Genomic DNA, 70,562 nt, shown 5'->3' with positions numbered 1-70,562 from the left:
ATATATTGGATTATTATGTTATACACCTGAAACTAATATAATGTTGTATGCCAATTACATCTCAATAAAGAATTTTTAAAAAGAAGACAGATTATAACAAGTGTTGGTGAAGTGGCAAAGAAATTGGAATCCTCATATATTGATTCTGAGGATGTAAAATGGAGTAGCCACTCTGGAAAAAAGAGGTCTGCATTTTCATTTTGCACTGAGCTTCACAAATTACATTGCTGGTCCTGAATGCAGGAGAAAGGAAAAGTCAGGTGGGAAAAAATTGGGTACTGGAGGGGCTTCCTGACTGCCACAGAAGGGAAATTTTTGAAATGCAAATAATCAGTCCTAATCCTCTGTACTATAAATCTTGACTGTTACAGAGCACAAACCTAACTATCCCTGTAATGGACATCAAAACCAGAAATGTACTCCTTAAAAAGACAAAGGAAGGAAGAAGAATCTCTGGAGTCATCCACTAATATTGTTCATATTCAGCCAAAAGAAATAAAACCAAGAGTGAAACCCCACTGCAGAGTGCTTGGAGATGAGCCCATGAATGCAGCCGGAGATCTCCCAGCTGCTAAAAAGGAGGGAGACAAAGAACCAGGTCAGGAAATTCTCACAAAGTCAAAGTAAAAGGTGATTGTGACATCATGTCATGGCTTCATGTCAGAGGTCACAGGACAGAGGGAATAGAAGAATTTCAAAGCAGTGTTAAAAGTTTGGATGAAAGTTTAAAGTGAACTAAGCAGAGTCCACTTTGGAGGTCAGGTTTGGATAAAGAAGAGTTTTTTACTTAATTTTCTTTCTAGACTCTGTAAGATTTTTGTAGCTTTGGTTTTAATGTGCCTGGTTTTGCATCATTTAGTTTAAATTGAGCTTTCCCTACATGCCTAATCCTCTGCTGTGCTAAGCATTTTACATGCATTGTTTCATTTTAACACCCAGGACCCCATGACCAAAGTAATTGTATCTCCCCATTTTACAAATGAGGAAATTGAAGTGCTAAGGGGTGAAATGATTTTACCAGTGTTATTCAGTGGTGACCTATAGTATTAGGACCAGTTCCTCATCAGTCTGACCCTCTCATATAGCTTGTAAAAGAATTAGGGTTTGTTGAAACAGAAATACAGACAGAATAAAGCCGTTCTGGCTTTAAGAATTAAAAGAGAAGGCCCCAGGGAAGTCAGGATTACAGTTTATGATGTCATGATAGGTAGAATGAAAACACAAAGAGAGAGAAAGAGATTTAACTCCATACCCTGTCCTCATGAACACTAGATGATGATGGAGTCCAGGGCTAGGAGAGAATGGGTTGTGTGACCTAGACCAGAGGTCAACAACCTGCCATTGGGTAGAGAAGCAAAAGTGAGTCACAAAATATGTCTGGTCTTGCAGGGACCTGCAGGCCTTCCATCAGGACCTGCACTGGTTCATCCATCACTGGCATCCAATGGTGTCCACAACCTTTGCTGAGCTCACCCCACCTGCCCGGGGGGGCCAGACTCCTTTTCAACGGCCATCCCTCTCAAGCATTCCTGAAACAAGCCTTGACATATAGAGGGGCAGTGGTGTGGAAGGGAAAGTCTTGCCCCAACTCTGGGACAGGACTGGATAGTGGCAGGCCTCATCCCAGTACAGAAGTTTCACAGCTGATCTCCTGTCATTATATACTTCCTCACTCTGTGGATCTCAAAAAATTTACTACTATCACCTGGAAATCTGAAAAATTGGTGTTTCTTTAAAACAGGGGCTTCATACTCAAAAATAAAAATTGAGAGCTAAAAGCATAATTATAAATAATTAACAAGTAGAGCGCTATTCATGTCCCATGCGCTATTCTAAATGTTCTGCATGGAGTAAGCTAAACATGACAGTAACCCTATAACATATTACCATCATCATCCCTGTTTTAAAGCCAGGGAGACTGATCACAGACAAGTTAAGTGGCTTGCCATGGTCACACAGATAGGAAATTACAAAGCCAGGCTTTGAACCCAGGCAATTGGAGTCCTGAGCCATGTTATTAACCCTAATGCTATGCTTAAATCAGGTTAACACTTTGCCCAAGGAAAGTGCTCAGATCTGTAAGGAAAAATAGCCAGACTAACCAATGTGGCCAGCTTCCCTGGTCAGTACAGCTCAAACAATACCTCAGGTCATCCCAGGGTTATATAAAAACAGACTCCTAAAAAGGCTTGCGGTGGCTGACAGTATAAAAATGTTTTCTGTGCTTCTGATCCAAGGCAAAATTTGATTTACAATAATAGGCACAGAATGATCATGTTTATACTTGCAACCTGGCACTTTATTATTATTCCCCTGAATAACAGTGAAAAGAGTTTTGTAACCCCAAGGTAACATGGCACTGTAAGAAGGAAAGAGGGGTGAGATTTAGCAGCAGCTGCCATCATAAATCAGCATATGGCTGTTTCTCTCGGAGCTCCAGGCTCAACTCTTGGCTGTCACAAACTTATAAAGGGGAGCCCCATGAGAATTTATGTAACGATGGGAAGACTCATTTTCCTTCCTGCAAGAATCTTTCTGAAGCAAGGTGAGAATTAAGCTGATTGGATTCTATGTGAAGAAAGAAAACCAAACCAGTGGTTTAGAGGAAAGGAAAATATGGGTCAACTTTAGCTATTTAGCTACTTCCCTTGCCAAAAAAGCCTGACCTTGTAAATGGAGAAGAACATGCTGAATTCCACCCAATAAATGAGTGACCAGATGACCAAATTAATTAATGAATGTGATCCAGGCCTCCAAAGGGGTGGTTCTTTTAGTGTGAGAACAGTTACATCCTACAATCACCCAGAAATGCTGAATACATAACAAGGCCAATCAACAGAGTCAGCCGCTGAATATTCATGCACAGATGATGCTCCCAGTCAGTATGTTTGATTTTTGTGTTTACTGATAGATTTTCAAATTCATTGTGTAAACCAAAATTCTAAAAATAAAAAGAAGAGGAAAAAGGAAAACAGAGAAGAACTTGTGGTGAGGTCATACTTAACGTCTGGATAGGATTGCCAGATAAAAATACTTAAAGTTTTTTCACTATCTGAAATTCAAATTTAACAGTCACTCTATATTTTTTTTTAATTTATTTATTGGTTGTTCTGGGTCCACGTTGCTGCACGGGCTTTTCTCCAGTTGCGTCAAGTGGGGGCTACTCTCTCGTTGCGATGCTTGGGATTCTCATTGCGGTGGCCACCTTGTTGCTGAGCACGGCCTCTAGGGTGCTCGGGCTTCAGTAGCTGTGGCTCCCAGGCTCTAAAGCACAGGCTCAGTAGTTGTGGCACAGGGACTTAGTTGCTCCACGGCATGTGGAATCGTCCCAGATCAGGGATCGAACCCATGTCTCCTGCATTGGCAGGCAGATTCTTTACCACTGAGCCCCCAGGGACGCCCCCACCCTATACTTTTATTTGTTAAACCTGGCAACCTACTTCTGGGCTAAGAACCCTAATTAGAAGAGAGGGCTGAAGAGAATATTTGGTGGACATGCCCACACCTGGGAGTCAGAAGGAAGGCAAACCAAAGGGAGAATCTAAGAAGCAGGCAGAAGAGCCTGCAGAAATATGGAAGAACCAGTGTGCACAGAGCTTCTGCTGAGCACTGATACAGACATAGGAGAGAGGTGGGGACCAGGAGGATGCTTGGTGAGAAAGGCCTGATGGCTATAGAGTTCGCCCTTACTAGGCTGTTAGTGCTTCTAAGAAGCTCTGTGAGCCCGTGAGCTACAACTACTGAAGTTGTAGTTGCACATCTGAGAGCCTGTGCTCCGCAGCAAGAGAAGCCACCATTATGAGTAGCCTGCACATAGCAACAGAGACCCAACACAGCCAAAAATTTAAAAAAATAAATAAAAAGTTTAAGACGCTCTATGTCAGTGGTTCTCAATGAGGTTGGGCTGGAGAAGGGGTGTGTGGTAGAATGACCTATCAGTTCAGTTCAGTCGCTCAGTCATGTCCGACTCTTTGCGACCCCATGAATCGCAGCACACCAGGCCTCCCTGTCCATCACCAACTCCCAGAGTTCACTCAGATTCACATCCATCGAGTCAGTGATGCCATCCAGCCATCTCATCCTCTGTTGTTCCCTTCTCCTCCTGCCCACAATCCCTCCCAGCATCAGAGTCTTTTCCAGTGAGTCAACTCTTCGCATGAGGTGGCCAAAGTACTGGAGTTTCAGCTTCAGCATCATTCCTTCCAAAGAAATCCCAGGGCTGATCTCCTTCAGAATGGACTGGTTGGATCTCCTTGCAGTCCAAGGGACAAGAGTCTTCTCCAACACTACAGTTCAAAAGCATCAGTTCTTTGGCGCTCAGCCTTCTTCACAGTCCAACTCTCACATCCATACATGACCACAGGAAAAACCATAGCCTTGACTAGACGGACCTTTGTTGGCAAAGTAATGTCTCTGCTTTTGGATATGCTATCTAGGTTGGTATAACTTTTCTTCCAAGGAGTAAGCGTCTTTTAATTTCATGGCTGCAGTCACCATCTGTAGTGATTTTGGAGCCCCAAAAAATAAAGTCTGACACTGTTTCCACTGTTTCCCCATCTATTTCCCATGAAGTGGTGGGACCGGATGCCATGATCTTCGTTTTCTGAATGTTGAGCTTTAAGCTAACTTTTTCACTCTCCACTTTCACTTTCATCAAGAGGCTTTTGAGTTCCTCTTCACTTTCTGCCATAAGGGTGGTGTCATCTGCATATCTGAGGTTATTGATATTTCTCCCGGCAATCTTGATTCCAGCTTGTGCTTCTTCCAGTCCAGCGTTTCTCATGATGTACTCTGCATATAAGTTAGATAAGCAGGGTGATAATATACAGCCTTGATGTACTCCTTTTCCTTTTTGGAACCAGTCTGTTGTTCCATGTCCAGTTCTGACTGTTGCTTCCTGACCTGCATACAGATTTCTCAAGAGGAAGGTCAGGTGGTCTGGTATTCCCATCTCTTTCAGAATTTTCCACAGTTTATTGTGATGCACACAGTCAAAGGCTTTGGCATAGTCAATAAAGCAGAAATAGATGTTTTTCTGGAACTGTCTTGCTTTTTCCATGATCCAGCACATGTTGTCAATTTGATCTCTGGTTCCTCTGCCTTTTCTAAAACCAGCTTGAACATCAGGAAGTTCACAGTTCACGTATTGCTGAAGCCTGGCTTGGAGAATTTTGAGCATTACTTTACTAGCATGTGAGATGAGTGCAATTGTGTGGTAGTTTGAGCATTCTTTGGCATTGCCTTTCTTTGGATTGGAATGAAAACTGACCTTTTCCAGTCCTGTGGCCACTGCTGAGTTTTCCAAATTTGCTGGCATATTGAGTGCAGCACTTTCATAGCATCATCTTTCAGGATTTGAAAGAGCTCAACTGGAATTCCATCACTTCCACTAACTTTGTTCGTAGTGATGCTTTCTAAGGCCCACTTGACTTCACATTCCAGGATGACCTATAGTATATCAGAATTGAAGCCTACATGCTAGAGGTAGCCCTCTTCTCTTCTGAAGATTAGGGAGAGAGACATAAGTGTAACCCTTATTAACTCAGAATTTATGTGGTCTAGTTTTGGGGCTGTGTTGTGGTAACTAAAGCACAAAATAAATTATAAATCCTTTCTTGCACTTTTCTTGAAAGCCATGAAGGAGAGTCACAGTTTACAACTATCCATCAGAAAGTCCTTATCATCAACCTACTTTCTTCACAGCCTCGGCTGTTCTCTAAAGTACCCCCTCCACAATATCCTCAACCTTCACCAATTTCCCTCCCCCTCATCTATTTTCCCTTTTATTACACAGATCAATTAGGCCTCTCTTCCCAGCAAAAAGGTCTAATCGACTTACCCAACTTGGTCCCAAATGATCTGAAAGATGAAGCATTTTCAAAGAGAGAGAAATAGAGCTGGCAATTATAAAATTCTCTTTGGCAGTCCAGAAAAAAGAAAAGTATGAGTTGCCCTGTTCCTGGTATTTTGAAAAGCTTTTCAAGTGACTATGATACGTGGACCCTTTTGAGAGATACCACTCTTGATCAAGACACAAAACCTTTCCACTTCCTGAAAAGTCCTCTCTTGGCAAATTTCTCCCTGCCAAGTATTATTCTCTCTACAGTGGGCCCAGAAATCCACCCAGATGGGTGGGATTGGACATCTGTGATCTGCCCCCAACAGAGACCACAAACTGTGGGGCAGGAACAGGTGAGCCAGAACAAGTCCTTGAGTCTCCCAGTCAATGGCCCAGGCTAGAATGCCTCCAACTTCAATAAGATTTTGCTGGAAAAAAAAAAAAAAAAAGAGGCAACTCTTAGGTGGTCCAGTCACCTCCCCAACAAGAAAGGTTTTGAGAATGAAGCCTCCCAGCTTCATCAGTGTTGCTTTGGTGGTGCATTGATTTGGTGGTGGTTACAGCAGTGGCTAGGCAGATTCACAGGGAGCCCTGGGGGTGGGCAGCCAGCCCAGCAGGACCTTCCTAATGTGGGGAAATGATCTTAGCCTTCATCCAACTGGTCTGCAAGTCGCTTAAATGTCAGAGTCTCACCCTGCTGGTCTGAGCCCTCAAGATTCTTCAGGACATCAGGTATTTAAAGAGATCCTCTGATCCCTGACCCTTCCCACTTCAGTCTCCAACCTCTCCCTATAGAGATGGACCCAAGTGTGAGCAACCCAAAGGGTGGTGGTGAACAAGGCCTCCAAGCACCAAGCCCAAGCCTGACCTCTTTTTAAAAATATTTCAGACTTAGGGATTTGAAACAACTATTTGAAACAACTTCTGCTTCTTTGAATCTATTTTTAAGATTCAGGATGATGTAGGCTTTCCAAACAAATTCCAGTTTTACCCCTTGACATGTGGCTGCTAAAGATCAACTGACCCTGCAGCCAAAAAAGAGGAGGAAATATTACTAAACAGGGACCTCATTCCTAGAGACAATAGCCTTTAAAAGGTCTGGTGCTTCCTTTGCTGCCTTTGGATTCTTAAAGTGTTGTCTTAGCTTCCTGCCCCCAACATGAGTAAAACAAACAGAGAACAATAATAAACCACCTACGAAATCCAAAGGTTTTCATGACCTGAGTCCATTTTTTGCATCCATGGGTCCCAGTCAAGGCCACACACACACATAAACATGCCCTTTGAAGAATACTCAAATAAGGGACTTCCCTGGTGGTTCAGTGGTTAAGACTCTACTTTCAATGCAGAGGGCACAGGTTCGCTCCCTGGTTGAGGAACTAAGCAGCATTCCCCTGCCAAAAAAAACCTCAGGTAAAATCTTGAATTCTATCACCCCCCTCTGTGGGTGTTCAGCCACAGTTGGCTTCTCACTAGGAGAAATGATTATCACCTGGGTATAGGTCCTTCCGCTGTGCTGCACACAGCACAGTAACAGGGGTCTGGAGCTGTGCTGCTGCTGCTGCTGCGTCGCTTCAGTCGTGTCCGCCTCTGTGCGACCCCATAGACAGCAGCCCACCAGGCTCCTCTGTCCCCGGGATTCTCCAGGGAGGAATACTGGAGTGGGTTGCCATTTCCTTCTCCAATGCATGAAAGTGAAAAAGTGAAAGTGAAGTCGCTCAGTCGTGTCCAACTCTTAGTGACCCCATGGACTGCAGCCTACCAGGCTCCTGCATCCGTGGGATTTTCCAGGCAAGAGTCCTGGAGTGGGGTGCCATTGCCTTCTCCCTGGAGCTGTGGACATTTGTTAACTCCAGCCACCCACCTCCCTGCCTCTCTGCCTTTGGCCACCAGATGGCGGTCTGGAAACGTTCTCCGCACCAGAGCTTCCTGCACCAACGCTCCCCTGCATTACTCCTAGCTCTTTCCTCCCTCTTCTCTGTTCCTTTGATCCATTTCCCAGAGTGCAGCCTGTGGGGCTTTCTGGAAGGCAAATGTACATGATCCTGGGCAAGTTCAGATCAGATCAGATCAGTTGCTCAGTCGTGTCCGACTCTTTGCGACCCCATGAATCGCAGCACACCAGGCCTCCCTGTTCATCACCAACTCCCGAAGTTCACCCAGACTCATGTCCATCGAGTCAGTGATGCCATCCAGCCATCTCATCCTCTGTCGTCCCCTTCTCCTCCTGCCCACAATCCCTCCCAGCATCAGGGTCTTTTCCAATGAGTCAACTCTTCGCATGAGGTGGCCAAAGTACTGGAGTTTCAGCTTTAGCATCATTCCTTCCAAAGAAATCCCAGGGCTGATCTCCTTCAGAATGGACTGGTTGGATCTCCTTGCAGTCCAAGGGACAAGAGTCTTCTCCAACACTACAGTTCAAAAACATCAGTTCTTCGGCGCTCAGCCTTCTTCACAGTCCAACTCTCACATCCCTACATGACCACAGGAAAAACCACAGCCTTGACTAGATGGACCTTTGTTGGCAAAGTAATGTCTCTGCTTTTCAATATGCTATCCAGGTTGGTCATAACTTTTCTTCCAAGAAGTAAGCGTCTTTTAATTTCATGGCTGCAGTCACCATCTGTAGTGATTTTGGAGCCCCAAAAAATAAAGTCTGACACTGTTTCCACTGTTTCCCCATCTATTTCCCATGAAGTGGTGGGACCGGATGTCATGATCTTCGTTTTCTGAATGTTGAGCTTTAAGCTAACTTTTTCACTCTCCACTTTCACTTTCATCAAGAGGCTTTTGAGTTCCTCTTCACTTTCTGCCATAAGGGTGGTGTCATCTGCATATCTGAGGTTATTGAGATTTCTCCCGGCAATCTTGATTCCAGTTTGTGCTTCTTCCAGTCCAGCGTTTCTCATGATGTACTCTGCATATAAGTTAAATAATCAGGGTGACAATATACAGCCTTGATGAACTCCTTTTCCTCTTTGGAACCAGTCTGTTGTTCCATGTCCAGTTCTAACTGTTGCTTCCTGACCTGCATACAAATTTCCCTGGGCAAGTTACCCAACCTCAATGCTTAGCTTCTTCACCCATGGCCTGTTGTGAGGGTGGCATGGGATGATGTATGTAAAGCACTCAGCACAAGGCTTGGCAGGTAGCTCCTGTTTTCATCATGCAGCTCAGAGCCCTTCCAAAGCTCTCCAGGGCCTACAGGACAAGGTCCAAGTCCTTAGCATAGGGCCCCAGGCCCGCCACCATCCGGAGGCCCCCGCTGATATCCCCAGCCCAACTTCCTCTTCCTCTGTCCACAGACCCTCCTGTAGGACCATAAGGAGCCAGCTCACCCACCTCAGGCTTCTTCCATCCTGCTCCCTCCCCCTGCCTTGCCTCCCTGCTGCCCCCCCACCTCCTTTGTCTCACTCCTCCACATCCTTCCGGGTGCATCTAAGGGGCTTCCGGGAGGACCTGATTCCAGAGCCACTCCACTGGACCCACTTCTTTCATTTTCCCACCCTGACCTGAAACTACGAGTCCCTTAGGGGACACTGTGTCCTGCTCACTGCCTTGCACACAGCAGGATGAGTGAGGGTCAGGCAGTGGAGCCACTGTACAGGCTACCACCAGAGGACCTGGGGCCCACACTGGCTCTCTTTGCAGGACAGGTAGCCCTGGCCTGCGCTCAAGCTGAGGACACCCTGGGAAGTGAGACTTCCTGGTGGAGAAGACAGAGAAAAAAGTGAAGGGACAAATGCGAGACCATCTTTACCATTTGCACTCAGGGTGTAAAGCCTGGCAAATAATACCAGGTAAACTAGACCCTTGCAATGAGTGCTTTCTCTGTACCAGGCGCTGCACTGAGCCTTCACTTGTATTAGCTCACTGAATCCTTACCAGAAACTCAGGAGATGCAGGATAGCCATGCTTTACTAGAGAAGGAAACTGGGGCCCAAAGAGGTTATGTGACTTGTGCTATGTCTCGAAGCTAGTGAGTGCTCTGTCTGTCTCCAGAGCCAGGGAATACCCCCATTGAATTCAGACCCTGTGCTGTTGGGAATCTCCAGGGAGTAGAATATGAGGGGGTAGGGTGTGGAAAAGAAAGTACAGAGGGGAGCACAGGTGATGCTTAGGCCAAGGAGGTCCTCATCACGCCATCCAAATGGCCACGAGCCTCCAGGCCAGTGGCCCGACTGGAGTCACTTTTGTCCCAACAGGCACCTCCAGCCCTAAGGACCTACCTAGGCAAAGTTGGCCCTTAACTCCCATCACATCAAATGCTTTACAAACCTCTGGACTCAACCTCAAGGTAAAGTGCAAGACTGGACAATGGTGGGGCAGCAGCGGCAGGAGGAAATGAGAAGGAGCAAGCCACCTCAAGGCCACCCAAGCCAGTTGCCCCCTTGGCCCCCTCCTGGGTCTCATCTCTGTGACAGGACTCTTGGACAAGAACTGCAGTGGGGAGTGAAGAATTGGAGAAAGGGAGGGAAAGGGAGAGGAAAGTGTGGGAGAGGGAAAGGTATAAAAACCTCCAAGACCAAGGAGTGGGAGGCTGGGGGATTCCCCGGGATAGGCGCTCAAGCTGGACCAGATGTGGAGAACAATGGGCCGGGAGGCTGGGGAGCCACAAGGGAAGGGGGAGGGAGGCTGCACCGTCAGATCAGAGAGGTCATTGTGCTTCAGGAGCCAAGGCCATGGGCACCTTTACGGTCTGGTCTGTGTGGGCAAGAGACTGCCACGGCCAATGCAGGAGCCAGAGGCAGTCCCAAGACAGGCCAAACCATGCAGATCACAACCCCCACCTCCAATAACAATGTCATTGCTCATGACTCTGGGCCAGGCTTTCCACGCACATTCCATTTCATCTCCAAGATTTCCGCCTGAGAGGTCTACTGTTCTTATTCCCATCTGCACTCTCAAGATGAGGCCCAGAGAGGTTGAGTGACTTGTCCCACATGACCCAGCTGGGAGCCTTCAGGGTCAGAATTTGAACCCAGGCAGTTCAGCTCTGATGGCCACTCTCTTAATCAGCTCTGCTTCCCTTGAGACAAAAATGGGTGATGGGGGCAGAGTCAAGACTGAGAGGTAGACAAGGGCGGGAAAAGAGGAATGGGAGAGGAATAACGGGAGACGAAGGAAACAAGGAGAGACAAGGAAGGAAGAGAGGCCGAGGCGTGACTCGTCCAGCAGGGGCTCTGGCTCTCTGCTTACTTGGCCACAGCAGGGGCTCCCCTCCCCTCAGCGGCCGCCTTGCCACATGGACAGCACCTTCCCATCCGGCCTGTCCCCGGCCGCATCCTCCTCAGCGGCAGTCCACTCAGCTTCACGGAAACTCTCTTTCTCTAATTGGCATAGAAACTCACAGCCCTCCCTTTTCCTGTAGGTGGGGTTTCCATAGGAAAAAGCTGCTTCTCTGTTTCCCTGGCCCAGCAACTGTTTGGAAGTCAGATCCCCACATCCTGCTTCACTGGGTCAAGTTCCTCTTGGACCGACTCTTGTCCATCACTGGCTCACGGGGACCCACAGTGCCCCTGTACCAGGGCTCCCCTGGCAATTTTACCTCATCGGTCCTTGCACCTCTCAAATCTCTTCTGATGAAAATGGCCTTTCCTTCTGTTAGTTCCATTATCTAATGATGGGACGAGGCTGTGCCAACAGGTCTGGGGGCAGGAGAACGGGGCTAATCAAGTCCCTCAGGAAACACTGGAGGACTCGCCCAGCCCCTGAAGAACTCTAGCGGTTTCTGGATCTAGCGCTCTCTGGCGGTAAGCATGATGCGATTTCTATCACTTCTGGGACTTTTGGGGCCCGGTGGCTACTTGTTCCTATCAGGGGATTGTCAGGAGGTGGCCACTCTCACTGTGAGATATCAGGTGGCAGAGGAGGTACCGTCTGGCACCGTGATAGGGAAGCTGCCTCAGGAACGGGGCCGGGAGGAGGAGCCTGGCCAAGCAGGGGCTGCCTTCCAGGTCCTACAGCTGCCCCAGGGACTCCCCATCCAGGTGGACTCTGAGGACGGCGTGCTCAGCACAGGGAGGCGGTTGGACCGGGAGCAGCTTTGCCGGCAGCAGGATCCCTGCCTGGTGTCCTTTGACGTGCTGGCCACAGGGGAGCGGGCGCTCATTCACGTGGAGATCCAGGTGCTGGACATCAATGACCACCAGCCGCAGTTTCCCAAAGGTGAGCAGGAGCTGGAAATCTCCGAGAGCGCCTCTCTGCGCACCCGGATCCCCCTGGACAGAGCTCTGGATCCAGACACTGGCCCCAACACCCTGCACTCCTACACTCTGTCTCCCAGCGAGCACTTCGCCCTGGATGTCATTGTGGGGCCCGATCAGACAAAACACGCAGAACTGGTGGTGGTGAAGGAGCTGGACAGGGAAATCCACTCATATTTTGATCTGGTGTTAACTGCCTATGACAGTGGGAATCCCCCTAAGTCAGGCACCAGCTTGGTCAAGGTCAGCGTCCTGGACTCCAATGACAATAGCCCTGTGTTTGCTGAGAGCTCACTGGCCCTAGAAATCCAAGAAGATGCTGCCCCTGGTACTCTCCTCATAAACCTGACTGCCACAGACCCTGACCAAGGCCCCAATGGGGAGGTGGAATACTTTCTCAGTAAGCACGTGCCTCTGGAGGTGCTGAACACCTTCAGTATTGATGCCAAGACGGGCCAGGTGACTCTGCTCCAGCACCTAGACTACGAGAAGAATCCGGCCTATGAAGTGGATGTTCAGGCAAGGGATCTGGGTCCCAATCCCATCCCAGCCCACTGCAAGATTCTCATCAAGGTTCTGGATGTCAATGACAACGCCCCAAGCATCCACATCACATGGGCCTCCCAACCATTGCTGGTGTCCGAAGCTCTTCCCAAAGACAGTTTCATTGCTCTCATCATGGCCAACGACCTGGACTCAGGAAACAATGGTCTGGTCCACTGTTGGCTGAGCCAAGAGCTGGGCCACTTCAGGCTGAAAAGGACCAATGGTAACACATACATGCTGCTAACCAACGCCACACTGGACAGAGAGCAGTGGCCCCAATATACCCTCACTCTGTTGGCCCAAGACCAAGGACCCCAGCCCTTATCAGACAAGAAACAGCTCAGCATTCAGATAAGTGATGCCAATGACAATGCACCTGTGTTTGAGAAAAGCAGGTACCAGGTCTCCACTCGGGAAAACAACCTACCCTCTCTTCACCTCATCACCATCAAGGCCCATGATGCAGACCTGGGTGTTAATGGGAAAATCTCATACCGAATCCAGGACTCCCCAGTTGCTCACTTGGTAGCTATTGACTCAGACACAGGTGAGGTCACCGCTCAGAGGTCACTGGACTATGAACAGATGGCCAGCTTTGAGTTCCTGGTGATTGCAGAGGACAGCGGGCAGCCCCAGCTCTCATCCAGTGTCTCTGTTTGGGTCAGCCTCCTAGATGCCAATGATAATGCCCCAGAGGTGATTCACCCCATACTGAGCAATGGGAGAGCCAGCCTCTCAGTGCTTGTAAATGCCTCCACAGGTCATTTGCTAGTGCCCATTGAGAATCCCAATGGCCTGGGCCCAGCAGGCACTGACATACCACTACAGGCCACCTCCAGCTCTCGGCCATTCCTTTTGGTGACTATCATAGCAAGAGATGCAGACTCAGGGGCAAATGGAGAGCTTCTCTACACCATTCGGAGCGGGAATGAAGCCGGTGTCTTCGTCCTAAGCCCCAACCTGGGGCAGCTGTTCATCAACGTCACCAATACCAGCAGCCTCACTGGGAGTGAGTGGGAGTTGGAGATTGTGGTGGAAGACCGAGGCAGCCCCTCCTTGCAGACCCGAGCCCTGCTGCAAGTCTTGTTTGTCACCAGTGTGGACCACTTGAGGGATTCAGCCCGTGAGCCAGGGGCCCTGAGCACATCAGTACTCACGGTGATTTGCCTGGTCGTACTGCTTGCTGTCTTTGGGTCGATCTTGGCTCTGATCACGTCTATCTGCCGGACGGAGAAAAAGGACAACAGGGCCTACAATTGTCGGGAGGCTGAGTCCACCTACCGTCACCAGCCCAAGAGGCCCCAGAAACAGATTCAGAAGGCAGACATCCAACTTGTGCCTATGCTCAGGGGCCAGGTGGATGAGCCTGGTGAAGTCGGGCAGCCCCCCAAGCATGTGGGCGAGGAAGCAATGATGGAAGCAGGTTGGGACTCCTGCCTGCAGGCCCCCTTTCATCTCACACCGACTCTGTACAGGACTCTGCGTAACCAAGGCAACCAGGGAACGCTGGCCGAGAGCCGAGAGGTGCTTCAGGACACTGTCAACCTCCTTTTCAACCATCCCAGGCAGAGGAACGCCTCCCGAGAGAACCTGCACCTTGCCGAGCCCCAGCCTGCTGTAGGCCAGCCCCGCTCAAGGCTCCTGAAGGCTGCGGGCAGCCCCACAGGAAGAGTGCCTGGAGACCAGGGCAGCGAGGAGGCCCCGCAGAGCCCGCCAGCCTCCTCTGCAACCCTGAGGCGGCAGCGGAATCTCAATGGTAAAGTAGCCCCTGAGAAAGAGTCAGGCCCCCGTCAGATCCTGCGGAGCCTGGTCCGGCTGTCTGTGGCCGCCTTTGCGGAGCGGAACCCTGTAGAGGAGCTCACCGTGGATTCGCCTCCTGTTCAGGTACCTCTCTCTCTGGTCACCCCTGGATCACCATGAACAGCATCAGACCCCATTACCCTCACATTCATTCCTTAGGCTCACCAAGCACCTTAGGATGCATTGGGTGCAGTGGTTCAGCTCTGGAGTCAGAAGAATTTAGCTGTGTGGTCCTGGACAAATGACTTGCTGTCTCTGAGCTTTAGTTTCCTTACCTATAAAGCAGGGATGGCAATAAGAGCATCTGCCTCACAGAATTGTCACTTAATTCCTATTGAGCACTTACTCAGAGCACCTGGCACAAGCAGACACACAGCAAAGGCAGTGAGCAACAGTACCTGCCTTCATCTCATTTGGGCAATTTTCCCTGTGAAGCAAGCTGGCATGGGCATTACTGCCCCCGGGTCTCAGGGGCTGCCTGAGACCCCAGAGCTTGCCGGCTAGGCCTGCTGGGTAGGGCAGTGGAAACAACCTTGGGACTTGGGAGTTAGGCAGATCTAGGTTCCAATTTTGGCACAGTCACTTTAGGAGCTGGGCAACATTATCTTATTTTCTTCATCTATAAGATGGGAGTTGTGATACCAGACTTACCTGTGTCTACCTCCCAGGGGGTTGAAGATTAAATGGGATGATGAATGGCTGTGTCCAGTGACCTAGGGTTTACTGGACACAAATGGGAAAGCTTTTTCTGGGATGGGGCCTGATCTCACATCCATATCGACTCCTCTGAACCCCAGATCATTTCCCTGTGCCCAAGGCACACTTCTGTCGTGAGCCAGGCCATCAGCTCATGTTTCCTGCAGAGCAAGGACACGGCTTCCTTCCCCCACCTCTTCCCCAGGAAGCCACCTGGAGGCGGCCCAGCTGCTCTTTCAGGAGTCCTGCCCTGGCTCTGTGCAGCCCCAGAAGCGTTGTCCAGAGCCATTCATTCATTCACCCATTCATTCATCAAATGTTTATTGAATAAGCTCTTTGTGTCAAATATGGTGCTGGTGGTTGCCAGAGACAGCAGAGAGCAGGCCCTGCGGGTGACCCTATTGAAAGAGAGAAGGGCACCCAGGTGAGTTCGACTTAAAGGTAAGAGGCAGCTTGCCTAATACTTGGTGTCTTTCCAGTAGCATAGAGCTGCTGTGGAGTCAGATCTGGGTTCAAATTCCATCCGGCCCTGCCTCTAATTGCTAGGTAGCCCCTGTGTGCCTCAGGTGCCACATCTGCAAAATGGGTATAATAGCATCCTTTTCCTTGGGTTACTGAAGAATGACATAAGATTAGATACCACTGGACAGTTAGTAAGTGGTTATCCTGAGATCTATTACTAAGTGATTTATAGACTTTCACGCATTTAATCCTCATATCCACAACCAACACATGACCTGGGTCTTGTTATCATCCCCTGTTTTACTGCTGAGGAAACTGAGCCTCAGGATTCCTTAAGGTCACACAGATGGGAGATGGAGCAGGGGAAGATTTAGGATTTGAACCTGAGTCTGACTCGAGTCTGACTCTAGCTGTGAAATGACCCTGAATGACGGCACATCACCTAGGAACTGGCACTCAGGGAGTGTCCCTGAAGTATCGGCTGTCACTCGAGAAAAGGGTGGCAGGTGCCTTAGGAGGGCTTCTGGGCCTGGGCCAGGAGGTGGGAACGGCCCCAAGGCGGGCAGTGGGGCCCTGACACTCCCAAGTCACAGTGAAACCCCAGTCCCAGCCACCTCCCCTTCCAGACCTCCTCTGAGGTCGGCCCTTTCTGTCACAGCTGTCCAAAGGGCAGAGGGATCTCCTCGGAGGGGAGGTGAGCTGGGCCCCGGAGGCAGACACAACATTTCTAGGAGTAACAGCCCAAACCCCTCGACTCTGCGGAGCATTTTAAACTTTAAAACCACCTAATTAATCCTGACAAGCCTGAGAAGAAGGCTGGGTAGTATTTTTAGATTCACCTTAGAGATGAGGAAACTGAGATCTGAGTACATCTAAAAACCTGCCTGTCATCACACAACAAACTAGAAATGACTTTGACTTGGCCTGTTGCCTCCCTCATAAGAGCCTGTGGGACTCTAGCCCTGAACATCTCACCCACCCCCGTCCCATTCACCAGCCTTTCTGAAACTCCACTGTCTCCTCTGGCCTTTCAGCTTGAGTACCTTCTGACTGAAACTCCTTTCACCCCTCACCCAGACTCTCACCCTCTCTCCACTTGCTAACCCTCTGTGGAAACTCCAGGTCTCAGTAGAGGGGCCTGTGATGCAGTATGAACTCAGAAAACATTTGTTGAAATAAGTGAATGACTTCCCTGTAGCCACACCCCACACACACACAACTCTTTCCTTGCTCTAAGTTGGGTGAGGGGCTTTCATCTGCTCCACTTGACCTCTATCCTTTCCCAACTCCGATGTAACCCCCCATAGTAGCCCACATGCCCTGTCTCCCCTGACTGTCCTCCCAGGCAGACTGAGAGTTCCCTGAGGGCAGCGACTGGGCCGTGATCTCATTCTTACTCCCATAGCAAGCACAGGCCCTGGCACAAGCAGGCCCTCATTAAATACTTGTCGAGTGAATGAAAAGATGAATAAATGATTCAGAACACCCTCTGTCTTCTTATAACATAGTTACATCTGACCCACCAACACTGGCTGAGTGTTTGAATACTGCTGAAGAGGGAGATATAACACTTTAAGATGATCCTTATTGAAGTAATAATACATTTATAGTCCGGAAATGCCTTTTCCACCCCCATCTCACAGTGTCCACCGGGAGGAGGTCTCATGGGGGCCCCCAGAGGGCCATTATTCTTTCTCTCAGACACCCAGGTCCCGGGAATCTGTAGTTGACACAAAGCCAAGCAGGGAACCTGCTTGCACACGTCCCTGCCTCCGTCACCATCTTCACCATCCCCCATCCGATCCACAAACATCTGAGGCTGGAGGAAAGACTATAAAAAGAAAGCGCCGGCATTGAGGGAAACATCCGGTAAGGAAGTGTGCTGGGTCGGAATTGTGTGGAGTCAACAGATTTTTCCTGTCTTGTAGCAAATCTCCCAGCTGCTGTCCCTGCTGCATCAGGGCCAATTCCAGCCCAAACCAAACCACCGGGGAAATAAGTACTTGGCCAAGCCCGGCAGCAGCAGGTAAGCAGCACGTAGCCCCAACTCTGGTTTCTCAAGCCCCCTCCCCACCAGCTTGCCCTCACCCTTGCAGCCTCTGTGCTGCAAGGAAGGGTGAGCACATTCCAGATGCTGCTCCCCTGGGAGACTGCAGTGACCAGCATCCATCCCCCCACCCAGACAGCTTGGTCCTGGAGCTACTACTGTATTAATAGTATTTACAGGACCCAGGGTCAATAAGGAAATGACTTCATCCCTGAGGCTCTATCTGTCCTCTGACTTCAGAGGGACTAGACTATGGACTTTAAATCTGTAACGTTCAGCCTTCGTGCTCTTGACACTTAAATATAATATGAAGGTTCCTGGCTAAGGATATGGGTATGTGGGTGTGTTTCTTTGGGCTGTCCTAGAATTAAAGAGACCTCAAGAGGACAACTAATTTAACTCCCTCTTGTTACAGATGGAGAAACTGAGGCTCTAAGTAGTTTGATCCTACCCAGCTACGTAAACTTGAGTAAGTCAGATCAAGCCTCAGGCCTGCAGTTTCTCATCTGTGAGATGGAGGTCGCCACTTCCTTGTAGTGATGGGGTAAGAATTTAGTGACCACAAGTGTTCTAAGCCTGTGGCCCAGTGCCTGGAACAAAGGAGGTATACAAACAATGCTAAGTCCTTTCCCCTTAAAGTGACTTTGTCAAATAACCAGTGAGTGGCAAAGCTGGGACTCGCTCTCAGGACACTGACTTCCAGTTCAGTGCTCTTGCTGTGACAACTTACAGTCATTTTGTTTGGTTGGCTTTTGGCGAAGATAGCTAGAAACACTGTACAGTGGGGGTGAGCACATATACTCCAGAGTCACCTCAGCCTGCCTTTGAAATCTGACTTCATCACTTAACCTGTGGGAACCTTGGGCAAGATGCATAATCTTTACAAGTCTTAGTTTTCTCATTTGTAAAATGAGGATGATAACAAGAGAAGCCCTTACAGAAGTGAAAGGTTTGATGAGAAGGGGAATATACCTTGCAAAGCATATATCTGACTCAGAGTAATTACTCAATAAACATTAGTTGTTGTCATTACTTGCAAACTTGCCACCTTCCTGCTGAAATGGCCATAGAGAAAAAGCAGCAAGGACCCCAGGCCTTAAAGGCTGTTGGGGAGCCTTCCCAGATGCTGGGATGAGAAGCCAGGCCTACCCACTGTGCTGAGGTAGTCCCAGGAACTGGCCTCCTCAGTGATAGAGAGGGGCCATGAGAGGGAGAGGCCAGGGAGACAGCAAGAGACTCCATAGTAGACTCTTAGTAGTTTTGGGATGCCTTACCTCAGCTGCATCCTCTATTGACCTGCTCTTCTGGTCTGGGACTTAGCCTCAAACAAGGAGGAGGGAACATTCAGTCATTCAGTCCACCAGGTATTTATTAAGCACCTACTATGTGCCAACCTCTGTTCAGAGCACTGGTGAGAGAGCAGGGAATGACACAGACAAAAATCCTTGCCCTTGGAGACCTCCCTGATGGTCCAGTGGCTCAGACTCCATATTTCCAATGCAGGGGTCTCAGGTTAGATCCCTAGTCAGGAAACTAGATGCCACATGCTGCAATTAAGACCTGGAATAGCCAAATAATAAAAATAAATACTAAGAAAAAAACCCTGCCACCACTGGAACTCATACTTGGCTGGAGGGATGGAGAGATGGAAGGGTGACTGCACTGGATCAACCAAGGTTTACTGAACTTCTACTCTGTACCAGGTAACGAGAAGGAATGGAGGGACAATGGTGAATAATATCTGTGCATTCACTTTTGTTTGCTGAGTGCTTAGAACACTGTGCTAAGGCCTTTACCTGTGACACCTCATTTTACCCCCACAATGCCCCGTGAGGTGGTTGTTATTTATTGCTTTCATTTTACAGATGAAGAAACAGACTCAGAGTAGGCAAGGGGGCTGGGATCAAGAAACCCAGGTTGGTCTGACTCTGAAGCCTGGGCTGGGAACCTAGTTCACTTTGCAGATGAATGAATGCTGGCATGAATAGCAGAATATTCATAAGCAGGAATGAATGAATCTGTGTGTGAATTTCCTCACTGGTGGAATGGGTTGGCTTCCTCTGCAGGAGTACAATCCCAGACACAGATGGCCCAGGAGCCAGGGCTGGTGGCCAGGCAGAACCAGACCAGGAGGAAGGACCCCTGGACCCTGAAGAGGACCTCTCTGTGAAGCAGCTGCTAGAAGAAGAGCTGTCGAACCTCCTGGACCCCCACACAGGTAGGGACTTCCCAGGGTCACCCTGACCCCACTTCTGCCCCTACAGTCCCTTCCTGTGCCCAGGCTTCAGAGGGCTGTTCCAATCCACTGCAGGGAAACACAGCTAGTCTATTTCTGGAGAAGACTATCAGCAACATTTATTACTTCCCCTGGAGCTTCAGGTCTTCATTTGTTTAAAGACCAGATTTGTCTTTGATTATGCATTTAAAAAGTCATCAAAGAATAGTGAACAATTACTGAGCTCTTGGTGTGTGCCAGGTACTAAGGAAGCCTCTTGGAAGGCATTATCTCAAGTTAAGCTTCCACACAGTCTTCTGAGGTAGACATTAGGAGTTCTAACTTAGAAATCAGCAAACTGAGGCTCAGAAAGGTAACACAGCCTTCCCAGAATCACCTAGCTCATCAGTGATGGAAGGGAAGTCAACCTGGGCCCACCTACCATTAGGGGACCTCTCTTTACCTCCTAAACCACTCATCTGCATTTCTTATTGTGTTTGAAGACCCCTTTACCAGGAGAACTCAAGAATCTGCTGGTCACCCCCCACCTCCCCCCAACACACATCAGTCAGCCTCTTTCAAGTAACACACACTAAGTCTGACCTATGCTGTGGTTTTCTGTTGCATAGTTAATAATCTATTTCTCATCTGGTCATATTCTGTATGCTGAAAGCATGGCAGGGATTTCCCTTTGCTTGGTTAAAAAAATATAGCTAACATTTATTGAGTGCTTTCTGTGTGCTAGTCCCTCTTCTAAGTGCCTCATGAGAAAATCTTCTGAGATTGGGACTATTCATTATCCCCATTTCATAAAGAAAAAAAAAAAAAAACTGAGGGACCAGGGTTTTAATAATTTTCCCAAGGTTGTGTAGCCTATGGTTATTAACCCAGGCAGTGTGGCTCTAAATTAAAATTAAGTAAAATGAAATCTAATTAAAATTAAGTAAAATGAAAAATTCAGTTCCTCAGTCATACCAGCCATGTTTCCAGTGCTACATGTGGCTAATGAATATTGCTTTGGACAGCACAAATACAGAGAACTTTATAGGACTGCATTGTCTAGAATGTAGAGCTATGAGGTCCATTCCAATAACCAATAGCCATGTGTGAAAATGGCTGGACCAGCTGAGATGTGATAGAAGTATAAAACACACTCCAGAGTCTGAAGACTTAGTATGAAAAAAGAATGTAAAACATATTAATAATTTTAAAAATATTGATTACATGATAAAATGATATTAAATATAAAAAACTTACATAAATTAATCTCACCTTTTCTTTTTACTTTTTAAATCTGGCTATTAGAAAATTTCAGATGACCTCAGTGCTGGTGTTATATCTCTATGTTCCAGCTTTGTGCTGGAACCTGTGGGCTTAGTTCCCATGTGGTCCTGATTCCTCATAGCACAGAGGGCAAGGAACACAGCAGGATGGTAACAAGTTGGAGAACGAATAGCACAGCAATGGTAGCAGAACCTGCACTGCCCATAGGGCTGGACCGTGATGGGGCTACTGGTGAATGGGCCTGACACTGGGGTCTCAGTTGCATCAGGTAAAAGCCCCACCAGAGGATGTGATGATGATCATATTTTACTGGCTGCATGAGCTCATTGCATCCTCATAGCCACCTACAAGATAAGTGCTACTATCTCACCACTTTATAAGAGAAAAAAAGAGCCTCAGAGAGATTAAGCAAGTTTTCCAAGTTGACACTGCTCATAAGATGCAAAGCTAGGAAACCAAACCCCGGTCTGCCCAGTGCCCACCTGCCTCGGAGTGAATTCACCATCATGTTTCAGCCATTCTCCTACACTCCACTGATTTTCTCATTGCAAGCTTCATTCCTTCTGAAGCCCTCTGACCCTTGTACAAGGAAAAGCCTGATTCTGTAACACCAAAAGAGTTCCAACCTTATTACCCCAGAGTCTCAGGGAACTAAGGTTTACATTTCCCAAATGTCCAGGGTTAATATTTATGTTCATTCAATCATTCAATAAACGTTCACTGAGCCCTGGGCGTGGCCTGGACTAGTCGGAAAGGGGCTGACCCTGCCTCACAGCCTGCATAGCCCCACACTGACAAGGCAAGACCAAGACTCATTTATCAATAGAAACAGCATTTAGCTGTATTTTGGAATAACTTTTCAAAATCACAAAAGTAATATTTGGTTAATAGAGACAAATGTAGATAAACAAAAAGGGAATAAATCATTTCTGCCCAGGGCAATTTCAGCAAACACTTTGACTTATCCCTTTCCAGTCTTTCACTCTATGCACAGATTTTAAACCCGCTCACCTTAAGCAAGTATTAAATACATGTTAAAGTAGATGTTGTGCTTTTTTTTTTTTCTTTAAAGATACAGATTCTTAACCACAAGGCCTATGCTTTGTCTCCTCAGCCCTGGCCTCTGTCACTGGGCCTGGGACTGGTTTCCTAAGACAGGATTTTCTGTTGAAGAGATGCTAAAAGGAGAAGTGTGATGGTGGGATTCGGGGTCAGGGGGACACTTTGTCACTGCCCCGTCCCTTTCCTGGGACAGCTCTTAGGCAGCCAGCCCCTTCACAGCGTTTCCCGCAGCTTGAGAGGCAAAGGTAGCGGTGTGGAGAGCGTGCGGTATTGAGAGCAGGTGACAGTACAGCCCTTAGCGGGCCAGGGAAGCCAGAACCACAGGTGAGCACCTAGCATCCAGGGAGAGAGGAAGGGCAAGTTCTCCAGACAGTGGGTCTCAGCGGTACAATCACAGGGGGCTTCCAATCATCAGACCCGGGGATCAAATCTGGGCTTGGGTGCCTAGTAGATGAATGACGGAACTTCCCGGAACTCGTTTCCTCATCCATAAAATACTCTTGACTTCAAAGGTGTGTGTGGAGGTTAAATGAGATAATTATGTAAATTGCTTGGCACAGAAATACTTAATAAGCGGTCACTATTATTAATATTATGAATTGGAAAGGAAGGCAGCAGCAAGCCAGGAACTACAGCATTGGCTAAAAAGGGGAATCCCTCCAGCGGCCCCATCCTCAACTAGTGGTGTCTGTCCTGAGGGAGTGAAAATCCTGGCTGTAGAGGGATGGATGGAGGCCACCTAAACCCGAAACACCCCCGGGGACTGGGAGATGCTTTAGAAAGAGGCCAATTTCTAATTCTAGGCCTTCCTCCTCCCGCGGCCGCGTCCCGACTCCAGCTCACGAGCGAACCTCAGTCGCTGCCTTCCTGCCCGGCGCGCTTCCTCGTCAGGGCCTCTTCCTTCCCGCCCCTCTCCGGCCGCCCCATCTGTCCGCGCCCCCATTTCCCTTCCCTCCTTTGTCTGGCGCCCCGCCCGCCTGCCCGGGGCTCCGCCCTCACCGCGTCCCCTTCGCCCCCTGCAGGCCTGGCCCTGGACCGGCTGAGCGTCCCCGACCCGGCCTGGATGGCAAGACTTTCTTTGCCCCTCTCCACCAACTACCGTGACAACGTGTTCTCCCCGGACGCTGCGACCTCGGAGGAGCCCAGGACCTTCCAGACGTTCGGCAAGGCGCCCGAGCTGAGCCCGACAGGCACGCGGCTGGCCAGCACCTTCCTGTCGGAGATGAGCTCGCTGCTGGAGATGCTGCTGGAGCAGCGCCCCGCCGTACCGGTGGAGGCCGCCTCCGAGGTGCTGCGGCGGCTCTCTGTCTGCGGGAGGACCCTCAGTCTAGACCTGGCCACCAGCGGGGCCGCGGGCTCCGAAGGCCTCACGGGCCTAGCTGGGAACAAGGGGGCCGAGAGCAGGACCAGCAGCGGCAGCAGCAGCAGCAGGGGCCAGTGGATCCAGGAACCGGGGACCCTGGGAGATGTTAGGAAGCCCAGGCCCTGAGGATTCTGGGACAGGAACTAGTGTCTCTAATCTTTGAACTCACTGACCAGAGGTGGGCTGAGAACTTTAGGGTGACGGATGCTGCCCCACAGAGGAGGCAGGAGCCCCAGGACAAAAAGCTGGCTGACCAAAGCAACCCCATGTTAAGTGCTGGCTCTACCTGTGGAGTTTTTGGAGGAGGGAGGCAGTTTGTGGCTAAGTGTTTGCTGGTAAAACACATGGAAGAAGAGCACAGAGGGTTCATCCTCTTTGCAAAAGAGATGCCAAGGAGCATCCCAAGCAGGAAGGAGGGCCTGGTTGCACCCTGGAGGGTTGGGGACTGGATCCTGGGGCACCAGGCAAAGCCCTCTGACCTACTAATAAAGGAAATGCAGTGGGTAGTTACCCTGTTTGCACCTGTCAGGAGGGACAGGGAGGAGGGAAGAGTAGGGTGAGGGTTCTTTGTCATCCAGTCGCTGGCTGGAGTGTCATTGTGGGCCTGGATGGGAGGGTGCACAGTGTTAGGTCAGTGGTGATGGACATAGGTACACTAGACCCTCACTCCCCCATTGCTACAGTATCAAATAATCCGCTTCCCAGGTGAAAATTAAAGCTAAGAAAAGCATGAGTATTTATAGAGTATTAACAGGGGCCTTTACAATAGGATTTAATTTCATTTCCTCACAACCCAAGGAAGGGAGGTGTTATTATCCCCATTTCACATACAAGGCCATGAGACTTGGGAGAGGCTGAGTGTCTTGCCCAAGATCAAGCAGAGAAAGGAGGCAGAGCCAGAAATTGGAACTAGGCTTGTCCAACACCAATATCCATGCTCTCGACTTTGGCCCTAGACTGCCAGCCAAGGAAAAGAAAGGAAGAGCTACCACAGGTGGGCTTTTGCCAGAAGTGGGCTTGCCTGAAATCCCCTGAGGAAAAATATTGAAAAGAATATTTCCAAAGCCTCTCAGGCTGCGCATCTCTGCTCTTCCGAGCGCAGAGTGAGGGAGACTTATCATGGACCTGATGCAGGCTGGGCCTCTGCAAACTCCTGTCCTTCCCTAGCAAGCAGCCCTTCAGGTGCAGAAGTCATCTTTCCAGACCCACTGATCGTGGGTAAATCTTCCTCTGTCACAGCAGTGAATTCAGGCCCTAGAGGACAGTGTGTGAACTGGGTCTATGAAATCAACACTGACAGCAGCAAACCTTCCAGGGGAGGAGGGGATGGAAAAAAACAGCAAATATTTTCCCAAGGTTCAGCCTTATAATTTTCCTGGAAGTTTCCAAGCAGTCTATTCAGCTTCTCAACAATGTGGAGGCTCTCCCTGATACTAAAGAAAAAATTTCTGTGCCTCTCCTTTCATCCTTTTCCGGAACTCAGAACACATGTTCACTGTTCGCTGAAAGGTGCCAATCATGCTCCCATCTAGGAATAATGAAAACCATCCATATAGTGATGGTTTTACTATGTAGTGATATAGTGAATCACTATATATAGCGAATTCACTATAGTGATATAGTGAATGTAGTGAGGCATCATTATTCCATTATCCCATTTTACAGGTGAACAAAATGGGGCCCCCAAAGTGCTTCTGGAGCTCAGGGAGCAGGGTCTCTTGGTCTCTGATATATCACTCCAGGGCAGAATAACGTCTTTACAAGATCTGTGATTTGCAAGTTGTTTGGTTCCCCCAGCCAATGAAAGAGGCTGGGGGACACCAAGCAGGTAGGGTCTCCAATCTGACCAGCAAGGCACCTGGCCCAAGGCAACACTTGAATACTTGTTGAATGGAAGAAAAAAATGAAACAGTGGGTACAGAAATGCTACAGGATTCCCTTTTCTCTATACTGGAGCCCCAGGTATAAGACTTCATTAGAAAAGAGAAAAAAAAAAGGTTCCATTACGTGAAAACAGACTGAAAACCATAGCACTGGAGTAGACAGTGCTGACCCCCAATCACTAGTGGATTTTCAGTGCAGAGCTGATGTTGGGCGATGGAGAGAAGAGAAGAGGAGATGACCTAAGGAAACTGGAACCATTGCTCACAATTGGATCACTGCCTCCCTCTAGTTCAAAAGACCTAAATCTGTAGTTCTAGGAACCCCTGCATACTTGGCAAAATTTTGTATACAGGCTTTTTTCCTAGGCAGAAGATACAGAGTTAGCAGATTTTCAAAGGAACATGTGACCTATAAAAAAGGTAAGCAGTGCTCCTCAAGTCACTAAACCTCCACAGACAGGCAGTTTTAATCACAAGGAGTCTGAACGCTTTATTGCCAAAGAAATGGCAAGACAGGAAGGACTGACTGGCCCAGAGCCACACAGCAGGTTTGTGGCAGAGCTAGCATCTACATCTGAAATTCAGATGATGTTCTTTCTGATATATCAAGGGTCCTTAACCTGGGGTTCCTGGTCGAGCTTTGGGATCTAAGGACCTGCTGAATAGCATGCAAAATTGGGAGGATGCATACTTTTCCATGAGGAGACAGTGCTTTCATCTGATTCTCAAAGGGGTCTGTGACCTAAATAAGATTAAGGACCACTGTGATCCTTGATTTCCCACAGAATCTGGAGAACTCGTAGGTAGAGCTGTTTCTGAGGCAACCGACCTTTGATCAGGGCTGGGGTGTATATTGGTGAGCCTTGGTGCTCTTGCCCAAACCTGGCACCCCCTCCAAGGGCTGATGCCAGCCCTTTCCCCCAAGAAAGTTGAGAGTGAGACAGTGTGTATGCTGACAGAACTGAGTGTGCTGAACGGAAAGGTTACAGAAACTTCTTGACATCAGCTGAGATGTCAGAGCTGAAGCTTTGGACATGCTCAAACATCTTCCACCAAGATGGGCTCTGTCCCCCGGGAGACTGAAGGAGCAGGCGAGCCAGCGAGCACTCTGTTAAATGTCGTCTTAATTTGGAAAGCGCAGGGGGACATTTTTTTATCAATAGTCAGCCATTCTCCAGCACTAGGAGCGCCACAACGCAGTGCTCACTTGGAGCCCGGGGGCAGTTTCGAGATTGACAGGCAGCCTCCCTGCCTGTCACCCAACTTCAGCTTGGCAGCTCACTGACCCTACCTCTCCTCTGACTGAAATGAGAGGGATATGGCAACTACCACCCTTGGGACTCTGGAGAGAACCGAATCCCCAACATAGCAAGACAGGAAGGGGAGAGGAAGAGTTTCCGCACAGGATCAGCCTGGCACACAGTGTGCACCCAGAAAATAGGTCAGTATCTTCCAGTCCCTGCTGAGTAAGTGGGTACAGTATAGTGGGTCAGGGGTGGGAGGCATGATCAGAAACATTCATTCAACAAACATTTTGTATTTATGAATAATTACTAAGGGTCAGAAGTAGCACTAGGAATGGCAGTGGCGGGAGGGGTACACAGACTCATTTAAATATTTTAAAGCAATTCCTATGTGTTGAGTAGTCTTGGCACTGGCTGATGTCAGGTGGAGAGAAGATAATGCATAGAATCACTCATTCACTGAATGAAATTTACTGAACATTTGCTAAATGCCTTGCACTGAAAATATAATGAACCAAACAGCGTCCGCAGTGTCAGTGGAAAGTTAAAGTGTTAGTCATGTCTGACTCTTTGTGACCCCATGGACTATAGCCCACCAGGCTCCTCTGTCCATGGAATTCTCTAGGCAAGAATACTGGAGTGGGTAGCCATTCCCTTATCCAGGGGATCTTCCCAACCCAGAGATTGAACCCTGGTCTCCTGCCCTATGGGCGAATTCTTTACTGACTGAGCCACCAGGGAAGCCACAGTGGAAGGGCCCTCTGAAAACAGCATCTCCAGATAAGGAAACTGAGGCAGCAGAGCCTTGGCAAAGGGCTCACTGCTGACGGCACCAGGGCTCCAACGCTGGGTCATCTGGATCCAGGTTGGCCCTGCTAACAGGGCCACCTCCCTAGCCTCCCCTCACATTTCCTTTCAGGGCACTGACAATGAGTCATTAACAGCGGAATTTTAATGGCAAAAGCACAGCAGTTCCAGGGGCTGCGAGGAAGCCCATCCCCTGGGGCTGTACAGAGACCGCAGGGACTGAACAGCTAAGGATTTTTGGTCCCTTGACAACATTCGTCTCACGACTCTCCATCCTTCCTTCTCCACAACGGGAGCTTAAAAACATCCCCTCTCTGTATCTGGCATGCCAGATTGGATTAGCACTTAATTTGTAACAACCGAGGGGGAGGGAGAGCCCTACCTGGCCATCACTACAGGAGGCCCAAGGTCCCCAGACTGTCTGAACTGCCCCTTGGCCCCAGGCATGACCAGAGAAGCTGATAATCAGAGAACCCCCAGTGACAAAAGGAGGGGAAGAGGCTGGGGAGTGTGGCTCCACGGGAAGGCAGGAAGTGACACTTTACACAGGGGGTGCCCCAGGAAGGTTTACCAGCTATCTGAGGGGAGCTGGGCTCTGTGCCCAGCTCTATGAGGGGAGCACTCGGTTAACCAAGTTCTTTACTGCAGGACTTCTTGGAACCTTGAATATGCTGATGTATATTGTGAATCTATAAAAAGGGGATGTCTAGTGCAGCGTTTCCCAAACTTATCTGACCACAGACCTTTTTTTTTTTTTTTTGCAGAGATGAGTACGCTGCACAGCTTAAAACCCTGAGCTTTAACCAGTGAGTGTCTTGAGCCCTTACCTGCACAACGGGGCCTCATGCTAAGTGCTGAGGATACTGGAATCCAAAGAAAAAGTCCCTGCTTCCAAGGAGCTATCTGTGGGAGGAAGCCACAGGAGGGGACCAGGCGGGTGAGGCCCGTGTTCAGGGCAGCCCTGGAAAGGGAGTAGAGGGCAGGGGAGGCACGGGAGCTGGAGGAAGCTTAGGGCTCCAGTGGCGAGACCACTAGAAGTGGGAGGGGGTGCGGCCGGCAGAGAGAGAAATGTGGAGAACTCCCCTCCTCAGATCCTACCCACTTGGAGCTAGCCATGCTGGGTGGTCTTTCCCATTTGAACAGTTCCTAGGGGCTTGGTCCTCAGTCCTTCCCACCCCGCACCCTCAACCACATCTCTGCTATTGAACTTGGGCTAACATCCAGAAGCCGGGGAACAGCTATGCACAAATTCAGTAATTGGAGTCATTAGCGTTGACTCAGAAATCATTTTTTTCTATGTCTCTCTCTTGGAGAAGCTTTTAAGACCCTTTAAATTGGTTAATGGAGAGTTTAGATATGAGGATGGAGCCTCGGCTTTCAGCTTCCCCTGCCCGTCTCCCTGGCTTTCCCCAACATACTCAAGGGCAAGAGTGATGAGATAATCTCCAGTATCTCTTTTATTAAACTCCCATCCATTTCTGATACAAACCTTTCACAAACGAGGATCTCGAAATCTACACTCTCTGGTACCAAGACTCCGGGGCTCAATCTCCCTCCTGTCGGCAGGACGATAATAAGGCTTTCACATAAAACTGCAGTGACAACTGTACAAAAGAGCCCTGGGCCAGGGCTCAAGAGGCAGGATTCTAGTCCTGGCCTGATGACTCACAAACCCATGGAAACAGGGCATCACTCTGCCTCCTGGGGCCTGAGTGCGCACCAAGGTCCTTTCGCAGTGAAATGTCCCATCTCAGCCCTGGCGGGTAGGAGGGCAGACGCCGCTGCCCTTGGTCTACAGTTGAGGAAACAACACAGCGAGTCAGGCCACTGCTTCAAGGGGATGTGGCCAGAACCTGGGTCTTTATACACTTCCCTCTTCTTGACTGTGCTGGCCAGGTACTTAAGGTTCTTTGGGGAGGCAGGTAGATAACTGGCCTCTTCTTTGGGATTCAAGTTGTGGTATCTCTCTGAGAACTCGCAGGCTCCATCTTTAGGGCTGAGTGAAGTGTGAAGGCCTGAAAAAGTCAAACAGTTACATCAGGCCTTTGGACACTAAGCTCCTTCCTTCCAAATCAAAGGTGAAATGGAGACAATCATGGATCTAGTGGAAATGAACAAAAGCGGCATGATTCAGCGTTTCCTGAGCTGTAGGCGTTCACGGAAGCACCCCTTTGGATCTGTGCTCCTTTATGCAATGTCACAAGGTTTTTCTCGAACTGGATTCACTATTCTTTAATATCTGTGAGACTATAATATGCTAATCACATTTTATGATATAAACAATACAAATACTAAAATTAAAAAATATTAGCTTGAATGCTACCTAAAATCCTCTTGCGAACCACCAGAGGCACACACATCAGATGCTGGCAAAAAATTATGTAGTCTGAGCCTGAGGAAACTGAGGCCAGGCAAGGGGGAAGGGAAGTGATTTCTCAAAGACAAAGGCCAAGGCAAGGACCAGGGTCTCTGGCCCCTTCAGTATAAAGTTTTCCCCAGGTCAATGAAGGAATCTTTTATGCATAGATGAAATGACTGTGAATGCATCCACAGCTCATTTGTGGGCCTATGAGAAGTGATCGGAGTCATCTATTAGCCATGTACTTGAAATGGCTCAAAAACCTAAGCTCCCATGGAATTTCCACCCCAGAAAGGGATACTGACACCCTATTTTTGTTGCCATCTCACCTCCTTCCTGCCCGCCCCTCCCTCCAGCACCAGTGAGAGGTCCTGGTGACCGCATCTTATCTCACCTTAGCCAAAACCCAGTCTGACGAGACTCCTTTCCAAGGGGTAGGGGTGTTGGGGAATGGCCCTGCTGGGGGCTCCAGGGCTGGTTCGGAGATGCCCGCTTCTACAGAGGAGGCCAAGGTTCCCTGTGCTTGAGGCATGTGGCAGGCAAGAGGCTCCTGCCAGCAGGCTCCTGTTCAGGCTGCAGAGAGAGGGGCTGGAAAACGACTTCAGTCCTCTCACTGCTAGGTCGCTGGGCCCTGGGGCTGCGAGGAGAGGGGAGAGCAACTCTTACCCTGTGTTCTTGGACTTCTACTTTGGAGCAAGGGTTTCTTAAAGGACTTGGCTCCCCTGGCATTGTTCACCAGGTCAGCCAAATTGAGTCAGGGGTGAGCAGGGCTCCCAGAGCCCTAGACTGTAAGTCAGGGCCTGGAGGCAGCCTCAGGATAGTGTCCCTCCTGATGAGTCATCTGAGAGGCCATCACATATTCAACACCTACTATGCGCCGGGCTATGCTAAGCCCTTGGCTGTGATCTCATCTAATCCTCAATGAGTCTCCAGAGATTGATTCCAAGATGGCAGAGTAGAAGGACGTGCCCTCATCTCCTCCTGTGAAAGTACCAATAACTAGCTGTTGAACAATCATCAACAGGAGGACGCGGGAACCCACCAAGAAAAGATACCCCACATCCAAAGACAAAGGAGAAGCTGCAATGAGATGGCAGAAGGGGACACAATCACAATAAAATTAAATCCCATACCCTCCAGGTGGGTGGCCTACAAACTGGAAAATAACTGTATCACAGAAGTTCTCCCACTGTTGTGAAGGTTCTGAGCCCTACATCAGGCTTCCCAGCCCAGCGAACTGGCAAAGGGACTGGGGATCCCCAGGAAATCTGACTTTGAAGGCTGGCGGGATTTGATTACAGGACTTCCACAGGACTGAGGGAAACAGAGACTCCACTCTTAAAGGGCACAAACAACCTAATGAGTTTTCAGACGTGAAGAAACAGAGGTGCAAGAACATGCAGTCCAAGTTCAGTGACAGAGCAGGAGTTAAAACTCAGGTTTGATCTGTCAAACTCAAAAAGCTGGGCTCATACCCACCACGGGAGCAGGAAGTAACAGAGAGACAGAAGGCTACCGTCACCTGCTTCTCTGTCGCAGGGTACTAAGCTCAGGGAGGGACCTGATGACTGTGATTCTCGTCTGTACCTGCTGCCTCCGTGGAGAAGAGGGCCCGCAGCCTCTCCTGGGCGGGCGTGTTCCCCAGAGCTGCTGACTGCTGGTAACATCTCATGGCCTCTCCCAGACTCTTCTGTACCCCAAGGCCCTTCTCATAGCAAATTCCCAAGTGGTATCTGCTCTGTGAGTCCTAAAGGAAGAAACGGACAGACACACAGATGCACACACACGAAGGACTGAGAACTGAAATGCTGGGAGGAATGCAGGAGGAAGGCACAGCAGTCAGCAGGCTGGTGCTTCACCCCCGCAGGGTCAGGCCCAGCCCCGACTCCCTCACTGGACCAAGGGGTCTCAACTCTGAAGAGCCAGAGGCCCAGAACAGAGGAAACAGGGATCCCTCCACCCAGAGCGATTCCAGCCAGAGCAGTGTGGAAACTTGCTGAGGATGGTACTGAGAGTGTCCAGAAGCGAAGTCTGCGAGAGGCACTCAGTCCTGCTATGGGAGCACAAGGAGTCAGGCCCCTAGGTTTGCCTGAAAGAGCCAGGAGCTGTTTCTCCTGGTAGAGGGTAGAGGCTGGGCTTCTGCAAGCCCTATATGCCTTCCTGATCTCTGCCCAAATGGTTACAAAGCCTATGTTACTGAGAACGTGTTCCTCCTCCTTTGAAAGGTTAAAATGCTTTTATCCCTTTCCCTTTGGCTCTGGGTCCTCTCTCTCTCTCGCTGAGAACTAGCAGTATCAGGTAGGGATTAGGAACCCAGTCTGTACAGCCAGATGTCTGAATTCCAGTCTTGGCTTCGCCACTTCCCAGCTGTGTAACTTCAGACATGACAGTCTATGTCTCTGTGCCTGTCTCCTCATCTGTAAAGTGGGACTAAACAGCACCAACCTTATTAACCCTGTGGTTAAGATTAAATGTGTCTTTACATGGAAAGTGTCTAGATTAGTGTTATTGTTATCACACTTGTCATTGCCCACATTGTTAATCTCTCCCTCTCTGTAATAAATATTTCCATTATATTCACCCTCCCAATCATGGTTCCATTTCTCTTCTGCCCTCTAAAGTCAAATTTCTGGAAAGTTTCTGTAACATGTAGACCAGAGTCTATGTAATAAATATGGTAGACTCATGGCTACAGGCCAGGTTAGAACACAGTCAGGTCAAAATACCCATGCTGTTATGCACATACGTGTTATACAACATCCCTTTGTGTACTTTTCCACCTGGCCTACTGGGTGACTAACACAGGCCAGGGTGTCCCCAGGATTGTCCCTCATACGTCCCGAGGCCCACCAGCTCTAGGAAGGCTCTGCAGCTATTTCATGGAAAGGCAGGCACAGAGGCTAGTACTGTTTGATGACACTGGTCCCCTTTTGACGGCTACTACAAATACTTTGGGCTTCCCATGTAGCTCAGTGGTAAAGAATTTGTCTACCAATGCAGGAGAGGTGAGTTCAATCCCTGTGTTGGGAAGATCCCCTGGAGTAGAAAATGGCAACCCACTCCAGTTTTCTTGCCCGGAAAATCTCATGGACAGAGGAGTCTGGCAGGCAAGTCCATGAGGTCACAAAGAGTCAGACATGACTGAGCATGCATGCCACCACTGCAGATACTTTGGACAACACAGAGTGAACAGAGTGAAAAAGAAGTATTCTGATGCCCAAGAGTTCACTGAAGCCATCACCATGTTGGCCAGAAAGCAAAGAGGAGCATCAGCCCTTATGCAGGGAAATTCTAGTACATGGCTACTGCTGGCTTTAATTCAGGGCTCCTGGTCCTTCAAGATACAACTCAAAAAATATATACACTGGTCAGAGACACTTGAGGATACAGCAGACCCACAGATGTCTTTTCAGTGATTCACAGTGACATAAAGCTCTGAAATTTCCTGCATTAAAAATATCTGTTTAACTCAATATTTCCTGAACCTATCTGAACATTTTTTCCTTTTATTATTTATGCTAATGCTCTCTGGAACAGACTCTGGGTCATGCTACCTGGATGCCAATCCCTAATTCATAGACAACCAGACATCCTCTACCCCCCAAACTGCTCAATGTCTTCATCTCACGTGTCTTCTGACTTCCCTGGACTAAGTTCCTTGTGATGGTACACCTGTTATGTGTGTGCTTTACAAAATGCTTTCACACTTATTATCTCAGTTAGATTCTGATCCTTACGACAACCCTGTGAAGCGGTAGGCAGGTCAGGCAGGCATTATTACTCCAATCTTAGAGATGAGGAAAAACAAGTGACCAGCTCAGTAGTATGCTAGTAAATGTCTAACAACTAGCTCTCTAAGGAGAAAAGCCCTGCTATGTAGCATTTGGCAATTCTGTGGTGCTAATGCTCCTCCCACAGCTGATTTCAAGCTAATGACAATTCTTCTACGCTCTTGTGAGCTGACATCAGCACACCACTGCCCAAGGGGCACACAGTAAGTTAGCGAGAGTTAAGGCTTGAAGCCGGCCCAATGCTCCTATCAACCTTCTTCTAAGCATGGTACCCATTCCCAAATCCCTTCCTCTATCCGATTTGACCCCCATCATGCCTGGATATGGAGACCTCATACCCCATTGTTGGCTGCAAGCCAAAGATATTTCACAGCTCTCCGCTCGTCCACGTAGGGCTCCTTGGTGAAAAGCACCCCGAGGAAAGCTTGGGCCTGTGGTCAAGGAGGAAGGAAAAAGGTATCCTGGTTACTGCCTAGTTCCACATGCCCCAAGTACCCAGGAAAGACCCTACCAATGGCACTCACCTCTCGTAAGCCTGAGTCTGCAGCCCGCTTCAGCATGGACACTGCCCTCTGCCGCTCAGGGTCCCACGAGGAGCCTGGGTCTTGTAGCAGGCACCTTGCATAGCGGTACTGAGCCAGGTTGTGGCCCTGGCTGGCAGCCAATTGGTAATAAAAGGCTGCCTGGGGTGAAGGGAAAAGTAGCCAGTCAACTGAGAACTCTGTAGGCTGCCTTTTTTTGGAATGAAGTTTTAAAAAGTTATTTTAATTAAATAATATATAATCATTGTATCAATAGATTAGTCAGAAAATACAAATAAGTCAAAAATAGAAATAAAATTCCAAGAAATCCTACCTTCTGAAGATCGTTCTCAGTTAATATTTTAGTGTACAGCCTTCCCCCATATGCTATAATATTAACATATATATACACATTATATATGTATTCACACACACATATCTAAGTGTGTGTGTGTGTGTATGTAGGGATAGAGAGAACTACACTATTTTGTAACCTATTCTTTTTTCACTTAACACTACACCCTGGTGGTTCAGTGATAAAGAATCCACCTGCCAATGCAAGAAATATAGGTTCGATCCCTGGTCAGAGAAGATCCTACATGCTGCAGATCAACCAAGCCTATGCGCCACAACTATTGAGCCTGCACTCTATAGAGTCCTGGAGCTGCAATTACTGAAGCCCATGCACCCTAGAGCCCATGTTCTGCAACAAGAGAAGCCACCACGATGGCTTTGTTGTACTGCAACAAAGAGCAGCCCCCGGTCTCTGCAACTAGAGACAAGCCCATGCAACAATGAAGACCCAACACAGACAAAAATAAAGAAATAAAATAAATAAAACTGTTTAAAAAGCTGTTAGTTTAAAAAAAGTAATACACCATGAATACCTTCCCCTATAAATAAATATAGCTATAGTACATCATTTTTAAGGCCAACATAGATGTTACTAACCAATTCTCTATTGAAGGAACTTCAAATTGCTTCCTTTTTTTGGGCCATCATATAAAATTCTAAGAAATAACATTCTTATGTACAGCATCTTTGCCTACCCTACTTATTAGAATTAATTAATCCATTCATCAAGGTAACATTCTAGGTCATGAGGATATAGCTGCAAAGAAGAAAGACAAGGCCCCTGGCCTTCCTGTGTTTGGAGTTTAAATTCTGAGAAGCTGGAGACTTATTTATTTTTCCCTCCAGGCTTGGAGAGAGAAGCTGGACTTTCCCAAGCCCTGCCCCCTGCTCATTTCTGCAGGTCACTATGGGCAACGCAGCACAGCAATGGGCCTGGGGGCAGGAGGAGGTGCGGTACCTTGCTGGGGTCCCTGGGGGTGCCCCTGCCATGCTCGTGACACAAGCCCACGTTGTACTGTGCTTTGCTGTAGCCGCGGTCTGCTGCTTTCTGGAAATAAGAAAAGGCTGCCATGTAGTCCCCATTCTTCATGTTCTCTGTCCCTGTAAGAAAGCACAGGGTGTAAACACAGTTTCCTCTGTGAACTTCCCTACATCCTCAGTCAGATACCCAGAGGCTCCTTCCTTTCTTTTTTGTGCTAGACACTTTGCATGTATGTATTTCCATCCTCTGAGTATTTCCATCCTATACTCCATCCTTCTCTTGGGAACAGCATCCTAATTTCCCTTTGGGAACAGCCCTCCCCGCAGTGCTGTCAATCAGTGTGTGTCTGCTCTTCCCAACCAATGAGACCCTCTCTAAGGAATCTGAATCTGAATCTTGAATCTGATCTCTCCTGTTGCAACAGGATAGAGAACAGCCCCTGCAGGTTATTCTGATGGCAGCACTCTGCAGACACTGATGCTCAGTTACTACCCTCTAGATTTCTGGAGCCTCTCTGATTCCTGTCCTTTCTGATTCCTTGGCAGGAAGCTATAGATCCCAATAGATTCCTTTTGTGCTTAGGTTAGCCAAAGTGGGTTTAGGCTGCTTGTCACCAATGTAAGATAACTGATAGAGCTGATACTGTTAATCCTGCTTTATGAGAAAACTGTGAGAGATAATATAAGAGAGCCCAGCTCCAAAGCCCATGTTCTTTTTATCATCCGAACAAAAAGGAAAACAGGGAAGAGGCTGGGCACGGCCTACTCTCAACTCTAAGCCTGTTTTTCCTGCCTGGGATGCCTTTTTCTGCCTCCATCATCAGGCCGTCCCAACCTGCTTCTGCTCTAGAATCTTCAGACCACACTCAAGCTTTAAACACTCTTCTGGCACTTACTTCATATATAAGCCTTTTTCTAGGAACTAAACTGTTTCGAGAGTACAAGCCCTGTCTCCTCAATTAGACTGTAAAATCCCGGAGGCAGAAGCAGAAAAAGAATGTAGAAGAAATAACTCTGCATAGGGTGAAAGCTCTATACAGATGCAAAATATGATTATGGCTTACGCTCCCTTTGTGCTCTGCCACAGTGCTGAGCACTTGCTGAATAAATGAATATGTATATGAAGGAAGGAATGGGCAAGAAAATTCTCAGAAGACTGTCTGCCCATCAAAAATCACAAAAAGCTAATGAGGTGGAAGCTGGGTTCCATTCAGCTAGCAGTGAATGAGTCACCTCCTGACTGCCTGAAAACTCACTGTCAAGGGTTCACAGAGCCCTCTGTCCTTGAGGAGGAGACTCCAGAGGGCAAAGGATTCTACCCTGTCTCCATTCCCCACACTGGCTCCTCTGCCTCTAACCTAGACCAAGTCACTATCACATTTTGTTTAACCCTCAGCTCCAAGCTAGTTTCCTGTTTCCCTTCTGGCATTCCTATGATCCACATCTGTCTACACAGCAGGCAGAAATTTTTTCTTTTTTTTTTTTTTAATTTGGCTGTACTTACATCATGCAGGATCTAATTCCCTGACCAGGGATCGAAAGAAGGCTCCCTGAATTGGGAGCACAGAGTCTTTACCTCACTAGACCACCAAGGAAGTCCCACAGGCAGAGAGATCTTTGAAAAAGTAGATCAGATCACATCACTGCCCCCGCTTCCTGCTGCAGTACAAAAGCCCTCCAGTGGCTTCCTGTCTTACCCACTGTGGCTCAGAGGTCTGATCTGATCTGGCCCCTGCCTGTTTCTCTAATTTCATCTCTTTCTACTCTCCTGGTGATCCCTGAGCTCCAGCCACATTCACCGTTTTTTCCCTTTAAACAAAACTCAATCCTGCCTCAGGACCTTTGCACTTGCTATTCCCACAGCTTGAAAGCTTTCTCCAAACAGAAACAAGACTGGCTTATTTTTGTCAGCCAGGTCAAGGATCTTTCCATCTATGATTCAGTCAGATCAAGGCCTTCCAAATCAGAGCTGCTCCTTGCCCAAGTCACTAATGCATCCCCCTGTGTAATTTTCTCCATAAGATTTATTATCAACTGAAATTCTCTTTTTTGTTTGTCAATTTTTGTTTTTCTCTTCCTCAGCTCACACAACAGCTCCATGAGAGTAAGGACTTTGTCTTGTGAATCACCGTGTCTCCAACAACTAAAACAGGGCTTAGCAAAGGTGACTGTTTAATACATCTGTACTGAATGAATCCCAGCCTTTTACCCACAGGCTCATTAGACTCCAAGAGATGCTGCTGGGGGTCTGGGTCTCCACATGAGAAGGCCTGAAACAAGCCAGGTCACTGTGGTGAATAGGACAAATGTTGAGAGGTATCTGGGTCTCCAGATGTGGGTAAGTAAGGGCACTTGAGGGCCTGCACCAAACCTCAGGAGACTGTCTTTGCCTAAGTGTGGCAAAAAATTCAAGGTATCATTGCAAGATTTTTCTCCTTCTTACACAGTAACAGAATTTCCAGGTAAGCACATGGTCGTTCAGCTAATGACTACATTTCCCAGGCTCCTCTGAGACTAGATATAACTTCAAGTCTTCATTCTGGACAATAATCTGTGCAACTTCTAGGTTGGGAAGGAGTGGTTCTTCAGCTTTCTCACCTTTCCCCTTCCAGCTGGATAGTATTTGCATATGAGGCAAATGGGACCTTTAGCCTGTTTTAAGAATGGCAGAACTATTGGACTGAGACTAGGTCCCTGACACCACTGAGCCATTATGCCAGCTTTGGTCGACATACCTTGGAGAAAACAAACTCTCTCATGTTTATTTCGGAGAAGGCAATGGCACCCCACTCCAGTATTCTTGCCTGAAAAATACCATGGACAGAGGAGCCTGGTAGGCTGCAGTCCATGGGGTTGCTAAGAGTTGGACTCAACTGAGTGATTTCACTTTCACTTTTCACTTTCATGCATTGGAGACGGAAATGGCAACCCGCTCCAGTGTTCTTGCCTGGAGAATCCCAGGGACGGGGAAGCCTGGTGGGCTGCTGTCTATGGGGTCACACAGAGTCAGACACGACTGAAGCAACTTAGCAGCATGTTTATTTATGTTATTATTAGGCCATTTGCTGCCCTGACCTTATTTGACCTACCCCATATCTTTCCCATTTTCCCATCTGCCTTCCTTGAGGCAGGGTCCACCCAGTTACCTAGGAAGTTGAAAGCGATGGAAACACTGAGCTGGAAGAGCTGCTGAATGGAAGTCATGGCCTCCTCGAGGGAAAGACTTTTTGATTTCTCTTGTTCCTGGGGAAGAAACATAGACTCATCATGGGACAGTTCCCTGGGAGTGCTGCCTGTCTAGGGAAATGTTACGGGGATCCAGGTGGCCACATCTGGACAATACCTGCTTTTCGTCAGTGGGCTGAGGTTGGGCCGGCTTTGCCTTGGACTTGAAGCTACTGCTGGCATGCAGGAAGCTGATGTCACTGGGATCTGCGAGGGAAAGGGCAAAGGAGGAAGGTGTTATTTCTTTTTTCTCCCACTCTCCCAGTGCCCCCAGCCTTCCAGCCAGCACCACCGCCAAGAACCAAAATAATTCCAAATTGCCCCAGAAAGCATGAGGACTCACAAGAATGACAATTCCCTTAGCTGGCATATGCAGCAACAAAAGTCCATCTGCCCAATTCCCCACCCCCACCCCACCCCACCCCACCACAGATCTTCTGCTTTTAGTAGCTGGGGCCATACCTTCCTCAGAGGGATCCTGATGCCTGGCTGCTCTCAAGGAGCTGGGTGAAGCGACGCTTTTAGGCTGAGTGGAGGATTCATCCTGGCCCAGCCTGCATTCCCCGAGATCAGTGTGCCTGGGAGCTGGGCTATCAGGGCTGGGCAGAATGTGCCTCCGCAGTGCTAGAAAGAGCCAGTGAGAACAGTCACACCAGAAGGGGATCAGTTCAGGGCTTCCCTGGCCATCCAGAGGTTAAGACTCTGTGTTTCCAATGCAGGGGGCGTCGGTTCGCCCGGTTGGGGAACTAAGATCCCACATGTGATACAGCCAAATAAATAAAATTAAAAAAAAAAAAAAGAAGAAGGGGATCGGTTTCCTCTACTGGGACTGACTGAGCTCTCCCTGAGATTTTAGGGGCCAAAGGAAGAATCTGGAAACTCCTGAGATATGTCCATCACATGCCTCCTCCTCCATTTCCTTGGCTGGCTTCCCTCCACTGGGGTGGAAAGAGGCCCACATTTCTGCTGATACCCACATCCCTCAAGCATAAATCTCTCCTTGGCTTGAATTCTTTCAGCCGCAGGGAGGCATCTACTTTATTCACTCTTCTAGCCCGGCACTTAGCACTTGGTTTGATGGTAATATTGATAATGATTGTAGTCATAATAATAAAGGCAAGAACTTAAAGTGATACTTACTGAGTGCTTACTACATGCCAGGCACTGTTCTAAGTCCTCCACATGTATTGACTCATTTAGTCCTTCCAAGAAACCTATGGGGTGTGTTTTATTATTTCCTCATTTTACAGGTGAAAAAACGGAGGCACAGGAAGTTAAGTGATTCATCAAGGGATTGCCCTGGTGGTCCAGTGATTAAGAATCCACCTTCCAATGCAGGGAACACATGTTTGATCCCTGGTCTGGGAACTAAGAACCCACGTGCTCTAGGGCACTGAGTACTGCAACTAATACCAAACATGGCCAAAAATAAGTAATTTTTTTTTTTAAGTAATTTGTTCAGGGACACAAAACTAGTTTCAGCAGTTCTGGGCTGGAATCCTGACAGTATGACTCTAGACCTGTAACCATGACACTGCACTGCACTGCCTCTGTTCCATGGCACATGATAGCCATTCAATAAGGTGGCTCAGTTGGTAAAGAATCCACCAGCAACTGCTGGTGGGTACTGCTTGCAATACAGGAGACCAGAGCTCGATCCCTGAGTCAGGAAGATCCCCTAGAGAAGGTAATGGCAACCCATTCCAGTATTCTTGCCTGGAAAATCCCATGGACAGATAAGCCTGGCGGGCTATAGTCCATGGGGTCACAAAAGTTGGAAACAACTTAGCAACTAAGCCACCACCACAAAGATTCACTTTTTAATGAATGACTAACCAGAGAATAACCTAAATGGCTGAGAACTGGGCAGAGAGCCACACCTAGAATCTAAAATCTCCTGGACCCCTGCACGGCTCCCTCCATGGAAGGTGAGGGGAGGACCCTGGAGGCAGGTGTGGCCCACACCCTGGGTGGATAGAACTTCCTCCCATTCCCCTTCCTCTGACTGCAGATAGGAAAGGCAAGGAGCCTCTGATGGCTCTTTTCCTGAGGTGTGTCCAGAGATGCTTCCTAGCCCAGAGAAACTCCCAGCCCAGCCATTCTGTCCCTGGGACCGAGAACTCACAGGAACAAGGGTGCCTCAAGGGAGATGAGAGGAAGCGGTCCAACGGACTGCACCAAGAGCAGTGCTCCACTCGCCAAGGTCCTGCTGGCAGGGATGTCTGGAAGTGGATCTGCCTCGCCAGCTGCAGGGCCAATACGGCCAGAGTGCCCTGGGGAAGACAGCATATAATGGACACAGCTCTCCATCGATCAACTCCTGCAGTCCAATGCCACTCCCTTGAGAAGCCTTTCCTGATTTCTGGCTGTGACCGATTGCCCACCACACACTCTCACAAGCACCCAAACTTCCCCTGTGGAGCCCAGATCACACTGGTACTTAAACAGTCATCTCTGCAATTATCCATCAAGGTCTGTCTCTCCTGTTAGTCTCTAAGCACTACAAGGGCAGGAACCATGTCTGTTTTGCTCACCTATGTATTCCTAATAGACCATAGATATAGTCTAGTAGATATAGACTTATCTATCCATCTATCTATATAATCTAGTAGATACAGGCACCTAATAGATACAGCACTAATAAATAAATGTTGAATAGATGAATGAGTGAGTGACTGAATAAACAAGGTCAGGCTTTTTCACATGCGCAGTAGTGACAGAGCTCAGGGGTGACATCAGGACCCCTGAGATCCAGACCCAGTTTATAGAAGGACTCACTACAGGATCACCCTAGGGTTCATATCATTGACACAATGGGAAAACCCCCCTCTCCAGGATGTGTTGTGCCCCTAGGCCACAGCTCCCCAGCGAGAAGCGCCCTTGGTGTGGAGACATTCCAGGCTCAGCTCTGCTGATGACACCAAATTAAAGATTAGAAATCTGAGGCTCAGAGAGGTCAAACCTCGTGCCCAAAGTACATAGCATGAAAGGGAGAGGGATGAGAAATGATGGACATGAGAATGATGTGAGTGCCAACTTCATTTAGAGTATCTTAAAAACAGAACCTGAGAGGCAAAGATTCTGCCCTGATAGACCTCCTGTCAGCTCATGTTACTAAACCTCTGTCTTTATAGATCAGAGTCAACAAATATTTACTAAGTAACTGTTACAGGCCAGGATGTGTACTGAGTGCTTTCACAAGCTATACTAGATACAGCAACCAAGGCACAGACCATAGTAGCTAACAGCATGAGCTCCAGAGTAAAATCTGGTTCTTCTACTTAATAGCTGTGTGCTCTTAAGAGTGTTACCTAAACTTTCAGAGCCTGAGTTTCCTCATCTATAAAATGAATATTATATTTCCTCTGTAAAGCTTTGTAAGGATTAATATACAGAGAATCTATTAATAAATAAAAAGTTAGCTATTTAGTAATATTTAGTTGTAAGCGTCATGAAGGGAAGAATCATATCTACTTTGTTCTCTGATATGTCCCTAAGGCATAGCAAAAAATGCCTGGCTCAATGAAGGTGTTCAATAAATCTTTACTGAATAAATGGAGGATTACATACAAGGGGAGCAGGGGGAACAGGATCAGCAATATCTCCCCAAATATGCTCCAACACCATGGGTTACTCAAATTTTGAGTGTGGGCACATTGATGCCCTAGCTCTTGTTTCTAGGCTACACTTCCATACAGGATCATTCTCATCCACAATGAAGGTCAAGGAAAGGACTGGGGAAGCCTTACCCATGATATGGCATCCCACAATGTGTTCCGGGAGCCACGAGCAGACATCCACTGGAAGGCATCCTTCCATCCATGGGACTTTGGGCCCCTGCTTGTGCCTGGGCCAGGGCAGTGGGGGCTGGACCTAGATGTAACAGAGGCTATCAAGTTCTGGCCTAAGTGAGGGTAGAGGGAGGCCAGGGAGCACATGGGTGACAGAATGGCAGTATCTCACCTGTCAAAACTGGGCACAGGAACCAGCAGGTTGGAGGAGGTAGCCTGGGGCCCATCTGGGCTCGAGGACTTGGGGGTCACCCCACGAAGGCCAGGTCCCAGCAGACGGGGAAGAGCTGTACAGGGCAAGGATCAGTTACTTTGACATGAACGGGATTGAGGCAAGGACGTATCCACCAGTCTTCCCTCTGACCCTTGACAGAGCCCCACCCCAGGAACCCAGGAAACACTGGCACTTGCTTCTGCAGAGCTTCTTTAACAAGGATACACGTAAGAATCTTTTGCCTACAACAGATTCCAGCGTGCCACCCCAGAACCAAACAAACCAGGATCATTCAGGGTTGAGCTATTTTGAAAAAGTTCCCTGGGTGATTTCTAGTGCCCTTCTGATAACCACTATTCTAAAAAGACCATTCATTCAAACACAAACTCTCGCTCACAGTTTGGAGCGCTTTGTCTCTATAAATCTTGCGTCTTTCCATTGGCTCCGCCCACTCTGCTGCTCATCTTTCCTGTACTCTGCGCACTAACTCCGGCTACTTGACTCCTCCCCTTCCAATAACTCCACCAACTCCTAGGCTCTACGCTCCACCTTCTTCCCACTAACCACTCCCACACCTCAAATTCCAAAGACACCCCCCCGCCCCCGCCAGACACAGATTGTAGCCCCGCCCCTTACGACGCTACCTCTCCTCCGCTCTAGCACCGCCCACTATTGCTTTTGGCTTGATCCTCCTGGCCGCACACTCCTCAGTTTCAAGTCTCAGGTGCCGTTTAAGATCCGGGGCTCCGACGTCCCTTACCTCGGCCCAGGAGTCCCGGCAGCCGCCACATGTCGTCGCCAGCACCATAGAGCTCGCGGCCGAAAGAGGGAGGCCAAACCACGGGACAACGGCTAGAGTGGCCGCTGTGGCGCCCTCCGAGTGGCCAAGTCCCCTAGAAAGCTCGCTGTCAGCCAATTAGAGGGGAGCCCAGCCGGAAGCACGGCAATCAGCGAAAGGAAGTGGGAGTGTAGGCGTATTTGGGGGTAGCGGAGAGGTGAACTGCGACAAGGGCACGGGGATGTTGCCCCAGTATCCTGTGGAAGAGGTGTCATTTGCTGGCTGCACAAGAATGGGGGGATCGCACAGAGACACGGGGTGGCAGGTGGCGAAGCTGAACCGCCTCAGAAACAGGACCGTTGAGAAGCAGGGCGAGAGCGGCCTCTGTGGTGCTGGACGACCTCGCAGACCCCGTGGAGGCTCAAGGGAGAACAATCTTCCCCAGGCCCCGAGGCTAGAGATGGGAGACACCAGACCCAGTGGGTGGAGGAGAGGAGCCTTAGGGTGCGACGGAGTAAAACAGTAGTCCGAGCTTTCCGCCCGGGGCCATCAGCTTGGAGTTGGAGACCCGGCTCGACTTGATAGGAGATGAAAAACTGCACGTGGGGTTCCGATTCGACTCTGGCTCGGCTTTGTCTCACTGTATACCCTCCGGCCGAGCCCTTCCTTTGTCAGTGCCTCAGTCTGCCCCATGATAGGGTCAGATGGAGTGATCTCACCTGGTCCTTCCTGGTTTGACGGGAACAAATTTCTGGTTTGAATTGCTGCTTTCAAAGAGGAGACTGGCCCCCTCCTGGCCGCCTGTTAATCAGAGCTCTTATCTTCAGTCTAAGCCAGTGTTATCTGTGTATTCTTTCGTTGGGCAAAGAATCAATCCTCTTTCCCCACAGTTGAATCCATGAAATAAAGGATCTCAAATTCAAATGTAAGTTGCTCACACTTTCTCCCTCCTCCCCTCTCCCTGGCAGGTGACTTCTGGGTTGGTGGAAGTCTCTATCTGAGGTAAAAGAGTACCTGGGGGCGGGTAGTGGGGGGTACCTACCTTTAGACCCAGGCATGTGTTATGACAGGTATGTTGATTTGTTTGGCAAATTTTGAGCCATGTGTCAGCCACCATCCTAGAATCTGAGAAGACTGATGAGTAAAAGGTATTTATAGCCTCCAGGAAGACATGGTCTAGTATTTTAAGAGTGGCCTCTGAAGCAGCCCACTCCAGTACTCTTGCCTGGAAAACTCCATGGACTGAGGAGCCTGGTAGGTTACAGTCCATGGGGTCCCAAAGAGTGGGACAGGACTCACCGACTTCACTTTCACTTTCTGGAGTTCCACAAATGGTTCGAATCCCAGCCTTCTTATTTCCTGTTTCGTATTCTTGGGCGGTTTACTTAACCACTTTAAGCCTCGGGTTCTTGATCTATAAAATAGGAAAAATAATACCTCATGCAGTTGTGAGGCTTAAATAACACATTTTAAATGTTTAGTTCCCAACAGATAGTAAAAGCCTAGTAAGTGTAAGTTGGCGTTAGTACAGCAGTAGAGGAAGTGAATAGGCCAAAGGCATAGATATGTTCCAATAGAAGCATGAGCACTGGATTATTGGATACCATGGAAGAATTCAGAAAAGTAGTGCATTTGAGCTGGACCTTTAAATACGAGTAAGAATTCACCAGGTGAAGGGAGAAGGGAAAAAGGATTGCAAGCACAAGAAACTGATGGAGGCCTAGAAGTGTTAATATTGGGAAACTTCAGAAATACGCTTGCTTTGGAATTTGGGGCAGCCACCTTTCACATTCCTTGTGTTGCTGCATCAAAGTAAAATAACAAGCATGCTGGTTCAGGTCTCTTCTTCCTCCTAAGAACTTCTGCCTCCTTCCTTTCAGCGAGAGATGGGGAGGGGGAGTTGGTTTCATTCCTCAAGGCTCAGCCACCTCCAGTTCTTTAGTGACAACTCCTCACCTCCAGTTCTTTAGTGACAACTCCTCAACTGTTCTTCTCCACTTTTCCCAATTCCTGTAGCACTTAGTTTCTTACCACACAATTTAGCAGTAATTATATGTTGTCCTGTTATTTAATTATCTCATTTGTGTAAGTCTAGTCTCCCCTGTTCTCTCCCTCAGGGCAGGGATGGCATTTTCCCATTTTGCGTTCCACATAAGGCTTGACACAAACTGTCAATCTACAGAAGGTGTTCGAAAGATACCCATTGAGTTGACTAGACACTTTGTGCTGATGATTACTTCAGATAAGACCACCAGACCTCAGTCATGGGATTTATTGATTTAAGCGGAAATGTATTTATTCCACATACACTGAAGGCCCTCCGTGTTTAAAATGAGTTGAAAAATTTTGAAGATGATGTCTAGTCCTATTTGTAGAATGGTATTTCGGTGTCCCTTGTCTCTAGAAGCCCGTGAACACTAACAGACCATTTGAGTGAGGGGTACTTGGCGAGGGCAGCTGTCGTCCTCACTGATAGGCCAGATCACCTGTTTAGCACTGCCCAGGGGAGTACTATCGGAGATGACACCTTTGTTCCCTTGCCTTTACCTTGGCCTGAACTTCTAGGCCCAAGCCATTAGCCTTTCTCTTCTGCTCCCAAGGTTGCTCTGTGTTGCCTTGCAGCTCTGCAAATCCTTCTACAAAGGTAAGCTGTCTCACTTACATTGGGAACTTACTGCCCAAATGTCCAGTTAATCACCTTTTGTTGATATCAATGTATAGTCAACACAGTGAATGTTCTAGACATTTGTTGTTGCCTTCATTCTGTAGACGTTCTTAATTTGCATTCATCAAGTATATGAGAGCTTATTCTGTGTTGGGGAATGTCCTGAGTGTATAACAATTTTTAAAAACTGGATGTGACCCCTGCCTTCATGGAGACAGTAGTCTGGCAGGGTAAGCAAATTCATAGACAATTAAAATCCCAAATTGTCCTTTAGTTATATATTGCAGCACAGCAAACTCTCCAAAATTTAGTGGCTTAAAACAATCATGTTATCATCTCTTGCAGTTCTGTGAATTGACTGGGCTCAGCTGGGCAATTTTGCTAGTCTCACTTGGGGTCTGTCGTGAGGTGGCAGTCAGATGGCAGCTGGGGCTGGAGTCATATGAAGACTCAACTAGGCCTCTTTCTTCATGTAGTCCCAGGGCCTCTCCAGCTGGGTAGCTGAACTTCATAAATAGTGGCTCAGAGCTTCTAAATGTACAGAAGTGGGAACTGCCAGGCTTCTTCAGGCTTAGGCCTGGAACCTGCCCAGGGTCACTTCTTCACTCAGTTGGTTAAAACAATTCACAGGGTCACCCGAGCATCAGTGTTTGAGGGGAAGACAAAAGGGCATGAATACTAGGGAATGTAGGGGAAGTACAGAGTGCTATGGGAACACCCAGAGGAAGCTCATAACCTAGGTATGGAAGTCAGGAAAACTTCCTGGAGGCAGTGACCTCTAAACTCCTGCTGCTAAGTCACTTCAGTCGTGTCTGACTCTGTGTGACCCCATAGATGGCAGCCCACCAGGCACCCCCGTCCCTGGGATTCTCCAGGCAAGAACACTGGAGTGGGTTGCCATTTCCTTCTCCAGTGCATGAAAGTGAACAGTGAAAGTGAAGTCACTCATTCGTGTCCGACTGTTCGCGACCCCATGAACTGCAGCCTACCAGGCTCCTCCGTCCATGAGATTTTCCAGGCAAGAATACTGGAGTGGGGTGCCATTGCCTTCTCCAACCTCTAAACTGATGAACCTGAATGATGAGGCATGAAAACTAATCAGATGAAGAAGGGATGGGAAAACACAATTCAGGAAGGGTAAACAACCGATGTAAAGGCCCAGGGAGGCAAAGAGAGCAAAATTTAAGATCTATAGGCTATAGCTAGGGCAGGGATGGTATGGGATAGCAATAGCCCTATACTCTGGAGAGGTAAGTGAGACCAGATCACAAAGTTTTATATCGTCCCCACCCCTACCCCATGTCTCGACTCTGTCTGGAAAGCATCAAAGGAAGGATAAGCATGATCAGGCCTGCTTGTAGGATATTAAAAGGCTGTTGGCTGCTGTGTGGGGGACAGTTTGAAGAAAGTCAAGCCCTCACCGTCATCCTGTCCCTTCTAGCCAATGACCTCACCCTCATCACTGAGAAGGCTGAGTCATCACCTCAGCCCGAATACCAGTTCTTTTCACTTTTTGTTAGTAGGAATTTGTAATATTAAAAAAACGCAAACTCCTTTGTGTTGTGCAAGTTGGGTTTTTTTTGGCCATGCCTTGTGGCATGTGGGATCCTAGCTCCCCAACCAGGGATCGAATCTGTGCCCCTGGCATTGGGAACATAGAGTCTTAACCATTGGACTAAAGAGACATTCCTTTGTGTAAGTTTTTTTGTTTTCATTTTGTATTAGAAAAACAAACAAAAAGTCACAGAAAGCCTGCTATTCCCAGTAGGATCTGGACATGAGGTTGGCCAGGTCATCAACCAGTTCATACCTAACTAAGTGTGAACTGTGTTAAGGAAGAGTTCGTCTGCTGAGAGCAGGGACTGTGCCAGGCTCAGTGGATTCTACCCCTCACTTAAGAAATGGTCTATTAAAGAAGAGCCTACTCCAGTAAAAAAACGGTGTTTATATAGCTTATAACAAAACCCTGCAGACCCATGCCACACACAGCTCTCTACCCTCTCACCCTACTACCTAGAGGCAACCATTTTCAACTTAAAATTTCAGGAAGAGCACAGAAGAACACTGGAATGGGACTGACTGGCCTCCAATCCATCTCTCCTACTTATCAGCCAAGTGACCTTGGTCAAGTGAATTGTAATCTTTTATCTTGGTTTCCTCATCTGTAAGATGGGAATGATAATTGTACCCTTCTCACGAGGTAACACATCGTTGACTGGCACATGGTCAACAAACGGTGATATGAAGAAGGCTCTAACTTGAAGAGCTGCTGGGAGCACAGATATGGATGTTTAGCTGCACACTGTCCAGATAAATGTAAGGCATGAACGTGAGTCGAAGGAAATGACAAGAACACAGACTCATTTGAAGAGGTCTGTCTCTTTTCTTTGTCTTAAGGCCAAACTCTGTTTATTCCTAGTTCCATTCCCTTCCTATCTCTTCTAGAACCTTGTCTCTATAATTATCCTGACCCTCATGACAAGCATTCATCTATTTTTTCTTTCTATGAAATATACACAGGCCTTTCCCATCTTGGAGAACATCCTTTATTTGATCCTCCTGTGTTTTTCAGCTCCTATTTCATTCTCTCCACTGTCAGATTTCTTAATTAGCACACACATTGCCTCCCATTCCTTCCTGACTCCTTCACTTTTCAGCTGCCTCCCAGCTTCCATTGCTGTTCTTCTGACACAGCTGTCACCAGGGTCATCAAAGACCACCTCATTAACCACCTGTGGGCCTTTGCTCAGTCAGCCTCCTTGACCCAGAGCATTTGACTCAGTTCACCATCCACTCCTTAACTCTCACATACCAAACTGCTTCATCATCTCTCTCTCTTATTTCTGTCAACTGTATCATTTCCCCCAACCATTCAGGAATAAACCTTGAACTCAAAGTTCATTCAGCTCCTTTCTCTGCCCACTCTCACATTACTTTTGAGTCTTACTGCAAATATTAGAAACTCGTTGAAACTAGCTTTTTAGAAAAGTCTAATCAGAATATGGAGGAGTGGGGGACAGCTTAATGGAGCCCCAAAGACAGGATGCAGCTGGAGCCCAGGAAAGCCCAGGACGGTAGACTTGGAGTTAATGAACTGAGTTCTCTCTCTCTAGATTTCTCCAGAAGGAGACTTTTGGGATGATCTGCACCCCGGAGTGTCAGGCACACCCACACCCAGCTAGTCACAAGTCCTGTAAAAATTGCCATCTTTTGTGTCAGGTCCTTGAATCTGTCTCCTCTCCAGCTTCCCTTGTACTGGATCTCCTGTGTTTGTTTACCTCCTGATTACTGTTTCTGCCATTGCTTCTTCCTCCTGACACTGAGTAACAGCACTGACCACATTTCAGTTCTCTGTCCATTGCTCTTTGTTTGACTATCCTTCTGGGCTGCTGACTCCTAAACAGGAGTAGAGTGGTTAAGAGCGTGAATTCCTGAGTCCTAATGGCCTGGGTTTGAATCCCCTACCACTTTCTGTGTTGTTGTTGTTTGTATTGTTTGTTTTTATTTATTTATTTTTGGCTGCATCTGGTCTTAGTTGCCCCAAGGCATATGGGATCTTAGTTCCTGGACCAAGGATTGAACCCATGCCTCCTGCAGTGGGGGCACAGAGTCCTAACCACTGGACCGCCAGGGAAGTAACCCCCAACTCCACTTTATAGTTGAGTGAACTTGGCAATGTTACTTGAATTTTTGAGCCTTAATTCCTTGTCTGTGAAATGGGGATAATACGGGTCCCTTCCTAACAGCGCTGATGTGAAGATTCACTGGGCAAGCACACATGAAGTGCTTACCCCTGCACACAGAAAGGAATTGATAAATGTCAGCTATTATCAGCCTTATCCTCGTTCTCTTTCCCAACATCACCAGCTAGTCTCTTCCATTGGATATCCTGCTGTGACCTCAGGTCCTCCTGTCAGAATTTGCAGGAGCCATTGGCTGAAAGATGCAGCTTTCTGAGTGCTGGAGGAGGGGCAAGCTGAAAAAGAGGAGTGGTCTCATCAGATCCTTGAAGGAATTCTGACCTAGCCTCAACCAGGCTCAAGCAGATAAGACTGAAGAACAGTTCCCCTGTAACCCTCCAAAAGCTGGCTGATTCTTGGAATCTGGGAGAACAGGCAGGGCTGTCTTTAAGAAAGTAAATGAAGGATGTGAATCCAACCTTTTTTAAAAAAAAGCCCTGGGGGTGGTGAGAGGAGAAGTAGCAGGATCAGTGGAGCTTCGGGGTGGGTGTGAAAGGTGAGAACAACACCCTCAGGGCGCTGAGCCGGCTTAGGCTGGGGCCTCCCTCCAGAGCTGGCGTTTGGCAGCACAGAAGCCAGAGGCGCTCCTGTTTTTAGCTGAGCTGTTGCACGTCCCCTTTGCTGCCCTGCGAACACTCCTCATTAAGCTCTTGTGCGGAACAGGGTGTACGGCTTTCACGTGCCCCTCAGCCTGGTGCTCCCACCTCCCTCTCTGCTGCTTGGGTGGCGGGATTAATACTAGCAGGAATGCCGTGAGGGGCAGTGCCCCACTGTCACTTGGTCCGGAACCAGAACTGGGGTCGTGGGCAGGAAAAGTAACCTCACTGAGAGCCCTTTGCTCTGAGGCAGAAGGCCAAGTAGTTAAGAGCTCTGGGCCGGAAGCAGAATGCACCCCTCTTTGAATGCCACTTCTGCCATGGCTATCTTTGGGATCCCAGGCAAGCTGTTTAACCTCTATGCTTCATCTGTACAATAGGGATGATAACTGCTCACTCGCTCAAACATGTCCAACTCTTTGCAACCCTTTGGACTGTAGCCCACCAGACTCCTCTGTCCATGAGAGTTTTGACTCAAGAATATTGGAGTGGGTTGCTACTTCCTCCTCCACTTCCGGACCCCGGGGGTTGAACCTGCATCTCCTGCATTGCAAGAGGATTCTTAGCTGCTGAGCCATTGGTGAAGACAGGGATGATAATAAGCCTATCTAATAGTTGTGAGTTTTAGTAAGATAATGCAGGTCAAGCATGAAGCTTAGTCAACTTAGACCACCTGGAACCAAGGGTCCTATCCTTATAGACACAGTCTTCCCCATCACCCCCACACACTCTGTTGTCTCTACCCTATCTGTGTTGTCCTCTATTTACATGTCTGTCTCTGCTATCAGACTATGAGCTCTAGTAGGTCAGCAACGGAATTGTATGAATCTGTGCCCTTGGTGCCCTGCTTAATAAATACATTTATTGTTGAAAGGAAGTGGTAAAATAATATAGAAGATTCAAGATTCTCTGGTCTCAGAGTCCCATCATTTCACCACAAATAGAGTGGTGTCAGTCACTGTCCTGGGGGCTGGGGATTCCACAATGAATGGAACAGGTTGAGCTCCAGGCCTCATGGTATGAACTGTCCAGGGAGTGACAGACATTAAAGATATAACCAAAATGATGATATATTACAACTGGAGCATTGCTAGTAAGAAGCCTGGGCTGTAGTATAAGAGCAGAGACTACATTTGAGGGTGGTAATGGAGAATCAGGAAGTTTCCTGGATGATGTAACAAGTAAACTGAAGCCCTAAGAATGGGCAGCCTGGGTTGAAGTGGAAGGTGGAAAATAGCCTTCCAAGCACAGGAAACAGCATGTGCAAAGGTCCCGAAGTGCAAGGGAGCTAGGCTGCTGTGCAGAACTTAGTGACTGGTGCCTAGGATGGAGTGGTCAGTGGCTTCTCCAAGGCCAGAAAGCTGGGAGCATGGATTATGCAGAGCCTTGTAGGTTATGGTGAGAATCTAAGCCTTTATCGTGATGATAATAGATAACATTTATTCAATTTTATGTGTGTTTGTACTGAATAGAGCACTTTATGTGTGTTTTCTCATTTACTTTTCACAGTCCCCCAGGAGGGTGGTGATATTATTCCCATTTTGCAGATGACGAAACCCTGGCTCAGAGGTTAACTTGTTCAAGGTCAACCAGTTGGCAGTGACCGATATGGGATTTGAACCATCAGGATGCCAATGCTTGCCCTCTTAATCCCTGTGTGGCTCAACGTATGGGCTAAACGTCGCCTTCAGTCCGTGCGCTTCATCCTCAAAGCCTGCATTTTACTCTCAGCATGTTCCCAGTCCTTCTCCCGGGAACTGGAGGAACTCACGCAGAGGCTCGCCCGGATGAGATGAGCTCCCTGGCGGCGGGCCGGACTGCGGGTAGGGGCGGGCACCCAGCCGCCTCTGCGCAGGCCTCCTCCACCCACGTGAGGGGTCGGGGCGCGGGCGCCTGGAGTCGTGGAGCGCGGCCGCAGTGCGGTGGGCACTGGTATGTATGCTAGCGTTGCCGCGGCGGCTGTGAAATCTGGAGGTATCGGACCCCAGAGAGCCGCGGGGGTGTGGGGAAGGAGGGGCGCCCCTCGGCGTCCTGCCGAGGGCCCTCTCTCCCGGCGATGCCCCCCGTAGTCCGGATCACGTTCCCTCCAGTCTTGAGGGAGAAAACAAAGTTCATTTCTGATTTAAAAATGACTGTTTTAAAAATGGGTTTTATTTTTTCTCTCTGTCCTCTTCCAGAGCTAGAAAGGGGCGGAAAGCGACAGCGAGAATCCATTCCAAATGAGCAGCCAAGAGGAGACGCGGCAGCTCCCAGATGTTGATGTTTTGTTTTTTGACATAAATCTTTGCACTCATATGGGAGTTTTCATTGATTTATGTTTCCATCTGCTGAATTTCCTTTTATTTATTTAATACGGCTTTTTGGGGAAATCTTGCTCGGAAGCTCTGGAGGAGCATAAACTGTGCCCACCGCTGTACCCCTCCCCCCTCCTCCAAACCTTGGTTGCCAGGAGGAGGGGAGTGAGTGGCACCCCGTGGAGAAGGCAGCGGCAGGTCCTCTTCTGAGGGGGCGGGGCAGGCGCCCTAGGTCCCCGTCAACATGGCTGTTGCCCTGCTTGGTGCGTGCAAACCCGACAAAGAAACGGCAGGAGAGACTCCAGTCTGTTCCTTCTCCCTCCTGCCCACCCACAGTACTGCCCTCCCTTCACGCCAAGACACTTACTCTCCATCTAACAGTGGATGTCTTATTAAACAAATTAAAGAGTATCTCTTTCTACACCCCACCTCCGCCCCTGCACACACCACCCCAGTAGTGATTCTTAGAGCTTCACTTCTAGAGTCAGACTGCCTGAGTCTGAATCCTGACTTCACTTTGCATAGTGAATTCTTGAGCACCTTAACTACTCTGAGCCTCTAAAATGAGCCTGTAAAACTACTCTGAGCCTGTAAAATGGGGATGATTATTGTTTCTTCCTCAGATACAGTTACAGTTTACAGATGAGACATTGATGCTGAGGGTAGTTAAGAGATTTGCCTGACTAGCTTGGAGCCAGGACACATTCCTATGTCTTTCTGATCCTCACCCTACTCACTCCCAACTCTTGCCCCACTGTTCCTCCAGCTTTCTCAGGATAGGCCATTTGCAGCAGAAAGGGGGCACCCTCTTTTCCATGAGGCAGAAGAAAAGATTAGTAGTTATGGTTTAGGATGTCTGACATCTTAGAACAATATCCATCTAACCTTAGAACACAGGCCCTGATTTGGGCAGCACCCACAGGTCATCTCATCCTGTCTTCTACCTAATCCATTCAGACTTTCCCCACAGATACAGAAAACTCACCTCCTTATAGCCCCTTCTATTTGAGGGCGCCTCTAGGTGGCTCAGACGGTAAAGCATCTGTCTACAATGCGGGAGACCCAGGTTCAATCCCTGGGTTGGGATCCTCTGGAGAAGGAAATGACAATCCACTCCAGTACTATTGCCTGGAAAATCCCACTGACAGAGGAGCCTGGTAGGCTGCAGTCCATGGGGTCACAAAGAGTCGGACACGACTGAGCGACTTCACTCACTTTCTAGGTATCAGGAGACTCACAAACCCTTTGAATGTAACAAACCACGATTTCCACAGACCAAGCGCCTTAAGACCCCTTGTTGCTCAGAGGGAGGGATTATTCAGTGTGAGATTTTTCCTTAGCACGTGAGAGTTGGACAGTGAAGAAAGCTGAGTGCCAAAGGATTGATGCTTTTGAACTGTGGTGTTGGAGAAGACTCTTGAGAGTCCCTTGGACTGCAAGGAGATCCAACCAGTCCATTCTGAAGGAGATCAGCCCTGGGATTTCTTTGGAAGGAATGATGCTAAAGCTGAAACTCCAGTACTTTGGCCACCTCATACGAAGAGTTGACTCATTGGAAAAGACTCTGATGCTGGGAGGGATTGGGGGCAGGAGGAGAAGGGGAAGACAGAGGTGAGATGGCTGGATGGCATCATTGACTCGATGGACATGAGTCTGAGTGAACTCTGGGAGTTGGTGATGGACAGGGAGGCCTGGCGTGCTGGGATTCATGGGGTCGCAAAGAGTTGGACACGACTGAGTGACTGAACTGAACTGAACTGTGAAGGACATTCCCTCCCTATGTATATTCCATCCAGTCCAAGTTTCTCTGCATGTGCTCTGTGGGGCTCTCCCTGCAGGGCAGGACATGGCTACATATCTGGGACTCTGTGATTGATTGCTTCTAAGCTCACTCTGTAGGTGCACATGTCCTTAACTCTTCATCCACACGAGCTGTTTTCTGAAACTCCCTTATATGATAAACAGACATGCTTGATGTCTCTGTATGTGCTCAGTGCGTTACAGGAAGTAACTCAAAATAAGATTATTAAAGAGAATGCGATGGTATAGGAGGGCACTTCTGTTCACTTTGCTCAGCAACTACCTGAAAGCGAAAGTCACTCAGTTGAGTCTGACTCTTGGCGACCCCATGGACTGTATAGTTCATGGAATTCTCCAGGCCAGGATACTGGAGTGGGTAGCCGTTCCCTTCTCCAGGGTATCTTCCCAACCCAGGGGTCAAACCCAGGTCTCCCGCATTGCAGGTGGATTCTTTACCAGCTGAGCCACCAGGGAAGCCCAAGAATACTGGAATGGGTAGCCTATCCCTTCTCCAGCAGATCTTCCCGATCCAGGAATCAAACCGGGGTCTCCTGCATTGCAAGAGGATTCTTTACCAACTGAGCTATCAGGCAAGCCCCCTACCCCCGCCCCCATTACCTTCTTCTTGAACTGAAACCTACTACTTGGTTACATAATTTATCCTTGAGATTGCCATGAGACAGAAAAGAAGAGGAACATTATTAGTAAGGTAAGCAAGGAAGAAACAACTCTAGAAATAATGGGGGGAGGGGAGGCAAAACATTGTGGTGAGGAGGCTAATTATCCACCAAAATCCATCTTCCCCCACCCTGTCCGTGGTAACAGATTTGAGCTGGGATATGTCTGTCTGGTCAGTCTATATTTTCCACCATCCATCACAGCTAGGTATAGCCAGGAGACTAAGAAGTGATATAGAGCACTTTCAGGCCAAATTTATAAAACCTTACATGTACATAAAATCTTTCTTAATTTATTCATTTGGCTGTGCTGGGTCTTAGTTGAAGCACATGGAATCTTTAATCTTTGTTGTAACGTACGGGATCTTTAGCTGCAGCATGCAAATGCTTAGCTGTGGGGAATCTAGCTCTGATCAGGGATCGAATCTGGGCCCCCTGCACTGGGAGTGTGGAGTCTTAGGCACTGGACCAGTAGGACTTACACATGATTCCACTCTCTCGCCAGCTGGATCTCGAACATGGCAGCAATCCGGCCTCAACCACGTATTTCATGACAAAGTCCTAGAGTAACCTTGATTTCTTAATGGCTTGTAGAATAGAACTGCCTACTGATCTGAAACATTCCCTTCAGACCATTATATGAGAGATTTATATTTTAAACTACTGAGTTATTACTGGTTTTCTAGTTACAGCAGTTGAGTATACCTTAATTAGAGCAGAGGGTAGGTAGTGAGCTGGTTAAGAGCCTGACCTTCAAAGTCAGATCGACGTGGTATAAATCCTAGCTCCCCTCCACTTGGAACCAGTGATCCTGAGCTACTGATGAGTATCCATGTCCTCATCAGTAAAATGAGAGGGATAAACACAACATAAAACACAACCACTTTGAAAAACAATCTTTGGGATTGTTCATCACAGCTGAAGATACTCATATTCTATGATGCAGCAATTCCATTACTAATTATATATGTGCTCTAGAGAATTATGGACCCATGTACACCAGAACTCATGTACAAGAATGTTTGTGTGGCCTGAAAAGGAGAAACAACCCCAATGCCCATCTATAATGAATGGAAATATAAATTGTGGTATTTCATATAGTGGAATATATACCAGTGAATACTAGTTACCTTCAGATATGTGAAACAACATAAATGAATTCTACATAAATTCATGATAAGGAAAAACCTTTAGAGGATATATATTGTATTATTCCATTCATGTATAGTTTTAAAAGAAACAAAAGAAAACTATACAATTTAGTAATGCATGTAAGTTGCTTCAGAAGTGTTCAACTCTTTGCGACCCAGTGGACTATATATATATATAGCCTGCCAGGCTCCTCTGCCCATGGGCTTCTCTAGGCAAGAATACTGGAGTGGATTGCCCTGCCCTTCTCCAGGGTATCTTCCCAAGCCACCACTCTTATGTCTCCTGCATTGGCAGGCAGGTTCTTTACTACTAGCACCACCTGGGAAGCCCTAGGAATGCATGCTGCTGCTAAGTTGCTCTTCAGACTCTGTGCGACCCCATAGATGGCAGCCCACCAGGCTCCCCCGTCCCTGGGATTCTCCAGGCAAGAACACTGGAGTGGGTTGCCATTTCCTTCTCCAATGCATGAAAGTGAAAAGTGAAAGTGAAGTCGCTCAGTCATGTCCGACTCTTCGCGATCCCATGGACTGCAGCATACGGGGGTAATAAAACTATAAAGAAAAATAAGGGAATGTTTACCACAGATACATGTGATAATGATACATGATCTACCAATGTTATAATATTGTTATTATATTAATATATTATAGGGGACAAGTATGTGTCAAAGAGTTCATATATATGTTTTAGACATCTTCTGTGTATCTGTTATATTCTACAATTAAGCTTCTAAAGCATGATATACCTGGTAGGGTCCTGTGAGGATTGAACGGGGTAATGCACGGAAGTATTAAGCTGTTTCCTAGTGTATAGTATGTGCTTAAAGGAAGTGACTTTTTTCATGTTGAGGGAAATATTGGGGGCCTTGGAGAAATGCCACGTAATTAGCCAGTAATAAAAATTTTAAACGCTCTGGTTTTTCCTTTGAGACACACTGTCTTCCTATTTTTGTGATATCTGGTATGTAAATATAAGTCTGTGGGGGGTGGTGGTTGGTGATTTAGGGTTAATTGACAATCATAAGCTTAGTGCAGAGCTGGGAAACTTCACTCGCCCCCTCAGAGAAGACACAGAGGGAAGGGTAACCCTAGGGAGCCTGGATGGGAGGGGTAAGAGCAGTGAAGAGAAAACTGCATTTTGCAGGCCTCATCAGAGAGGTCCAGGCGTGAGGCTCTGGCCATCTTCTGGCATGTCTCACCTACACCTTCTGGGCTCCATCATGCTTCCTGCAGTGTGGTGGGGCCTCAGAAGTCTGCACAGGAGACAGCAGGATGGCTCAGGCCCAGCTGAGTGACAGCGAGGAAAGCCACTCTGCTGACAGTATGCTTGAAAGTACCGTGGAGGCAGCCACCCAGCCAAAAGGCACTGGGCTCACGAGGCTGGGAAAACCTGGCCAAGTCTTCCAGCCAAGAGATGCCAACAGAGGTGTGTACCTCTAGATGCCATGTTTGAGGGCCCCAGAACCAAAATTGCTGTCCCCAGGCTTGGCCAGGAGCTCCCTAGCTGTGTGCCTTCCCATGGGGACCCTAATCTGGGTCCTGGGGAAGGCCTTTCCCAACCAGAGTGTGCTGGTTTCCACACCAGGGAGGATACACTTCATCACGCAGTGAAACTCATGGAGAGATGGGAGTTGAAACATTGGATGCACTACCATGAAGTGATGGGACTGGATGCCATGATCTTAGTTTTCTGAATGTTGAGCTTTAAGCCAACTTTTTCACTTTCTTCTTTCACTTTCATCATTTCATGGCAAATAGATTTGGAAAAAGTGGAAACAGTGACAGGTTTTATTTTCTTGGGCTCCAAAATCACTGTGACAGTGACTGCAGTCACGAAATTAAAAGATGCTTGTTCCTTGGAAGAAAAGCTATGACAAACCTGGACAGTGTTATTAAAAAGCAGAGACATCACTTTGCCAACAAAGGTCCGTATAGTCAAAGCTATGGTTTTTCCAGTAGTCATGTATAATGTGAGAGCTGGACCATAAATAAGGTTGAGTGCCGAAGAATTGATATTTTCTAATTGTGGTGCTGGATAAGACTCTTCAGAGTCCCTTAAACAGCAAGGAGATCAAACCAGTCAATCCTAAAGAAAATCAACCCTAAATATTCATTGGAAGGACTGATGCTGAAGCTGAAGCTCCAATTCTTTGGCCACCTGATGCGAAGAGCTGACTCATTGGCAAAGACCCTGATGCTGGGAAAGATCAAGGGCAAGGGGAGAAGGGGGCAGCAGAGAATGAGATGGCTAGATAGCATCACTGACTCAATGGACATGAGTTTGAGAAAACTCTGGGGAATAATGAAGGACAGGGAAGCCTGGCATGCTACAGTTTGTAGGGTCAGAAAGAGTCTGACATGACTTAGCCACTGAACAATGAAGCAATGAACAAAAGGAAAAGCTTAGGTCCTGTGGGAAAGTATAGTCAACAGGAGACTTAAGACGGTTTCTCAAAAATATGTACCTGTACCTGCATCAGGCATCTAAGGTCTTTGCAGAAAATTCAGATTCCTGGGCTTCCTACCAAATCTACTGAGTCAAAGACTCTGAAGGTGGGGCCAGGAATCTGCTTTTTTCTTCATCGGAGCAAAATTTACATAACAAACAATAGCTTTAAAAGTATACATTGCAGTGGCATTTAGCATATTCACAACGTGGTGCAATCACAACTTCTGTTTAGCTCCAAAACATTTTCATCACCCATCAAGCAGTCATTCCTCATGTTCCCCTCCCCCCATCTCTTGGCAACCACTAACCTGCTTTCCATGGATTTACCTATCTTGGATATTTTATCTGAATGAAATTACACACATACGACATATAACACTTCGTGCCTGTTTTCTTCAACTTGTAATATTCCTGAGGTTCCTCCATGTTGTGGCATATGCTGGCACTTCATTTCCTCTTATTGATGAATAATATCCCATTAGATGAATATACTATATTTTGTTTGTCCATTCATCCATCGATGGGTATTTGGATTATTTCCACATTTTGGCTATTGTGAATATTGTCGCTGTGAACATACATACACAAGTATTTGAGTATCTGTTTTCAATTTTCTTGGGTATATACCTAGAAGTGGAATTGTTGGGTCACATGCTAATTCTATGTTTAGCTTTTTAGGGAACCACCAAACTGTTTTCCACAGTGGCTGCACAATTCCACATGCTCACCAGAAATGTACAGGGGCTCCAAGGTCATCACATCCTTGCCAACAGTTGTTTTTTGTTTTGGTGAGTTCGTTTGTTTGCTTGCTCTGTTGGTTTTAGTACAGCCATTCTAGGGGATGTGAAGTGGTATCTCATTGTGGTTTTGATTTCCGTTTCCCTGACTAATGATGTTGAGCATCTTTTCATGTACTTATTGGCTACTTGTACAATCTCCTTTGGAAAAATGTCTATTCAAGGCCTTTGCTCATTTTTAAACTGGGTTATTTGTCTTTTTGTCGCCAAGTTGTAAGAGTTCCATATAGAACCTTATTGGAAATATAACTTGCAAAATGTCCTTCCACTTTCTTAATGGTGTCTTTCAATGCACTAAAGTTTTAAATTCAATGATGTCCAATATGTCCATTTTTTCTTTTGTTACTTGTGTTTTTGGTGTCACATTTAAGACCGTTGCCAAACCCAGGTCATGAAGATTTGCTGTTATGCATTCTTCTCACAGTGTAATAGCTTTAGCTCTTATATTCAGGCCTTTGATCCACACTGAGTTAATCTTTATGTATAGTGTAAAGTGGGGGTCCAGCTTCTCTTCTTCTCTTTCCTCTTCTCCTCTTTCTTTTTGCATAAGGATCTCTGGTTTTTTCTGCACCAAGTGTTGAAGAAACTATTCTTTCTCCATAAAATATTCTTGGCATTCTTGTCAAAACTCAATTAACCGTAGATATATGAGTCTATTTCTGAACCCAGTTCTATTCCACTGATCTATATGTCTATCCTTATGCCAGTACCACACTATTTTAATTATTGTAGCTTTATGGTAAATTTTGAAATCAGGAAATGTGAATCCTCCAACTTTGTTCTTTTTCAAGATTATTTTGGCTAGTCAGGGTCCCTTGTAATTCCATATGAATTTTAGGGTCAGCTTTTCCATTTCTTCACTGAGTCAAAACCTCTGAAGATGGGGCCCATGAATCTGCTATCTGAATTTTTTAAATTGTGGTAAAATATACATAATATAAAATTTACCATCTTAACTTTTTTAAAAAGTATACAGTTCAACAGTGTTAAGTATATTCACATTCCTGTGCAACCTATCTCCAAAATTTTTTCATCTTGTAAGACAAACTCTAAACACATTAAAAAAAACTCCAGTTTCCTTTTTTTCAAGCTCCTAGCAACTCTATTTTATTTTTCATCTGTATAAATTTGACTACTCTAAATACCTCGTATACATGGAATCATATAGTATTCATTGTTTTGTCACTGATTTATTTCACTTAGCATTAAGGTCCTCCAGTTACATCCATATTGTTCAGTTCAGTTCAGTTCAGTCGCTCAGTCGTGTCCGACTCTTCGTGACCCCATGAATCCCAACACGCCAGGCCTCCCTGTCCATCACCAACTCCCAGAGTTCACTCAGACTCACATCCATCGAGTCAGTGATGCCATCCAGCCATCTCATCCTCTGTTGTCCCCTTCTCCTCCTGCCCCCAATCCCTTCCAGCATCAGAGTCTTTTCCAATGAGTCAACTCTTTGCATGAGGTGGCCAAAGTACTGGAGTTTCAGCTTCAGCATCTTTCCCTCCAAAGAAATCCCAGGGCTGATCTCCTTCAGAATGGACTGATTGGATCTCCTTGCAGTCCAAGGGACTCTCAAGAGTCTTCTCCAACACCACAGTTCAAAAGCATCAATTCTTCAGCACTCAGCCTTCTTCACAGTCCAACTCTCACATCCATACATGACCACAGGAAAAACCATAGCCTTGACTAGACGGACCTTTGTTGGCAAAGTAATGTCTCTGCTTTTGAATATGCTATCTAGGTTGGTCATAACTTTTCTTCCTAGGAGTAAGTGTCTTTTAATTTCATGGCTGCAGTCACCATCTGCAGTGATTTTGGAGCCCCAAAAATAAAGTCTGTCACTGTTTCCACCGTTTCCCCATCTATTTCCCATGAAGTGATGGGACTGGATGTCATGATCTTCGTTTTCTGAATGTTGAGCTTTAAGCCAACTTTTTCACTCTCCACTTTCACTTTCATCAAGAGGCTTTTTAGTTCCTCTTCACTTTCTGCCCTAAGGGTGGTGTCATCTGCATATCTGAGGTTATTGATATTTCTCCCGGCAATCTTGATTCCAGCTTGTGTTTCTTCCAGTCCAGCGTTTCTCATGATGTACTCTGCATATAAGTTAAATAAGCAGGGTGATAATATACAGCCTTGATGTACTCCTTTTCCTATTTGGAACCAGTCTGTTGTTCCATGTCCAATTCTAACTGTTGCTTCCTGACCTGCATACAGATTTCTCAAGAGGCAGGTCAGGTGGTCTGGTATTCCCATCTCTTTAAGAATTTTCCACAGTTTATTGTGATTGACACAGTCAAAGGCTTTGGCATAGTCAATAAAGCAGAAATAGATGTTTTTCTGGAATTCTCTTGCTTTTTCCATGATCCAGCGGATGTTGGCAATTTGATCTCTGGTTCCTCTGCCTTTTCTAAAACCTGCTTGAACATCAGTATATGTCAAAATTTCCTTCCTTTTTAAGGCTGAGTAATATTCCATTGCATGTATATACCACATTTCATCTAGTGATTCATCCTTCAAGGAACACGTGGCCTGCTTCCACTGTGAATAGTGTGCTGTGAACATGGGCATATAAATATCTCTTTGAGACCCTGTTTTGAATTCTTTCAGGGTTATACCCAGAATTGGAATTGGTGGAACATAGTAATTCTATTTTAAGTTTTTGAGAAACTGTCATACTATTTTCCAAAGTGGCTGTACCATTTTACATTCCTACTAACAGTGCACAAGTGTTTCAGTTTCTCCACATCTAGCCAGCACTTATTACTCTCTCTCTTGTTTTAATAGTATGTGGTGTTATCTCATTATGCTGTGACTTGCATAGGAATCTTTTTTTAAATAAACTTTTAAATTAATATTTTAGAATAATCTTAGATTTACAGAAAAGTTGTATCTCTCATTCAGTTTCAGTTTCCCATGATGTTTCATCTTACATTACCGTGGTACTTTGTCAGACTGAGAATCTGCTTTGTAATAAGCCATCCTCACACACACACACACACACACACACACACACACACACACACATGATTCTTACATGCACTAAAGTTTGAGAGCCATTGATCTAGGGTCAGGAAAGTCCTTCCAGGGAAATACATTTCAGCTGTTACTTGACAGATGCATATAAGCAAGTAAAGGGAATGGGGTGTGATCCAGGCAGAGGGAACAAACTGTGCCAAAGCCTGGGGGTAATAAAGAACTTGGAGCGTTTGAAGATAATCATAATAGCAATAATAGTAATTTATTGACACTTACCATATGCCAAGCACTGGTAAGCACTTTAGAACATTATTTTACTTAATTTTTCACAACAGTCCTATAAAGTGGGAAATGTTACCATCTCCATTTTATAGAAGAGGTGACTGAGACTTGAAAGAGAGAAGTAGCTTGCCCAAGGCCACCTAAGTATAAAGTGGCAAAGGCAGAATTTGAACTCAGCTCTTTCTTTTCCAATTCATTTTCTCCCATCAGGCCCCAGGAAAGCTTCACCATCTACTTGCAGCAAGAAGCAAAGCACTGAACACGTGCCTTTCCCTCCCCTGCTTTATTCGTCCCACTCTCTTCCCCAGGCTACTCAACCTTCAGGGCTCCAGAGAGGCCTTTTCTTCCAAAGCTGTTCCCTATTACTCTCCCTCATTGTATTGGTATTTGAACGAGTGAATGAATACAAATAAGTAGCATTAGCAACAGTTTGCACTTATTCATGTGTGTATCTGTTTAATGTTTCTCTCTCCTGTTATCATATAAACCCACATGAAGGCAAGGATTCAGACTGTCTGGTTCTTCTAGTACCTGTAGGTGCTTACTAAGCATTTATTGAATAAAGGAAGAAAGGAACTCAATGAGCATTTTTTGGATGTTGAATGAGTGATTTTTATTTTTGAGAAAGAAAATCAAATGGAGTTGTTGGATGTCATTTAAAACATTAACCATAGATTCCCTCTCTGTCCAGCAAAACCCTCAACCTCACTTCTCCAAAACCCATCACACCCTATAGAAAGTGTCAATGATTTTGATTCCTCAGAAAGAGATACAGGAGAACTTGGTCTGACCTAAGAAACATCTCTGTCACTTTGGAGAAGTTTAAGTCCTGAAATGGGGATGGGAAGCCTCTATTCAAGAATATTCTCAAGAAGAAAATAGAACATCATCTTAACAGCCTCAGAAAGTCAACTGCCTACAAGCAGGGAAAGGGACAAGTGACCTCCCCCACCTTTTCCCACTCTAGAATTCTGCTTTCCAACATAGCATCAGAGAGCTAGCAGAGTGACCAGGCTGCAGGTGAAGGCATAATTGCTCCTCACCTCCCTTGGCTTCCCCAGTGTTAAATTAGCTTTATGTCAATACCACACCCGCAGCTGGGATGAATTATTGAAGCTCATTCACTGCAAAGGGCCCAGGTTCCACTTGCTTTATGGGATGGAGGTGAAGGTGAGCATATTATCTCTGCTTGCCTTGTGGTCAGTACATTTTCGGTCCGTGAATATGAAAAGACTCGGCCCTGACCAACAGATAATCCTAGCCTCTGCATCTCATGAGATCAGTGGAGACAGGCATAATGGGAGAGGAGGAACACAGGAACATGCCTGCCAGCCCCAGACTCTTAGTTATCACAGTTGACAATGGTCCCAAACACCTATTCATACCCACATAAGCACGTACAGTCAGCATTCACACACATATAGATGTATGCATACATTCAAAGTCTCAATAAAGGTATGCTCACTCACTAGGGGCTTCCCCAATGGCTCAGCAGGTGAAGAATCTTCCTGCAATGCAGGAGACACAGGAGATACGGGTTCTATCCCTGGTCTGGAAGATCCCCTGGAGGAGGAAATGGCAACCCACTCCAATATTCTTGCATGGAAAATTTCATGGACTAAAGAGCCTGGCAGGCTATGGTCCATGGGGTTGCAAAGAGTTGGACACAACTGAGCACGTGGCACTCAGTGAGGGCCCAGGAACAAAAATATGGAGGATGCCGATGTTCTAAATATCAATTTTCTAAAAGACTGTGCAAATTTTAAAGCCTCTCCTCCTCCCCCGCCTTCAATACCAATGCTTCACTAGCAGGGCTGCTTAGTCTGCCCCTGACACTTGGCAGAGATGGATGATCTGGGATGTCCAAGGTCAAGGGTGCGGGGTTTAACTGGTGGGGGCTCTATGTGCATGCAGGGGAAGTTTTCCTTCTTGGTTCTCCTGCATCTCCCCCATGAATTGGCATATCCCTGGATTTAAAGATATGTTTCTGCTGCGTGGCCCAGATGTCAAAATTATTAGTTATAGCTCTGCATTTATTCATACCCACCTGCACCTACATTCACAGTCTCAAACAAGCATTTACATTCCAACACAGAACGCATACCCAGAGATAGGCTTCCTGGCCACATGGTGTGGTTCAAATGCTGCTGAGACGGCCTCCTTACCCTATCAGCTGGTCACATGTCTCTCAAAAACCCCACCATTAAATATTTATCCCTCTGGGAGTCCCCAGTCAAGAATCAAATACCTCTGGTGAAGGCAACACACCATAAAGTTATCATCTAACATTTTGGCAGGAACTCCCTTTGCCCAGGGCACTTCCCCCTGCCTGGCTGGCTGACTCTTACTCATTCTTCAGGTCTGCTCTGGCCTTCCCTGCTGCTCCCTCTTCCTCTAGACTAACAAGGGAGGTTACGTTCCTCCATCATCCACTCTCATTACTCTCTGTCATTTTCCTTAGATACATCCACTATAACTGTAATTAAATGATTATTTGTGTCATTATAGTTGCATAGTTTGTGGCTGCAATAAAACTGAGAGCCCCAGGAGGTTAGGGGCTGTCTTTCTCTCTGATCTTCACTGTACCCCCAGTGCCTAACATGTTGCCTGGTACATAGTAGATGTTCAATAAAATTTAAATGGAGTTGGAGGGTTTGAGGAAAGGAAAGGAGGAAAGGGGGCACAAAAGGTCAGAGCAGATAATTCCAAACTTTTAAAATCCTAGGCCTGTGAATATTATTAGTCTTGCCTTTCCTAACCTGCCAGAGTGACATCAGGTCCACTTCCCTGGGTGATGTTAAGATGTCTGAATGGGTCCACACAGGGACAGCCCTAGGATTTAAGCTGACAGAGACTTCTCAGCTGGAAGAAAGAGGGGCATCCTGCCTGGTCTGGCTCCCTACTTTTCCCAATCATGACTAAGAACTCATACTTCTAGAGCAAGCCTTGTATGAGGATGCCCCTCTTCTAGGTATCTCCTGGTAAATAAAATGGAAGCTTTTTTGTATTGTATTGTCTGAGAAAGTATGACATCAATAATAATAACAAAATACTAACAGCTGGCATTTACTGAAAGCTTACTATGTGTCAAGAACTGAATCAAGCACTTAACAATAGTTACATATATAATTATTTCAATTAGTTTTCCAACCATCTTGAGAGGCAAGTATGTATTATTCCCTTTTACAGATGGGGAACAAGCTCAGAGAGATTATGTCATTGGCCCAAGGTCACCTAGGGCCAAACTAGGAAGCAGTTGAGTCAGGACAGGACTCTAGAGGCCAAGTTTTTACCCACCGGGATATACTACCTTCCCTTTTAAGCTCTATTCATATTGTTCATGGGGTTCTCGAGGCAAGAATACTGAAGTGGTTTGCCATTCCCTTCTCCAGTGGACCATGGACTGCAAAGAGATCAAACCAGTCAATCCTAAAGAAAATCAACCCTAAATATTCATTGGAAGGACTGATGCCAAAGCTCCAATATTTTAGCCACCTGATGTGAAGAGCCAACTCACTGGAAAAGATTCTGATGCTGGGAAAGATTGAGGGCAAGAGGAGAAGGGGCAGCAGAGGATGAGATGGTTAGATAGCATCACTAACTCAATGGACAAAAGTTTGAGCAAACTCAGGGAGATAGTGAAGGACAGGGAAGCCTGGTGTGCTGCAGTTCATGGGGTCCCAGAGTCAGATACGACTTAGTGACTGAACAACAATTTTAAGCCCATGAGGAAATGCCAGCCTATCCCTTATCCTTAGACTTTCATACTTACTCAGAAGATAGAAACTGACACCATTTATAAACTTGGGGTTTATTTGGGATCTTGTCCTAGAAGCACCTAGACTCAGCTCCTGGTTCCTAGAGTCAAAGAAGAGGAAAGATGCCAAAACATCTGGAATTGCAGGAGGAAGCAGATACATATTGCTAGAAGGTGCCAGTTCCTGGATATTCCCCAGGAAAACATGCCTGGGTTCAGGCCCTCCTGCTTGAAAGTCGGGCCCATTTTAGCCTTCCCTCTGGACTTCTCTTCTCCCAGTGGTGATCCTGAGGGCTCATTTTAGACTGATGGTTTGAGGTAAGTGATAGATGAGCCACACAGGGTCACATAAACCCAACCCAGCCAGTATGAGGGAGGGTCTACCATGGAGCATGGGTTCTGTTTTCTTGGGATCTCACTTAGGGTCCTGGATTATTGCGTAGAGCCCCGTCTAGAAGATGAGAACTATTGTGGACACCGGGTCATGGTCTCTTTTTCCCCCACCTCTCCCTCATGCGCTCACCTCAGTTTTATTCCTCCAGTGATTAGCAGAGCCTGAGCTCCAAAGTAGGTCTGGACTCAGTTTAAGACCATTAAGGTCCCAGACCCCATGCGGCTGAAATTTGGTCTGTCACAGATACTTTCCAGCTTATCTTTTTAGCCTGCATTGATCCTGATGTTTTCTCCTCTAGTCTGTGAACTGCTAAAGGGCAAGGTCCAAATCAGTGTTGAACAGGGTCAGTGGGCATGCATCCTCTACTGTTGCTTTCTTCTACTGTGTTCTAGAGACTAGAAAGCTAGACTACATTTCCCTGACTCCCTTACAGTTAAGTACACTTGTGTGACTGGAAGGCAGAAAAGTGGGAAAGGCCTTCTTTCTACTATTTTGGGCTTTCTGCTGGTAAGCAGGATTCTGGAGAGGTGCAGTTCTCCTGCAACAGTTATTCCAGCTTCCTGGTCTCTTCTTCCTAATTCCTAGATGGCAAAGCTTTGGCAGTGTGTTCTTTAATTCAATAGTACCGATGGTGGCCTTTTGAGTCCCCATTTCTGATTATGGAATATGTCCTAGCCCTCTTGGTACAGCTTCTAGGAGTCCACTCCACAGATCTTTAAACATATTTTTGTAAGGACTCAATTCCCTATATTAAATTCCCTTCAGTTTAAAACACCTAGAGTAGCTTCTGTTTCCTGCACTGAATCAAGCCCTCAAAGAGTTGTGGAATGACTTCGTGGCAGGGCAGAGTAGGTAGATAGTAGGAAAAGAAATAGACATATTTCAAGGGCTGTAAGCCTTGTACAAAGGGGATAGAAGGCAAATAAGTACACAGTTCAAATGTATGAGTTCAGAAGTCTGTTACAGATCCACCATTGAATGCACACTCAATGTGTGTGATCCTTAGATACAAACACACACGCACGCACACACATACACAGAGCATGACTCGGGATTCTCTCTCCTAGCTTGAAAATTCAGCCACCTTTATTTAGTATCATGGCCCCAAATGGGATGGAGAATCATGTAGAAGATAAAAGATGTGTGTGTGTGTGTGTGTGTTAGGAAGATAAAAATCAAGGTGAAGTGATAAGACTGCAGAGAACGAATGAAGTAGGAATAATAAAGGAAGAGCTGGAAGTATGTGGGAGAGTAAACTGGGAGTGAACTTAAATTGAAAAGAGGAAAGGAGGCAAATGAAGGGGTACTTAAGGGGAGATAAGCAAGAAAACCAACCTCCTCACTCCTGAATACTTGATTTCTATTGCACAGTGCCTGGAAAATAGCAGGCATTAGATATACATTTACTAAACTGAAGAACAAAGTTAGGAAGGATGGAGGAGGCAGGATCACACAGGATGGGGTATGTGCGTACTTACAACCACTAATATTCATCAAGTTTTACCGTGAGCCAGGCACTCTGCTAAGCATTTGACATGCATTATGGATTTAAACACACAAAGCTCTCTATGAGGCAACTGTTAAAGTATCTTCATTTTATAGATGAAGAAACTGAGGCTCAGACAGTTTAACTCATCCAAGATCACACAGATAGTAAGTGGCAGAGTTAGAACTTGAATCCTGACTTGTCTGACTTCAAAACCAGTATTTCTCACCACCACATTATATGTATTCCTGTCTGAGTCAAAGGTAGGTCCACCCCCCTCCCCATCCCCCTGCATAAGTTCAGAGGGCACACAAAGGGACATGTGCCCAGACCTGGTCTATCAGAGAGGAGAGGGCTGGCAAAGGAGGATAGGGAAAGCAGCTGGGGCCAGGCCAGGTTCCCCATCTGGGGAGGGACCATATTAAAGCCTCATCTTCAACAACACACAGAAAAACAATTTGAAACTTAATCATCTCCCAGAATTATGATCCCTCCCCGCAGCAGGGAGCACATTAGCAGAGCTGGGAAATGATAATTCAGCAGCCCCCAACCCAGCAGGGAGGGAAAGAGAGGAGGAGGGTGGAGAGAGTTAGGAAAACAGAAACAGAGGCAAGGCAGAGATAGGGGGAAGGGAGGCAGGGCCTGACCTCTCCCAGTTTTTTCTTTAACTCTATCAGAGACAGCCTTCCAAGGGAGTGGCCTGGTGGCACTTGACCCTTCAATTCTCCTCAGATAGGGCAGGAGTCAAGTTGCCCCTTGGGTCAGTTCTCAGCACCCATGGATGCCCATGTCCAGAGCTGCACCCATGCCCACCCAGGCTAGGTGTGGTTTACAGTGTTAGCCTAGGTGGAGGAGAACTCCCAAGCTCCCAGCCAGCTGAGTCTGGCCCTGAGCCCCTTCTGGTGTGATGGCACCTAGGCGAATCGTTGGTCCGTCAGGACCCGAGGTGCTGGACAGCTCCCAGCCCCAGAAATATTTCTCCAGAGAGAGCCAGAGAATTGGGGCGAGGCTTCTACCCAAAACCGCGGCAATTCCCACCCTTAGGAGAACCACGAAGGCTGCCGGGAGCAGTAGGGGAGAGGGCTTGGGGTCGTGAGGGGGTCCCGATGGAGATGTGGCGGGGACCTGGAGACTGGAGCCCTGGGGGCAACTTCTCCAGACACATTCCTTCCTTCTGAGTCGAGACCCCCCACTGATTCCACCACCCCCCGCCAGGGACAATGGTGCCTTCAGCCCCCAGAGATGAATGGGGCCTTTCAGAGCCGCACGCCACGGGGTCAGCAGCGGCCACCGGGTCCCAGGGCTGCCCAGCCTTCAGAGCACAGAGTTACTGGTCTGGGGCGATTGCGTAGCTCTTGTGGGGGGGAAGGTATTCTATGATCCTGGTCTTAGACTAAGACTGGTGCCTCCTGGGAAAGAGAATCATCCCAGATCAGAAAGTTCCTGGTAAAGAAGGATTTTAGAGGTGTGGGGAAAGAGGAACTCCCCTTCTCTGTGCCAGGCGAGGAGACAGTTGTGTGCCTCCTTGGGAGGCAACAGAGAAAGCTGTGTAGGGACAGAACCTACAAAGATTCTCTCTCCCCTCTCCAAATCAAGGTCCCCCCTCCCTTAGGATGGGGCAGCGTCCTCCTTTCAGTGTCCAGGTCCCTTCTTCTAGGGCTGTTCCTGAGGTCTGGTCCCTCCTCCCTGCTCCTGTCTCCCCTCCCCATCTCACACTGCACAGACTATCCGGTTTCTATGGTAACAGGCCCAGGAAGGCTCTGCCAGGAGGCCAAGGCCACTATTGCTATTGGTGGGGAGAGGGCTATAGGAATTGAACATAAGGAGCAGAAGATGAGTTCTAGCTCTCAGAGGGGGACAAAGACCTGTTGGGAGTGAGATTTTCACTGCTGGAGGGGCTCAAAGAAGAGAAGCCAGAAATATAATTTTGCGATGTGACCCAGGCAGAGTTGAAGGGCACCTTCTTGTTGCTCCGGTTCTTAGTGCTCTAGAAATCTAGACAAGCCCCATCAGAGGGGTAATTA

At 47.4% G+C, this 70,562-nt stretch overlaps 2 protein-coding genes and 1 long non-coding RNA gene across 5 annotated transcripts; 2 read left to right on the top strand and 1 right to left on the bottom strand.

Annotated features, from left to right (window-relative positions):
- The first annotated feature begins 11,144 nt into the window (after positions 1 to 11,144).
- On the top strand, positions 11,145 to 24,030 carry PCDH12 (protocadherin 12). Of its 2 annotated transcripts, XM_019965131.2 has the most exons (4): positions 11,167 to 14,475; positions 17,478 to 17,575; positions 19,663 to 19,814; positions 23,180 to 24,030. In XM_019965131.2, exons 1-4 carry the CDS (start codon positions 11,599 to 11,601, stop codon positions 23,644 to 23,646), a joined length of 3,594 nt encoding a protein of 1,197 aa, XP_019820690.1. In that variant the 5' UTR covers positions 11,167 to 11,598; the 3' UTR covers positions 23,647 to 24,030. The 2 variants fall into 2 exon arrangements, with proteins under 2 accessions (XP_070649834.1, XP_019820690.1); XM_070793733.1 differs by lacking the exons at positions 19,663 to 19,814; positions 23,180 to 24,030 and adding an exon at positions 18,012 to 18,133 and having other exon boundaries at positions 11,145 to 14,475.
- A 4,863-nt stretch (positions 24,031 to 28,893) lies between these two features.
- DELE1 (DAP3 binding cell death enhancer 1) lies at positions 28,894 to 44,384 on the bottom strand. 2 transcript variants are annotated; one of them, XM_019965133.2, is made up of 13 exons: positions 43,451 to 43,606; positions 42,649 to 42,763; positions 42,435 to 42,558; positions 40,811 to 40,958; positions 39,148 to 39,309; positions 38,804 to 38,892; positions 38,607 to 38,703; positions 35,438 to 35,580; positions 34,129 to 34,287; positions 33,943 to 34,035; positions 31,401 to 31,560; positions 30,208 to 30,450; positions 29,250 to 29,469 (listed from the first exon to the last, which is right to left on the bottom strand). In XM_019965133.2, the coding sequence occupies exons 1-12, from the start codon at positions 43,479 to 43,481 to the stop codon at positions 30,209 to 30,211; spliced, it is 1,563 nt and encodes a 520-aa protein (XP_019820692.1). In that variant the 5' UTR covers positions 43,482 to 43,606; the 3' UTR covers positions 29,250 to 29,469; position 30,208. The 2 variants fall into 2 exon arrangements, with proteins under 2 accessions (XP_019820691.2, XP_019820692.1); XM_019965132.2 differs by lacking the exon at positions 30,208 to 30,450 and having other exon boundaries at positions 28,894 to 29,469; positions 43,451 to 44,384.
- A 7,674-nt stretch (positions 44,385 to 52,058) lies between these two features.
- LOC139184182 (uncharacterized) lies at positions 52,059 to 52,762 on the top strand. Its single transcript, XR_011567714.1, has 2 exons — positions 52,059 to 52,401; positions 52,647 to 52,762. It is a non-coding gene; the product is annotated as an uncharacterized lncRNA (long non-coding RNA).
- The last annotated feature ends 17,800 nt before the right edge of the window (positions 52,763 to 70,562 follow it).

This window comes from Bos indicus, chromosome 7 (genome assembly GCF_029378745.1).
Source record: "Bos indicus isolate NIAB-ARS_2022 breed Sahiwal x Tharparkar chromosome 7, NIAB-ARS_B.indTharparkar_mat_pri_1.0, whole genome shotgun sequence".
Taxonomy (NCBI): Eukaryota; Metazoa; Chordata; class Mammalia; order Artiodactyla; family Bovidae; genus Bos; species Bos indicus.
Note: the sequence above shows the minus strand (reverse complement) of the source record. Positions and strands in the feature narration are given on the sequence as shown.

Coding starts and splice junctions, on each gene's coding strand:
- PCDH12 (XM_019965131.2), top strand. CDS start 11,599: ATGATGCGATTTCTATCACTTCTGGGACTTTTGGGGCCCGGTGGCTAC. Junction 17,576..19,662: donor GCCAAGCCCGGCAGCAGCAG/GTAAGCAGCACG, acceptor CTTCCTCTGCAG/GAGTACAATCCCAGACACAG. Junction 19,815..23,179: donor CCTCCTGGACCCCCACACAG/GTAGGGACTTCC, acceptor CGCCCCCTGCAG/GCCTGGCCCTGGACCGGCTG.
- DELE1 (XM_019965132.2), bottom strand. CDS start 43,481: ATGTGGCGGCTGCCGGGACTCCTGGGCCGAG. Junction 38,893..39,147: donor TCAGGATCCCTCTGAGGAAG/GTATGGCCCCAG, acceptor TTTCCCTCGCAG/ATCCCAGTGACATCAGCTTC. Junction 34,036..34,128: donor CAGACTCAGGCTTACGAGAG/GTGAGTGCCATT, acceptor CCTTGACCACAG/GCCCAAGCTTTCCTCGGGGT.